Source organism: Hyla sarda, chromosome 1, assembly GCF_029499605.1.
Source record: "Hyla sarda isolate aHylSar1 chromosome 1, aHylSar1.hap1, whole genome shotgun sequence".
Classification (NCBI taxonomy): Eukaryota; Metazoa; Chordata; class Amphibia; order Anura; family Hylidae; genus Hyla; species Hyla sarda.
In genome coordinates this window covers 344,340,668-344,412,756 of record NC_079189.1, presented here as the reverse complement: position 1 = coordinate 344,412,756, position 72,089 = coordinate 344,340,668, and the positions used below count along the sequence as shown (strand labels likewise).

General features: G+C 41.3%; 1 long non-coding RNA gene across 1 annotated transcript; it reads right to left on the bottom strand.

Annotated features, from left to right (window-relative positions):
- Window positions 1-14,557: 14,557 nt before the first annotated feature.
- On the bottom strand, window positions 14,558-51,642 carry LOC130307293 (uncharacterized). Its single transcript, XR_008856488.1, has 3 exons — window positions 51,540-51,642; window positions 50,679-50,770; window positions 14,558-14,693 (listed from the first exon to the last, which is right to left on the bottom strand). It is a non-coding gene; the product is annotated as an uncharacterized LOC130307293 (long non-coding RNA).
- Between the last annotated feature and the right edge of the window lie 20,447 nt (window positions 51,643-72,089).

Genomic DNA, 72,089 nt, shown 5'->3' with positions numbered 1-72,089 from the left:
CACATTCCCCCCTGTCACATCCCCCCCCTGTCACATCCCCCCTTCATGTCACATTCCCCTCCCCCCTGTCACATTCCCCCCCAGTCACATTCCCCCCTTGTCACATTCCCCCCTCTGTCACATTCCCCCCAGTCACATTCCCCCCCTGTCACATTCCCCCCTGTCACATTCCCCCCTTGTCACATTCTTCCCCCCCATTGTCACCTTGTCCTGCAGCAGCATACACTAGGTTTGCCGGGCAGATTTCAAACCTAGTGTATTTGCTGCAGAACAAGCCCTTTCCCCTTCAGCCAATCACAGGCTTTACACCACTGCGGCCTGTGATTGGCTGAAAAGTGAAAGGTCCTAGAAGATGAATAGTGAAGAGAGGACACCCCGGAGCGCACGGAGGGGAACGGCATCTGCAGGGACCGGGACTAGGTGAGCAAAAGGTTTTTTTTATTTTACTACTTCTTCCTTTTACACTTAGCTCAGTGTTTTTCTACCAGGGGGCCTCCAGCTGTTGTGAAACTACTACTCCCAGCATGCCCGGACAGCCTTTGGCTGTTCGGGCATGCTGAGAGTTGTAGTTTTGCAACAGCTGGAGGCCCCCTGGTAGGGAAACACTGACTTTTAGTATTTTTCTTTACCTGCTCTGGCCGGCCCCCGCAACGGGAGCCGACCAGAGCAGATAATCGCATGTTTTCCCGGGGGCCGCATCGCTATATCGCATTGCTTTTGCGATATATCGTGCAGCCCTGCCGGGAACTCTGCAATTCTACCCCGAGCGTGACTCGGGGTTACCGATCCTGGCAGGGAAAATTAACCCCGAGTCACGCTCGGGAATACCGCTCAGGAGGTTAAAGACACCAAAAAAGATAAATTAATCCGAGATAAAAATTATTTTGAGTCGGATAAATTTTTTACCTATAATAAAATCTGTAATGCCAAACAGAATCACAGACGTAATGCCTCCAAGAAGAACTATAAGAAAAAAAGATCCTCTGACTATCTCACGACGGAGTCTGAGTCAAGTGGCTCGGACGACTTTAGTTCTGGAAGGATTAACGCACGAGGCTTGGTGACAGGGGAAACCCCTTTAGGAAAAGAACCAGGAGGAGCCGTAAAAGGAGATCCAAACGCAACAAAGAATACTGCATGGAAGAGAAAGACTGTCACTTGGCGTCAGTAACCGCTAATAGTCTTGTAACAAATCTTACGGACATTGCTTTGGATCATGATACCATTTTAGCGCTGAGTAGAGGGTTGAACTTTGGCCTGACTGAAAATTTCAATTATACCCTTTTTAAGATAGACCTCTTTAAGGCAGTTAGAAAGTTAAATCTAAAAAATTTTTTTCTTGTATGCATCCTATTAAAAATTCCATCGCATATGATCTTTTGGAGGGTGAACAAAAATGTGAGATTGGGCCCCTGGACTTCAATGTCGTTGCAGCATTTAGCACAGAAGAGAATAGGCTGATTAAAGATTTAGCTGAGTTATCAGAAATGGATAGAGAAGCTGGGTTGCAAACTGATTCTGACCTCTCAGCCTTTACAGGAGGAAATCCCTCTCGCTTTAACCTTCCACTTGTAGCAGGGAGTGCCATAGATCTTTTTCATCGTGCAGTGTGTAGGGATGTAAAGGCACAGATATATCCCTCCCGTTCAACGAAAAAAGAGCTCTTGATAAGCTACTGGAGAGAAGTGATATTGTGATATCTAAAGCTGACAAAGGAGGCTCGGTTGTATTATGGTGGAGGGATGATTATCACAGAGAGGTTATGAAGCAACTCGATGTTAATACAGTGTACAGATCCTTACCTTCAGACCCAACACGTAAAACATTAGAGAATCTTAGGGTACATTTAAATAAATATTCCCAGCTAAACATTAAAAAAACAAAAATGGCCGAAAAGTTGCTACCAAGAAATCCAGGGAGACCGTACTGGTATATATTGCCCAAAGTCCATAAAGATATCACCCCCCCACCGGGTCGCCCGATTGTCTCGGGGATTGACTCCCCTACATCGTATCTGCCCAGTTATATCGACTGGTTATTAGCACCATTGTAAGTTTCGATTCCATCTTACCTTAAAGACACGGTAGACCTTCTACAGATCATAGATGAAGTACATTGTCAGGAAGGGTACTCGTTGGCATCTATCAACGTTGAGAGTCTGTATATCCGCATCCCACATGATGCGGGTATACAGGCTCTCCGTCGATTCCTGTCATTTACAGACAAGTCGGAGCCTTTTATAGACTTTGTGGTTGATTCGGTCAGATTCATCCTAGAAAATAACAACTTTACCTATGCAGAGAAATGGTATAATAATATTTCAGGTCCCTCAGCACAGGAGTGGGGGCATCACGGTTCATTAGTCATATGGGGCGATAGAACGTATTGAAAAATCAGTGTAGTTTGCAGATAAAGATCTCCAGTTAATTCGGAAAGGACCGCTTGGTCTGAATGACCGCAACAAGCTCAATGCGTTTTTGTAATTATTTTTTATTTTGTTCTTTTATTTTGTTGATGTGCAACCCAGTTAACTTTTCCTGTGATCCCCATGAGGTAGAAATGTTTGTTTTTTACATGTATTTATATGATTTGGGTTTCTTTACCTTTATCTTTTTTAGCACAGGTGATTTCTGTCTAGTTATAGTCACTGTTGTATACTTGTTACCTAGGTTACCCTACCGGAGGGGGCCTTATTAAACACACCTTTTTACCTATCACGCTTTGAAGGGGCCTTAAGAGGCACTTGTAGTGAGAGACGGTTCCGTAGCCCGCTGAACACCGCGTCGCCTGTCCTATCCCTGCACGGTGGTCCTGCTTTGTAACAAACGTTTTCGTTAATAAAGAAGAATTTAGCAACTGAGGTGGTGAGTGCATTGGTCTTTCTTTATACAACCTGTATTTGCATTTGGACTTTGCTCTATGACCAGGATTGCACCACCTGTTAGTGTTGCTTTTATTGGACCAACTGCCCATATGTGTCCTAACTGAGACAAGGGTGCGCAGTGTGTGAATTAGTAGAGCCAGGTCTTTTTCTTCTATATGTGTATCCGCTGTTGTATGTGTTTTCTGTTTCAAGTGTATAGTGGCCTATTAGTATTAAATCAGGGATATATACACACACACATAGTGTTCCACAAGTTTCTGTTGCATCCGTATAGGGGCGTATTTCTCTATAAAAAGTAAAATATAGATGCACTCCGCTGTTGTACGTGTTTTCTGTTTCAAGCGTATAGTGGCCTGTAGCAGGGATATATACACACACGTTGGCCCTTATTTACTAAGAGTGTTGTGTAGGTTTCCTTCTGGGTTTTAATTCCCTACAATTTATTTTCCACGGTATTTACTAAGGTTTCCATACATTTTCCACATTTTATGTTGAAATCTTAGTAAATAAGTTGGGTTTTTGTGAAAATGTCGGGAACACGCCCCTTTTCTGCGACCACGCCCCATTTACCGGCAGCCACGCCCCATTTCAGGTTTTCTTAGCAAAATGGAGAGTTAGTCTGGGTTTTTTCAATTATGGTGCAACATCTGGCGCAATGCAACAGAATCTGGCGCACAACCCGACAAAACATGTCGAGTTTGCAATAGTAAATGAGGGCCATTGAGTAACATAGTAACATAGTTCATAAGGTTGAAAAAAGACCAAAGTCCATCAAGTTCAACCTATAACCCTAATGAGTCCCTACTGAGTTGATCCAGAGTGTTCTGCAAGTTTCTGTTGCAGCTGTATAGGGGCGTATTTCTCTATAAAAGCAGGGATCTATATACACACTGTGGTAAAGTCTATGGGAAAGTGATGGATGGGGTGTATATCTCGCCTGGTTTTCTCAGTTTCTCAGGCTCTCTTTTTAAGTTTTATGGGCTGGATTTCCTGGACTGGAGGACAGGTTGGATGTGGGAGTGTTCCAGTCCACATCCCTAGTCCACTATGGGTTTCCCTATTTCAAGGTGTCTTCAGGTGAGGTTGGGTGGCTGCTGATTGCTGGAGAAACAGAGGAGAAACAGACACTACAGGGCTGCAGCTCAAACCTATCAGGTCTGAACCTTCCTCTAAGGACATTTGTATGAGTTTGCTTGGGGCCAGACATTAGGCCCACAGTATGATAGAGAGGTATCCTGATGTTAAGTAAGAGCCGGACAGGCTTAGGTTTTGTTTTATATGCACTATGCTTTGTGCCTAAAATTCATTTAAATAAACATCCCCTTGGATGTTTGAAACCTACTGCCTGTGTTAATACTGTCATTGCCAACCCCACCATGTGAGCTGTTCTCTACAACACATTTAGTGTTCCTCAAGTTTGTGTTTCAGGCTTATAGGGGTGTATTTCTCTATAAAAAGTAAAATATATATGCACACCACTGTTCTACAAGTATGTCAGGCAGAGAATTGCAAGGCTGTGCACAGAGGAGTGGCAGAGGCCTAAATTTATCAGGCGCAGGCAGAGGTCACAGCAGAGTAGGGGTGCGTGGCAGCCGCCATCATTGATTGGTTAACTCGGTCATCCAATTCATCCCAAGTGACATCCGACACTCCCAGTCAACAGTTGGTGGGGTCCTCAGACTCAACCCTCACTTGGCATTGCCCGTGAACAGTCCCTGTCTTCCAACTGCCTCTGTCCTATGCTGTTCCCTCCCACAGAGAAATATTGTATGCTGTGGGCTCAGTTCCACTATACAGCGAGGACGATCAATTAGAGGACAGTCAACAGCTACTGCCCAGCCAAGATGTGGAGGAGACATCCGCCGCTTCCTTCGCTAGGCGGGCAAGTAGTGATAAGGAGAGTGGCATGGGAGGTGGCGTTGCGAGCATTCACCACCTGCCACGCCACTCTCCTCATCACTACTTGCCCGCCTAGCGGAGGAAGCAGCGGATGTCTCCTCCACATCTCCTGAAACAGACACCATTGAGGAATTGAGGATGACATCAGTGACATGCAGACACAACTCAATGATGATGAAGCCGATCGTACTAGGGAGCCGGGTGCAGAAGGGGCTTCATCATCATCAGGAGAAGAGGATGGCAGGTTGCCAATGAGGCAGCAGCTGAGCCAGCAAGATGGTAGTATGGTTGGAAGTCAGCAGGGTGACAACAGTGGGAAGTCTGGAGCCAAATGTGCCCGAGGAAGACCACCTGCTTCGCAGCAGCCTACCTGCCCAGGAGGTAGAGGAGCATGGGTTCCTGGAGTCCGCGGCAGTAGCAGTCAGTCAGTGCTAACTGTTGGGGGGAAAATCAGCTACTCTGCGGTGTGGCAGTTATTTGTCAAGCATACAGAGGAGGTTAACATGGCCACATGTAAGATATGTCGGCAGAAGGAGAAGTGTGGCCTGGGTCCCAATGTTGGCACCACGGCCCTGCGTCAACATATGCAGCGTCACCATAAAGCGGCCTGGAAGAACCGTGGCTCCCATGCGGTGATCCAGCCTGCTGCAGCAACCGCTGCATCACCACGTCGCTCCCTATTTAAACCAGCCAAGGTTCCATCACCTCAGCCAAAGGGAGCTGTCTGTCATTTCCATCCTCTTTTGGTTCAGATGCACCTGCTCCTCCTACTTCTCGTCAGTCATTCTGGCTGCAATCCATCACAGAAGCAATGTCCAAGAGACAGCAGTATGCACCCACCCATCCAATGGCACAAGAGCTGAATGTGCTCCTGTCCAAGTTGCTGGTGCTGCAGTCCCTCATTTTGTGCCGAGCCGAGGTGGAGAGTCCCAAGCTGTAATTTATTTTTGAAAAACACAGTACCATCCCTGCACAAATATGTATAACAGAAGGTGGGCCAGTCCTTGAGCCTGTCGGTGTATACCAAAGTGCACAGCAGCACCAACGTGTGGAGCTGTAACTACGGTCAGGGACAATACATGTCCTTTACGGCTCCCGCACAGCCACACCAGCAACTTGGCCAGGTAACACCGCTTCCGCCTCCACGCTCTCACCCCATTGGTCCCGCAACAATGTCCAACTCTGCCTCCTCATCCTCCACCATGTCCTCAGCCTCCACTGCACGGACAAGTCACGGTGCCCCTCCAGCATACCAAGTGTGCAGGGCACGGCGGTGTCACATTGTTCTTCACCTGGTTTGCCTTGGCGAATGGAGTCACACAGGGGAGGAACTGCTCAAAGTGATTTGTCAAGAAATCAAATCATGGCTTTCTCTGCGACAACTGAAAATGGGAACAATGGTGAGCGACAATGAGAAGAAAATCTTGTATGCGCTGCATCAAGGAAGCCTGAGCCATGTGCCCTACATGGCACACATGTTCAATTTGTTTGTCAAGCTGTTACTAAAGTGTTCCACCCATCTGCAAGACATCCTAACAATTGCCAGAAAACTTTGTATGCACTTCAGCCTCTCGTACACTGCAAAGCACACCCTCCTTGAGCTGCAGTGTCAGAAAGGTATCCCCCAACATAGTGTGATGTGCGACGTTTCCACCCGTTAGAATTCCACCCTCCATATGTTGGACCGACTATAGGAACAGAGAAAGGCATCAACAATTACTTGATGATCCAAGCAGATAGGGGGACTCCTCTGTGTAACTTCGATGTCAACCAGTGGCAGCTCACACGTGACACTTGCCATTTGCTCAGGCCCTTTGAGGAAGTCACATTATTTGTCACCAGGATTATGGGATGAACGACGTAATTCCACTGCTTCATTTCCTACAACAGATGGTGGAAACAATGGCTGGTCAGGGCACTGGAGACGTAGCGCCTACATCTCATGGCAACATGAGCCCTGTGGGGGCTGAACTGGAAGAGGAGGTGAAGGGGGTCAGTGGAGCACATGCAATGTGCAGTGAAATGGGTGGTTTTTATACAGGGTGATAAGGAAGACAAGACAGAGGACCTAGACACATTGTGGCAGTATGCAGTGGAGATGGAGGCAGGGAGTCTCTCCGAGTCACTTGCACAAATGGCATGATGCATGCTCACTTGCTTGCGTAGTGACTGCCGAATTGTCACCATCTGGCAGCAGGATGACTTCTGGCTCTCCACCTTGCTGGACCCTTGCTACCGCCATAAAATGGGTGCCTTTTTTAACCCACTGAGAGGGATTACAAACTGACCTACTATAGACACATCCTGCTTAGTCAGTTGGTCGATGCCTATCTGCGCTACCATCCATTCTCTCGCAGGGCAGGTCTTACTGGGGGCCCCTCTGCGCTCACATTCCACTGCCATGGCTTCTGGAGAGGGGTTCGGTGTCAGGAGCAGTACCAGTTTCATCAGCAGCAGCAGCAGCCTGAGTCTACAGTCACTGATGAGTAGCTTTCTTTACCCCCATAGTGAAGCAACTAATCAGTAGCAGCAGGTAGACCTTGCAGGTAGAACCAGCAAGTGGTGGCATACTTGGACATGACCCTGCCAACCCACATTGACGATCCGCTGGACTTCTGGGCAGCCAAACTTGATTTGTGGCCGTAACTAGCAGAGTTTGCTCTGGAAAAGCTGTCCTGCCTGGCCAGTAGTGTGGCATCAGAGCGGGTGTTTAGTGCGGGGGCCATAGTAACCCCAAGGAGAACTCACCTGTGCACCGAAAATGTGGAGAAACTGACCTTTGTCAAGATGAATCAGGCTTGGATCAGCCAGGATTTCCCCCCACCAGTGCCTGATGCATCAGACTAGATTATCCATGGTGCCACACCAACACTTTGACAAAAGAAACTGGTTTCTTCTGCCTACCTGCCTCAGCTACTATTCTGATCCTGCCACCTGTCTGATGCCACACATCTGATACCAAGTGCTCCTTCTTTCATCCACCTTTGTCAGTGGGTACTGCTATTGCCACCCATCGCCCCATTCTGTCACCGGGTAACTTTCAGGACTCCTGCTGCTGCCACCTACAGGCTCTGTCATTGTGCCGCCATATGATCTTGTCATGCTACTGCCACCTCCAGGCTCTGTTTTTGTGCTGCCCTATGATCTTGTCATGCTTCTGCCACCTCCAGGCTCTGTCATTGTGCCACCCTATGGTCTTGTCATGCTACTGCCACCTCCAGGCTCTGTCTTTGTGGCACCCTATGGTCTTGTCATGCTGCATCCACCTCCAGGCTCTGTCATTGTGCCACACTGCAGACTACATAGGCTGCCACCACCTCCAGGATCTGTCATTGTGCCGCCAAGTGATCTCCTCATGCTGCTGCCACATTAAACTTGTTAATCTCTTCAAAATCTTCAATTCATTAAAAAAAAAATCTCTTTAATCTCTTCAATTGTGAGGCCCTATGGTCTCCTCAGGCTGCTGACACATCCAGGCTCCAATGAAACAGGTCGGGGCGATAAAAATAAACCATAACATAGCACACATTTAATCTGGTTGTCAAGCGGTTTCTTAAATCTTCCACCCATCTGAAAGACGTCCTAAAAATGGGCCGGAAACTTTGCATGCACTTCAGCCACTGGTACACCGCAAAGCACACCCTCCTTAAGCTGCTCGTCATCATATATTAGCTCTGGAATTACCACAAGAATCCAAGGAAACAGGTTGGAGCGATAAAAATAACCCATAACCAATTAAATGACACATTTGCTGTATCATACGCAGTTTCACAGTACCAGACATGTTTACTTACATGTGCATGGCTTAATATTTAAGACAAGCATATAATACTGGCAGGATTTCCCCAGTAGCCCTCCTGGGTCAGGCCTGCACCACTGAGAGGGAGGACAAACTGACACACTAGTCATTGTGCCGCTCTAAAGCCTACATAGGCTCCCGCCACCTCCAGACTCTAATCTCATAGTCATTGTGCTGCCATATGATCTCATGCTGCTGGTGGCACATTAACCCCTTAAAGGGGTATTCCAGGCTAAAACTTTTTTTAATATATCAACTGGCTCTGGAAAGTTAAACAGATTTTTAAATTACTTCTATTAAAAAATCTTAATCCTTCCAATAGTTATTAGCTTCTGAAGTTGAGTTGTTGTTTTCTGTCTAACTGCTCTCTGATCACTCACGTCCCGGGAGCTGTGCAGTTCCTATGGGGAAATTCTCCCATCATGCACAGCTCTCGGGACGTGACATCATCATTGAGCAGTTAGACAGAAAACTTCAGAAGCTAATAACTATTGGAAGGATTAAGATTTTTTAATAGAAGTCATTTACAAATCTGTTTAACTTTCCGGAGCCAGTTGATATATATATAAAAAAAGGTTTTGCCTGGAATACCCCTTTAAGGACGTGAGGTTTGGTTTTTCAGTTTTTGCATTTTCATTTTTTCCTCCTTACCTTTTAAAAATCATAACCCTTTCAATTTTCCACCTAAAAATCCATATTATTGCTTATTTTTGCATCACCAACTCTACTTTGCAGTGACATTAGTCATTTTACCAAACAATCCACGAAACAGAAAAAAATAAATTGTGCAACAAAATCAAAGAAAAAACGCCATTTTGTACCGTATATCGGTAAAATGACACCTTATCATTATTCTGTATGTCCATACGGTTAAAATGGTACCCTGCTGATATAGGTTTAATTTTGTCGTACTTCTGGAAAAAATCGTAACTACATTCAGAAAAATGTATACGTTTAAAAATGTCCTCTTCTGACCCCTATAACTTTTTTAATTTTCCATGTACAGGGCGGTATGAGGGCTAATTTTATGCGCTGTGATCTGATGTTTTTATCGGTACCATTTATGTTTTGATCGGACTTTTTGATTACTTTTTATACATTTTTTAATGGTATAAAAAGTGACCAAAAATACCCTTTTTTGGACTTTGGAATTTTTTTACGTGTACGCCATTGACCGTGCGGTTTAATTAACAATATATTTTTATAGTTCGGACATTTACGCACGCGGTGATAACACATTTTTATTTACACTGTTTTATTTTTTTAATGGGAAAAGGGGGGGTGATTCAAACTTTTATTAGGGAAGGGGTTAAATGATCTTTATTAACACTTATTTTTTACTTTTTTTTTTGCAATGTTATAGCTCCCATAGGGGCCTATAACATTACTTACACTGATCCTTTACACAGATCACTGGCATGTATTAACATGCCTGTGATTAGTGTTATCGGCACTTGACTGCTCCTGCCTGGATCTCAGGCAAGGAGCAGTCATTCGCCGATCGGAGGCAGGTAGAGTCCTTACCAGTGTCCTGCAAGCTGACCGATTTAACAGCCAGGATAGATTCACTTTCGCTTCAGATTCGTCGGTCAGCTTTGATCGCCATGTCTGAAGGGTTAATACAGGGCATCACCGCGATCGGTGATGTCTTGTATTAGCCGCGGGTCCCGGCCATTGATGACCCCACGGCATATCGCGGGATCTGGCACAGGACGTAAATATATGTCCTTCGTCGTTAAGGAGTTAAACACGTTAATCTCTTTAAACTCTTCAATTGACATCTCAAAAATCTCTTTAATCACTACAATTGTGATGCCACATCCAGACTCTGTCATTGTGCTGCTCTGCAGTGATTCTAATAGTGATGCCTGTAATCTGCATGTCATACTGAATAACAGTATTATTTCATAATCCAAGCACACTCCTATGCATGTTATGGCAAGGCAAAGCATTCTACACCCCTATTGAGGCTCTCTGTAGCCCGAAAATAGCTGTTTTTAATAGCGATTCACCGTGAATATATTCGTATTGAACCAAATTTTTTCAGAGAATTCGGTGAATCGGCCGAATTGAATTTTTAAAAAATCCACCCATCTCTACTGTATAGCATCAAAATAGAATTAAACCAATTTCTTTCCATGATTAGCATCACAATATTATTGATGTTCCCTTTTATTTCAGTTTTCCTTTTTAAATCCACTCTTTCATTGTATTTTTAATGAAGAACAGTCAATGACAGAAAATCGTACAGAAGTAGGATGAGATATTTAGGAGGGGGAAGGGGGGAATAGAAATGAAGGGAAAGAAGAGTGAGTGGACTATTTATTTGTGCCCTCGTCTTCTAGGAAAAGAAGCCCCTATAACAAATTAAGGGTTGTTAATGTGTTTGTCCAACAAGGCAGACAGATGGATAGGCAATAGTTATTTTGAGAAATCAACATACACTCACTGATGAAAAAAAAAAAGAAAAAAGAATGCACCAAGGTAGAAAACCCAGCTTGCGGAAAAACATAGCATGTAGTTATGTGTCAAGTAGATATGTAAATGATTACAGGTGTGGTCTGATTGGACACTGAAAATGTAGTGAATTAAGAGATTCGTTACCATGAAGCGCGAGGAAATTCAGATTAGTTCAAAACTAAATTTTTCATGAAATTCGGAATGAATTCGACTTCGTCAGCTTCGATTCACCCATCTCTATTTGACTTAAGAGGCATAAAATTGCTTCCATAGTGCCCAATAAGAAGGTTCTCGGAGGCTACCTTACAGAAGTATATCTCTAGGTGAGAGATCACTAATAAGATTTTGAGGAGTGCACCACTAGACTAAGAAAAGCTGGATGTTCTGGCCAAGCTGTTGTTCGGAGGTATTGGCAGTAGTGGTTATGCAGGGGCATGCACATATGGCAAACAGGCCGCAGATGGCCCAGACAGACCAACAGTAAAGAGGAGCTCTCCTAATTTCCTTGTCCACCATCCTGGCACAATTGGCACCTTCATTACACACCCCTGTCTCTGCTTGGACCATTTCCGGGAACTTAGCAGAAGGAAAATGCAAAACTTATGCAGAAGAAAAGGGGAGCAGTTACCTGTAGCAACCAATCAGATTGCTTTTTTCATTTTTTAAAAGGCCTTAGAAAAATAAAAGGATGGCAGTGGAAAGAGTTTTCAAAGGCTTTATGCATATAAAACCAAACCTATTGTGATAAAGGAGAATTTCCACTGTTGACAAAACATCTTAAAGATTTTCAAATTGAGCCCACCACAGAGTTCATCCTATTGTCTGCACTATACAATAGAAGAAGCACCACTGTTGGAAGCACCACTGATGTTTGGATCTCTAAAACCTGAACTAAAATTTAATGAATCAATGAGTCAAATCTTAAAATCTGGAAATCCATCACCTGTCTTCAAGAATTGCAGAATAATGTGATGAAATATTAAACTAGTTCCAGACAAGGCAGATTTACTGCAGATTTGCAGTGCCAATACTGCCACATAAATCCCCAGCAACCTAAATAAAAGTGAATGGGGTTTTCAAAATAAAAGAATAATATTTCCTATACAACCCTTCTCCCTTTACTTTTCACTCCTTGAATTAAAGGGGTACTCCAGTGGAAAACAATTTATTTTAATTTAACTGGTGCCAGAAAGTTAAACAGATTTGTAAATTACTTCTATTAAAAAATCTTAATCCTTCCATGACTTATCAGCTGCTGTATACTACAGAGAAAGTTATTTTCTTTTTGAATTTCCTTTCAGTCTGACCACAGTGCTCTCTGCTGACACCTCTGTCAATGTCAGGAACTGTCCAGAGTAGGAGCAAATCCCCATAGAAACCTGTCCTGCTCTGGACAGTTCCTGACATGGACAGAGGTGGCAGCAGAGAACACAATGGGCAGACAGAAAAGAAAAGAACTTTCTCTGTAGTATACAGCAGCTGATAGGTACTGGAAGGATTACAATTTTTAAATAGAAGTAATTTACATATCTGTTTAACTTTCTGGCACCAGTTGATTTAAAATAAATTGTTTTCCACCGGAGTACCCCTTTAAGTAATTAAAAAAGCAAAACAAAATTGGGGAAACATCCACATTGTCAAAAAGTCCAAACATGGCAGCTATTTAAAAAAAAAAAACAGATTTAACATTTACTAGTGCATGCAAGTACACTTATGAATAGCTAGAAATGGGCATAAGATCACCCCCAGAAGTCATTTCCATTGCATCTATGTTAATTATAAGTGCAACCAGTTTTTCTACATTGGCAAGTTATTTGTGACAAATGAAGTAGGTTAAAGGATAGGGCATAAGATGTCAGATCACCGGGGTCCCGCTGCTGGGGACCCCCGGGATCGCTGCCGCGGCACCCCGCTATCATTACTGCACAGAGCGAGTTCGCTCTGTGCGTAATGTTGGACGTTACAGGGGACGGAGCAGCGTGACGTCATGGCTCCGCCCCTCATGACGTCACAGCCTGCCCTCTTAATGCAAGTCTATGGCAGGGGACGTGACCGCCATGCTCCCTCCCATAGACTTGAGGGGCGGAGCCGTGACGTAACGATGCTCCGGCCCCTGTATTGCCGTCATTACGCGCAGAGTAAACTCGCTCTGTGCAGTAATGATAGCGGGGTGCCGCAGCGGCAATCCCAAGGGTCCCCAGCAGCAGGACCCCGGTGATCTGACATCTTTTCCCCTATCCTTTGGATAGGGGATAAGATGTCTAGGGACGGAGTACCCCTTTAACCCCTCAACGACCAAGGGCGTATATTTACGTCCTTGGTCGGCTCGCCCCGTCTAAACCGAAAGTGAAAACTGCCCGGTTGATCGGGATCACCCCAGTAAAAATGCGGTGTCCCGATCAGCTGGGACACGGGCGGAGGTCCTCTTACCTGCCTCCGGCGTGTCCCCTCGGCGATTGGTTGCGCCATGGTTACCACCCATCTTGAAAAGTTTCCCCCCCTCACATATACTAATGTGCCACAAACAGGAAGTTAATATCACCAACCATTCCCATTTTATTAAGGAGGATCAATATAAATGGCCCACCCTGTATAACTACTAAAATGTTAAAAACATGTTTAAGATTCCTTGAGAACTGAAACGTAACAACCAATAACAAAAAAAATATATCATTAGTGAGCCTGAATGCGCAAAATTTAATGGAAATGTAAAGTGTATGTTCACAAATTCCAGAATTCTATCAAATAAAATGAGGGAGCTCGAGGCCTTGATACTGGACGAACACACTAATATTGTTGGGGTCACTGAAACATGGCTGGACTAATCACATGACTGGGCTGTCAATCTGCCGGCGTTTACAGTGCTTCGCAAAGATAGGGTAAACAGGAAAGGTGGTGGAGTATGTTTGTATGTTAGAAGCGGTATGAAAGTCAGTGTGAACAATGCCATAGTGTGTGATGATTCTGAGGATGTGGAATCCTTGCGGGTAGAATTATAAAAGGAGGGAAACACTGAATAGAAAATTTTTGGTGTAATCTATAAACCCCCCAACACCACTGAGGAGATGGAAGGTCAGCTGCATACACAAATAGAAAGGGCTGCCAGGGCGGGTACAGTGGTAATATTGGGAGATTTTAACTATCCAGGTATAGATTGGGGTCGGGGGTTTGGATAAAATTGTGAAGAGGAGAAAATTCTTAAATTTATTGCAGGATCATTTTATGGCCCAGTTTGTGCAGGACCCAACTAACAAGTGAGCTTTCAAACAATAATAAAGGTGTGTATTGGCACTGTGAGGTATAATAAACTTAAATTATATAGCACTTACTTAGAATTGATGAGAGCGTTCATCCAGGAATTAAAAATGGAGATAAAACACTCCACTTTCCTGTTGATGATAGTTGCACAGCTTCACTGCGAGGTTGGGATCTATAAATGGAATCCAGAATCTTCTGTTTCTCCTACGGTGGTTCCGAGTAGCTGGCAGAACCTGGGTAAGATCCTATAACAGATGCGGGGTTCCAAGATCACAGGGAGCCGAACGCTGGGAGATCTGCCCCGGCCGTAAGCGTCTCTCTGGCTACCTTCCCTGATAATGCAGTACTATGCCGTGACCCAAAAAACTGCTACGTCAAAGTTGAACGCCACATCTAAAGTGAAAGTAAACCATTGCCGGTTAGCTCAGGGGGCTGTTCGGGATTGCCGTGATGTAATCGTGGCATCCCGAACAGCTTACAGGACAGCAGGAGGGTCCCTCAGCATCTTTCTTTTTCATGGTACCCCGGCAAAAGGGAAAAAAAGAACAAAACAAAGAAACAAAACTAAGTTAAACAAAAAATTTATACGATACTCTGAATACCGAATGTATCCGAAAAATCAAACCTGAAAAGATTACCGAACCGAAATTTTTACACGAATGAAAAAAATATACCGAAACTAAACGAAAATTTCCCTTGTGCACATGTCTAAAACACAACATGTTAGCCTACAGTATTATGTTTGCTCTAGTGGCCAATTTAAAACTGCACTATTTCAAGAATTATGTTTAACAATAATTTTCAATAATATGTTATTTTGTGATAATACAATCACTTAAAAAAAGTGATATAGCGTATCTATCGGGGTATACCACGCAGCGGCCTATAACACGCACCGTCATTTTACCTAGGATATTTGGGTAAAAAAAGTTTTTTACCCAAATATCTATGGTAAAATGAGGGTGCGTGTGTGCGCGCGTGTATACCTCGATACACCCTCAGGAAAGGTAGGGGGAGATAGGCCGTCGCTGCCCGCTTCTCTCCCCCTGCCTTTCCTGGGGTATAGAGCCCTGCTGCCGCCGCTTCTCTCTCGCTGGTTCTCTCCCCCTGAATATCGGTGCCGGTGCCCCATTGCCGGCGCCGATAGCCAGGGGGAGAGAAGGGGCAGCGGCACCCATTGCCGGCGCCGCTGCCCCGTTGCCTTCCCCATCCCCGGTTGCATAAATATCTGTTGCCGGGGTCGGGTCCGCGCTGCTTCAGGCCTCCGGTGTGTGTCCCCTGCATCGTTGCTATGCACTGCACGGCGCGGTGCACTGACATCATGCGCCGCGCCGTGCAGCGCATAGCAACGTCGCAGGGGACGCACACCGGAGGCCTGAAGCAGCGCGGACCTGACCCCGGCAACAGGTATTTATGCAACCGGGGATGGGGAAGGCAACAGGGCAGCGGCACCGGCAATGGGTGCCGCTGCCCCTTCTCTCCCCCTGGCTGTCGGCACCGCTGCCCCATTGCCGGCGCCGCTTCTCTCCCCCTGGCTATCGGCACCGGCAATGGGGTGCCGGCACCGATAGTCAGGGGGAGAGAAGAGGCAGCGGCGCCGATAGCCAGGGGGAGAGAAGGGCCGGCAGCAGGACTCTAGACCCCAGGGCAGGCAGGGGCAGAGAAGCCGGCAGCGCTGGCTGTCTCTGCACCTGCAAAGCCGCTGCAGTTCATTGATTTAAAGCGCCCGCTTTAAATCATTGAACTGCAGCGGCTTATCGGCGTATAACGCGCACATAGACTTTAGGCTAAAAATTTTAGCCTAAAAAGTACGTGTTATACGCCGATAAATACAGTAATTAGTTTTCTAAGCAAATAAATAAATGGTGACCAGTTATAAATGTTTTGTTTTTAATTTAGTATGCTTTTTAAAGACCTGACAGATTCTATGAGGAGCCTTTGTGATGATGTTTCTAGAGATTTTTTTCTGTTCAAGCATGTAGTATATCAACATATAAAGAGAAATGACCTTAAAGAGAAATGACCTTAAAGAGAAATGACCTTATCTTTTCCTTAAATAATATATGCAAACATTTTTCTGCATTCACGCAAGCACTAGAGTTAAGCAGTGAAAGTTAACGTCTCACATATGCTGGAATGTTGGGCTAAAGAAGTGTATAGCTCTTATTTTAGAAGATTTCTCTTTTACGTTATTTTATATTTTAGGCTTATTGTTTAAATCACTAATTCCTCCTACTGGTGCAGTTGTTTTGGTTATGATACATAGACGAGATTTATTATTCAATTAGCACATGCACTGGCACATAAATCCTGGCAGCTACTGCTGAAATCAGTCTTAAAAGACTATATTGCTGTATTAATCGATTGCGCTTGCATTATCATCACATGGTTGTGGACTGAATGCATGAAGTTTGTGTTGTCCAAGAATGGTCGATGGCTGTTTGTAGACTGATTCCATTTTCTGTTGAAAGTTATTGTCACAGAATAAAAATGGTATCTGGAAAAAAGCCAAAGCCATAATCTTCACATTATAAAAACAAGGAAAGGTATTGCTTACGTAAATTTGGAATATCCCTTTTACATAACCTAAAGATCTGATTGATGGATTCCTTTAAAAAAAAATACAGCATTACTGTGTTATATATTTATTTGAAGTTAAAAAGCGCATTAGACACTTTACGTAATGCATCAGGGTGATCGGCAGTTAACTCTGCAAGGACGTTTCAAAATGTCCTTGGAGACTGTGACTCTGTAAGAGCCGAGAGCTAGTTGCTTATTACCATCCCTGTCTTCAGGATACACAGCACTCAATGAGAATTCTGTACACAGCTCAGTGGCAGACATTAAACTTCCTTCTTCCTGTCATGACAGTCATGTGATCACCAGGTGCCAGGTGGCTACAGTGAGCTGTTGGGTGTTGGATGACTCAGATCACCTATATCAGGGGTCGGCAACCCACGACATGCGTGCCACTCATGGCATGCGGGATGCTTTTGAGTGGCACCTGGGGCTCCGGGCAGAGGCGCTCCTATTAGGGAGATGGGTACCTCAAAAGGCAGAGACAGTATCAAGGGGATCTGAAGTGTGTAGGGGTGGGCACTTTTCCTATATCCCATTTTTCCATCTGAGAACTTGGAAATAACATCATAACCCAACCCTATCGTCACCCCATCAACACCTTTTACTGCACACCATCACATTATCAAATCTATAGCCACGTGTGAGATTTTGTTTCATATTGTATGGTTACCGATATTAATTGTCTTGTACCTTTTTAGTAACAATTACCAATAAAGTATTGTATTTTATTACCGTATTTATCGACGTATAACACACACTTTTAAAACTAAAATTTAACCCCTTAAGGACGCAGGACGTAAATGTACGTCCTGGTGAGGTGGTACTTAACGCACCAGGACGTACATTTACGTCCTGTGCATAACCGCGGGCATCGGAGCGATGCCCGTGTCATGCGCGGCTGATTCCGGCTGCTGATCGCAGCCAGGGACCCGCCGGCAATGGTCCGCCATTAACCCCTCAGGTGCCGGGATCAATACAGATCCCGGCATCTGCGGCAGTGCGCGATTTAAATGAACGATCGGATCGCCCGCAGCGCTGCTGCGGGGATCCGATCATTCATAACGCCGCACGGAGGTCCCCTCTCCTTCCTCCGTCCGGCTCCCAGCGTCTCCTGCTCTGGTCTGTGATCGAGCAGACCAGAGCAGAAGATGACCGATAATACTGATCTGTTCTATGTCCTATACATAGAACAGATCAGTATTAGCAATCATGGTATTGCTATGAATAGTCCCCTATGGGGACTATTCAAGTGTAAAAAAAATGTAAAAAAATGTAAAAGTAAAAGTAAAAAAAAAGGGAAAAATCCCCTCCCCCAATAAAAAAGTAAAACGTCAGTTTTTTCCTATTTTACCCCCAAAAAGCGTAAAAAACATTTTTTATAGACATATTTGGTATTGCCGCGTGCGTAAATGTCCAAACTATTAAAATAAAATGTTAATGATCCCGTACGGTGAACGGCGTGAACGAAAAAAAAAAAAGTCCCAAATTTCTACTTTTTTAATACATTTTATTAAAAAAAAATTATAAAAAATGTATTAAAAGTTTTTTATATGCAAATGTGGTATCAAAAAAAAGTAAAGATCATGGCGCAAAAAATGAGCCCCCATACCGCCGCTTATACGGAAAAATAAAAAAGTTAGAGGTCATCAAAATAAAGGGATTATAAACGTACTAATTTGGTTAAAAAGTTTGTGATTTTTTTTAAGCACAACAATAATATAAAAGTATATAATCATGGGTATCATTTTAATCATATTGACCCTCAAAATAAAGAACACATGTAATTTTTACCATAAATTGTACGGCGTGAAAACGTAACCTTCCAAAATTATCAAAATTGCGTTTTTCGTTTTAATTTCCCCACAAAAATAGTGTTTTTTGGTTGCTCCATACATTTTATGATATAATGAGTGATGTCATTACAAAGGACAACTGGTCGCGCAAAAAACAAGCCCTCATACTAGTCTGTGGATGAAAATATAAAAGAGTTATGATTTTTAGAAGGCGAGGAGGAAAAAATGAAAACGTAAAAATTAAATTGTCTGAGTCCTTAAGGCCAAAATGGGCTGAGTCCTTAAGGGGTTAAGGCAAAAAGTCTGCCTGCGTGTTATATGCTGATAAATCTTCTGTTCCCTGACTTAAAGCGGCCAGCAGCTTGTGAGGTATTAGCAGCACGGCCGCGGCCACTTTAAATCAGTGACCAGTGGCGTCTCCTCCCCGCTCTGCTTTCAATTTTTCTTACCTCCCCCTTCCTCATCATTCCCCCTTTTCGCTGCTTTTCATAGTTTTTTTTTATTTTCCTTACTTGGCTGCGCTTCGGCAGGCCAGGTCAGGCAGGGGGTCTTGCGGGCTGTGGTCAGTGAAGCAGATGAATGACGTCCTCCTCTGCCGGCTTCTCTGCGTGGCATCAGTGACGTCACTTTTAATTTCCTGTAGTCGCTGCACTGCGAACTCTGACACGCGGCGGTTGCAGGAAATTAAAAGTGACGTCCCTGATGCCGCGCAGAGGAGCCGGGAGAGGACGTCATTCATATGCTTCACTGACCACAACCCCCCGAAGCGCAGCCAGGTAAGGAAAATAAAAAAAAAAATATGAAAAGCATTGGTAAAGGGGGGAATGATGAGGGAGGGGAAGAATAGCATAGGAGAAACATGATGGGGGGATGATGAGACAGGGTGGGGGGGGGATGATGAGACACGGGGAAATGATGAGGGGGGGAATGATGGGAGGTGTTACGCCGAGTGCTCCGGGTCCCTGCTCCTCCCCAAAGCGCTTGCGGCGTTTCTCTCCCTGCAGCGCCCCGGTCAGACCCGCTGACCGGGAGCGCTGCACTGACATTGCCGGCGGGGATGCGATTCGCATAGCGGGACACGCCCGCTCGCGAATCGCATCCCAAGTCACTCACCTGTCCCGGTCCCCGGCTGTCATGTTCTGGCGCGCGCGGCTCCTCTCTCTAGGGCGAGCGCGCGCCAGCTCTCTGAGATTTAAAGGGCTAGTGCACCAATGATTGGTGTCTGGCCCAATCAGCCTAATTAGCTTCCACCTGCTCCCTGGCTATATTACCCCACTTCCCCTGCACTTCCTTGCCGGATCTTGTTGCCTTAGTGCCTTGAGACAGCTACTACTGTGTTTACCCATACTGTGTTCCTGATCTCCTGCTGTTCTATAGACTACGAACCTTGCCGCCTGCCCCGACCTTCTGCTACGTCCGACCTTGCTCTTGCCTTATCCCTTGTACCACGCCTATCTCAGCAGTCAGAGAGGTTGAGCCGTTGCCGGTGGATACGACCTGGTTGCTACCGCCGCTGCAAGACCATCCCGCTTCGCGGCGGGCTCTGGTGAATACCAGTAGCAACTTAGAACCGGTCCACCGACACGGTCCACGCCAATCCCTCTCTGACACAGAGGATCCACCTCCAGCCAGCCGAATCGTGACAGGGGGCATGATGAGACAGGGTGGGGGATGATGAGACAGGTGGAAATTATGGTGGGGGGAGGCACTAAAGGCTTAATGTCTGTATGGCTAGTTTTCGCCTATGACAGGGGGAAATGATGAGACATAGGGGGATGATGAGACATGGGGGGTGGCGATGAGAGGGGTAAATGTGGCACAGGGACCGATTAAAGGGAAGGAAAGATGTGGCACTGGAGGGGATGGGACCAAACTGAGGTGCAGAAGAAAACTAAGTTGGGGGGATGATGTGGCATTTAGTCCAAGTCATTTATTTTACTTTTTTTTTTTTTACTTAAATTTCCGTTAAAATGGGCGTGCGTGTTATACGGCAGTGCATGTCATACGCCGATAAATACGGTATTTTGTATAAGGGCAGTATATTTGCTTTGGTGAATTGTTTCTAATTATATGGTCAGCCCACCACCCTGGGCAATTGTTATAATCAATTGGTCAGTTGCTGATATTGATAAGCTGCTTCTGTGAATTGCAGAGGGGGGGAGGGGGTACAGGTGACAGGTTACAATTACCTGCCTGGCTACTTCCCTACCTGGCTACCTACCTTATTAATTTCCTGGCTACATACCCACCTACTTAGCCACCTAGTTACCTACCTACATAGTTACTTACCTACATAGCAACCTAATTACCCAGCTACCAATTTGCTACCTACCTATCTACCCAGGTACTTACCTACATACATACATACATAGCTACCCCTTTTACCTACCTTGCTACCTACCTATGAACTTACCCCATATCTACTTACCTACATGCATAGCTACCTACCTATATTCAAGGAAAATTCTGTGCCGTTTATTCTATTTCAAACAGTGTTAAAGAGCAGGCTACTAGTGTTGCTCGCGAATATTCGCAATTCGAATTTTATTCGCGAATATCGCATATTCGCGAATATTCGCGAATATTCGCGAATATAGCGCTATATATTCGTTATTACGAATATTCGTTTTTTTTTGTTTTTTTTTCACTGTACACATCACAGTGATCATTCCTCTCTGCTTCCAGCTTATGTGGTGTAAGAAGGCTGTAATACTACTGTGTGAGACCGGTGTGCGAATTTTCGCATATACGAAAATTTTCATATGCTAATGTTCGCATATGCGAATTTTCGATTATGCTAACTTTTGTATATGCGAATTTTCGCATATGTTAATTTTCGCACGCGCGAATATTCGCATATGCGAAAATAAAACGAGAATATTACGAATATGCGAATATTCGTCCATATATTCGCGAATATTCGCGAATTCGAATATGGCCTATGCCGCTCAACACTACAGGCTACGTTTCCTTGCCTCTTGTGCTTGACAAAGGCAAAGACAGGTCGCTGAAACATAGCCTGCCCTGTGACACTGTTTGGAATGGAATAAACTCCACCGAATTCTGCACTTTATACTTGAGGTGTGGAGAGCACTGGAAATTAAGATGTTTGTCCTGCAGATGCTGCAGTGATGGGTTTTGGCTGTAAGATGTCGTCATGGCGGACTGAGCCAAATGGAGAACAGAAGGAAAGAGGACAATGGCAATTATAAAAGACGTGAAATGTGAGTCAGTTAAAGCAACTGTATGTATATTATTGTGCAACACGACTGGGGTCTATATTATGTAAGGGGGGTTTATATTATGGTGGGGTCTGATTCTGAGCTCTGTATTATGTAAGGATGTCTGATTCTGGGGTCTGTATTATGTATGGATGTCTGATTCTGGGGTCTGTATCATGGTGGGGTCTGATTCTGGGGTCTGTATTATGGTGGGGTCTGATTCTGGGGTCTGTTTTATGGTGGATCTGATTCTGGGGACTGTATTATGTGGGGTCTGATTCTGGGGTCTGTATTATGGTGGGGACTGATTCTGAGGTCTGTATTATGGTGGGGCCTGATTTTAGGGTCTGTAATATGGTGGGGTCTGATTCTGGGGTCTGTATTTTGGTGGGTGGTGATTCTGGGGTCTGTATTATGATGGGGTCTGATTCTGGGGTCTGTATTGTGGTGGTGACTGATTCCGGGGCCTGTGTTATGGTGGGGTCTGATTCTGGGGTCTGTATTATGGTGGGGACTGATTCTGGAGTCTGTATTATGGAGGGGTCTGATTCTGTTGTCTGTATTATGGAGGGATCTGACTCTGGGGTCTGAATTGTGGTGGGTGGTGTTTCTGGGGTCTGTATTGTGGTGGGTGGTGATTCTGGGGTTTGTATTATGGTGGGGTCTTATTCTGAGGTCTGTATTGTGGGGGGGGGGTCTGATTCTGGGGTCTGTATTGTGGGGGGGTCTGATTCTGGGGTCTGTATTGTGATGGTGTCTGATTCTGGGGTCTGTATTATGGTGGGGTCTGATGGTGGGGTCTGTATTATGGTGGGGTCTGATTCTGGGGTCTGTATTATGGTGAGGTCTGATTCTGGGGTCTGTATTATGGTGGGGTCTTATTATGGAGTCTGTATTATTTCTGGGTCTGATTCTGGGGTCTGTATTATGGTGGGGTCTGATTCTGGGGTCTGTATTATGGTGGGGTGTTTAAATGGTGGTTCTCACTAAAAGGTCCTTACAGCGAGAACAATATTTAGGAACAATTATGAAAAAAAAACATCCTGTGACAAGCCACACCCCCACAAACCCCACCCACAGCAAGCCACACTCATATTGCCAGTGCACCAAGCGACTTCGATTTGGGCACAGCACTACCAAAAGGTTGCCTACCCCTGACCTATATAGTGAATGTCAGGATGCTGTTTTCCCTCTGTGACTTGGGTTAATATGTCAGTCCTAGAGAAAATCAGGGATAAAATGATATACATTACAGAGAGTTTAATTACTCTTCAAAGTCTCTAAACCTTTTTGGGTGCTGAGGGGTGTTGTAATATATATTCCTAAAGTTTTCATACCCTTTCACTTTTTTACAAAAAAATAAAATCAAAAAGATTTCCCCATTATTTTGCCCTTAATATGCCCTAAAGACAGAATTTTATAAATCTTAGCTAATTTATTGAAAAGGAAAACCTAAAATATTAGAGTTACATAAGTATTTACACCCTTTACTTAGTTGAAACACCTTTGGCCGAGATTATAGGCTCCAATATCTTATGCATGAGGCAAAAAGGTTTTTACACCTGGATTTTGGGACTTGCTGCCATTCTTCTCTGCAGATCCTCTCAAACTCTTTCAGGTTAGATCATTGGTGGACAGCCATTTTCTCCAGAGATGTTCCACTGCATTTCCAGTCAGGCTCCAGCAGGGCCACTCAAAATCATTTACAGAGTTGTGCCTAAGCCTCCCACCCATATTTTTTGGCTGTGTTCTTTAACCCTCAGGGACGCAGGGTGTACAGGTATGCCCTTGCGTCCTGGTAGTTAAGGACTCAGGGCGTACCTATACGACCTGGTCCCATTACCGGGGTTTAAAGCATTCTCACGAGTGGAGATCACTTCAAATCCTGTGGGTCCCAACTGCTATCAGCAGCTAGAACCCAGGGTTAATGCAGGGTACTGCAGACTGGGCCGATGCTCGGCATTAACCCTTTAGACGTTACAATCAAAGGTCATCACAGCACCTAAAACTAAACTATAAGTATCCCAGCAGCTCAGCAGAGCTGAGCTAAAACCGCAATGTCCCAATCAGCTGAGAGGATGACGGGAGAGCCTGTACCTGCCTCTTTGCCATCCAATCGGTTTTCTGTTGCTTCTAGTCTGCCATGCAGGCTGGAGCAGCAGAGCACTGATAACACTGATCAATGCTATGCTATGGCATAGCATTGATCAGTATATGTAAACAGAAGATTTCATGGTATAACCCCCAATGGGTGTGAAAAAAAAGTTAATAAAAGTGAATTAACCCCTTCCCCAATAAAAGTTTGAATTACCCCCTTTTCCCGTTTTTAAAATATAGTAATGTAATAAAAATAATCATATGTTGGACTGCCATGTACATAAATGTGCGAACTATTAAAATATAAGGTTAGCTAAACTGCATGGTTGATGGCAAACATGTAAAAAAAAAAATACCAAAGTCCAAAATTGTGCATTTTTGGTCACTTCTTATACCATAAAAAAAATTTATAAAATGCAATCAAAAAGTTCCATAAAAACAAAAATGGTACAATTAAAAACTAAAGACCATGACACAAAAAATGAGCCCTCATACAAAACCCGTATGTGGAAAAATAATAAAGTTATAGAGGTCAGAAGATGACAATTTTAACCCCTTAAGGACCAAGCCCATTTTCACCTTAAAGGGGTACTCCGGTGAAAACCTTTTTTCTTTTAAATCAACTGGTGGCAGAAAGTTAAACATATTTGTAAATTACTTCTATTAAAAAATCCTTCCTGCACTTATTAGCTGCTGAATACTACAGAGGAAATTATTTTCTTTTGGAATGCTCTCTGATGACATCATGAGCACAGTTCTCTCTGCTGACGTTATTATAATAATAATAATGCTTTATTTATTGTTGTCCTTAGTGGGATTTGAACCCAAGTCCCCAGCACTGCAAGGCAGCAGTGCTAACCACTGAGCCACCATGCTGCCCTTTGCATACATCTGCTATGCATCTGCTATGCATCTGCTATGCATGGTTGCTAAAATGGACAGAGATGTCAGCAGAGAGCACTGTGCTTGTGATGTCATCAGTGTTCCAAAAAGAAAGGAATTTCCTCTGTAGCATTCAGCAGCTAATAAGTACTGGAAGGATTAAGATTTTTTAATAGAAGTAATTTACAAATATGGAAAAAATAAATGGGGCTCAAGGGTCAAAGATATCTGGTTTAAGTTGATTGGTATTTATTAATATAAAATACAAAAAGAACTAAATAGGGATGTACAGGGCCCTTGTACTACCCTAATTAATTAAATAATACAAAATAAAATATGATAATCCCAATATAAAAAACTAAAATTAACTATAAAATTAATAACAACTATAAAATGCAATTTGAGCCTGTATATCAATATGTAGATCTTCTGATCTTGAGGAACAGCACAATATAAAAGTTCATTCCACAACTCTTGTTTCCAAAAGATCTTCAATAAGATAAAATGTATCCGCTACAAATAATCAATTGATGCGGTAGTGCTGTATCCATCCAAACCTTGGCAACTAGATCTCACCAACACAGTGATACAATGTGGCACTTTGTGAGCAGTGAACAGTCATTCAGAATCACTCTTTAAGCATAGAAGCCAGTTTGCAATATTTTTCATATAATGCTCACCACTCCGAGATATCACGGATCTCCCTTCAGTTTGGGGCCGGCTGTATAACGTCTTGTGGCCGGTGCCTTGCCTCTGTCCGGGATCGTGCTGCTGGAGTCTCGGCCAACTCCTAAAATCGCGGCACTTGGTGGTGGGCACCGTTTGGGGGACTGCAGCGCTGTCAAGCGGAGCCCCTTGGTCTGACCAACTTAGAATGAGGGTGGTCTGGAGACCTCAAGTCTTTGTTGCAGATGGCCCGATTGGCTTCTCGCTAGTGGTCGTTGCATGCGATAGGCAGAGTGAGTAAATCGGCGGCGTTCCTCGTGCAAAGGTCGCGCGCTCAGAAGATGGTTCACTGTGATGGATGCCTTAGATCTGGCAAATTATTATTATTCTCTCAGAAGAATGTTCTTTAATGACAGGCTCAATATCGCAATGTCTAAATCGCTGGACGCGTTTCAAAACCTTCCTCGGTTTTTTCTTCAGCAGCGGAACGTGTGAATTATATCAAACTGATGGTTTATATATCTTAAATCACGCCCCTTCAAAATGACCTAACCTATGACCTCACATCCTGAACAAAAAATCTATTAATTACCATTGTGGATACTAACAAAATATAAAAAGAAGAAATACATAAGAAATAAATAAATAAACCCCATTTTAAGCTTATCTGTTCACGTTTATACACACTATATAACATAATAAACCATATACGATTCGTATATAATTATAAGACATAAAGGAAAACACATAAACCCCTGCTAGGACTGTTGGTACTAATCAATGCCAGTAAGCCACTGGAACCGACGCTGAAATAACATAATATCTAATTGTAATAAGGTAAATAGCATATGAAAAATAATATATACACAATATATATAAACGAATACATATAAAAAAAAAAAAAAAAAAAAAAGTGTAATAATTAGTGAAACATAAATAAATATAAATATATATATATATATTCATATATATACACACGGAAAAATATAATAATAAAAATAAAAATAAAAATAAAAATAAAAATAAAAATAAAAATAAAAAATAAAAAATAAAAAATATAAAATAAATAAAATAAAATAAAATAAAATAAAATAAAAATAAAAATAATAATAATAAAAATAAAATAAAAAAATAAAAAATAATACAAATAAAAATAAAAATAAAAATAAAAATAATAATAATATAAGATAAAAAAGATACAAATAGAAATGCAAATAAAATGCAAATAAAAATAAAAATAAAAATAAAAATAAAAATAAAAATAAAAATACAAATAAAAATAAAAATAAAAATAATAATAATATTTAAAAATAAAAATAAAAATAAAAATAAAAATAAAAATAAAAGGTTTTTGTAGTAGAAATAAAAATAAAATTTGAATTGTAAATATTGAAAATAAATTTCATGGGCTATCGGGCATCTCTAAATAGTAATATGTAAATATGACAGCAAAATGGAACATATACAGACTCAAAAGTGTATATTATTTGTACATACAGATTTCAGGCTACTAACTCTTCTCTATAGTAGCGCTGGGAAGGGCCCGACGAAGGGTCTGTCGGAGTACTGGGAAACAGTCAAACGCCGACAGACCGTCCAAAGGGCCCAACCCCACTTTCAGTCCAAAAAACCAAAAATTTCTAGATCGCTGTTCAGACCTCTAGGAGCCAAGGTGCCGAATTCGAAGATTTTCCTCGACTCGGCTCTTGACATTTTGTTAATAAAATTGCCCCCCCTCCAGTCATGTTGAATTTGTTGTATGGCCATATATTTAAGATTATTTGGGTTCCCTTGATGATACTGTTTGAAATGTGCAGAAAGGGGGTGTTTCTCATTTTGTTTCTTAATATTGTAACGATGTTCTAATATTCGGGTTTTGAGTGCCCGTGACGTGCGTCCCACGTATTGTTTCTGGCACGGACACTCAATTATGTAGATAACTCCCTTACTTGCACAATTCAAAAATTCATTGATCTCAAAGACAAAATCATTTGTAAACGATTTCACTGATAAAGTACGTTTATCAAATTTAGTTACTTTACAACTCGGGCATTGACCACATCTAAAAAAACCCTTGAGGTCTATCAGTGTGGAAGATGCTTTTTTGTGCAAAATTTCTGCTCGAACAGTAGGTGCAATTTTAATGCTCAAATTAGCTGCTTTTGTGTAAATGATTGGTGGTTTGGGTGGAAGGATATCACCCAACACTTTATCTTGTTGTAATATTGGCCAATATTTAGTAATGATGCTTTCAATTTTTTTATGTTTGGTATTAAAGGGTATGATCAATTTGGATTGTTCTAACTCGTTTGTAGATCTTGGAATTGGGTTTTTGGGAATAAAAAATGTAGATCTGTCTACCTTACGTACTTTCTCTAACGATTGCTGGATATTAATCAGGGGGTAATTTTTTTCTAAAAATTGGTTGGTGAGGATGATAGCTTCTGCTTCAAATTGTTCATCATATGTGCAATTACGTTTTAATCTACGAAACTGGCTTGTTGGCACATTAATTAGCCACTGAGGTAGATGGCAACTGGTATGTAATATAAATCCATTCTTAGCTACTGGTTTATGGTAAGTGCTGCAAATCAAACTAGTGTTACTGGTGGTGATAAGTAAATCTAAAAATTCAACAGAAGTAGAACTAATATTAGGAGTGAATTGTAAATTAAGATTATTAGAATTAAGTGATGATATAAATGAGTCTAATTCAATACTGGAGCCACGCCAAATGAAAAAAATATCGTCGATATAACGATGCCAGGACACCAGATTCTCCCCCAGTTGGGGATTGATGGTGGTACATTCCCAATTAGCCATAAAAAGATTGGCATAACTGGGGGCGAATCTGGTGCCCATGGCTGTACCGTTAATCTGTAAAAAATAATCTGAACCAAATAAAAAATAATTATGTGTGAGAATAAAAGATATACTCTCTGTGATAAAGTTGATTTGTTCTGGTAATAACTCTGCATATTTATGTAACATAGAAGAAATGGCCTCAATACCTTGCTGGTGATTGATAACAGTATACAATGAGCTAACGTCCAAAGTGCCTAAGAGCCAAGTAGGGTCCCACTTTACTGTCTCCACTATCTTTATTATTTGTGTAGTGTCCCTCAAATACGAATCTGTTAGTTTCACCAAGGGTTGCAAAAACTGATCTATATATTGGGAGAGATTTGAAGTAATTGATCCAATACCCGACACTATTGGTCGGCCTGGTGGATGACTGGCATTCTTGTGGATTTTGGGTATCGTATAAAATACAGGTATACGTTTGGGTGTCCCTGTAATAAAATCATATTCATGTTTGGATAATATACCCTTCTCTTTTGCTCTATCACATAATGTCGTCAGCTCCTCATGGAACTGTGTGGTAGGATCTCCCTGGAGTTTTTTATATGTGTTGCAATCATTTAGCTGAGATAAACATTCTTGAGAGTATGAGGAGGTGTCCATCACCACTATGCCACCTCCCTTATCTGCAGGCCTAATGGTGATGGACAGATCCTTTTGCAGATCTTTAATGGCTCCTATTTCTGCTGGGGTAAGGTTAACCCATGGATTTCTTGTAGTTCTGATTTTTCTAAGGTCACTTTCTACTGCCTTCTTGAATGCAGTCATGTCTGAACTAATCTCATGTCTCGGAAAGAAATTGGATCTATTTTTCAAGGTCGTGTGTTCATAAGTGGATGTGGAATTGATAGGGGCTATTGGGTTTTTCAAAAAATATTTTTTGAGACTTAGTTTACGTATATATTTTTCTATCCCAATATATATGCCAAATTTATCAAGCTGTTGACTTGGTGCAAATTTAAGTCCTTTATTTAATAGGCTAATTTGGTTGGGTTTTAATGTGACTGAACTAAGATTGAATATTACATTTTCCATCTCTAAATTTTGCTTGATTTTGTTTTGGGTTGCTCTACCTCTTCTATTATATCCTCTACGTACTCTCTTTTTCTGTTCATGTTTTGACTGGTTGGGCCGATGAGTGGAGTTGGATGGACCTGTGCTATGGTCTCTATTGTTTGTATTACTTTCCTGGGTTCCATAGTGTGTTTGGGTAGTGGTTGAAGGTTGGGATTGTGAAATTGGGAGTTCGTGGGGTGATATGGAGTCTGGTGATATGTGAATTGTGATTTCTTGAATTGTGGATTGTACATTGTATGGGGTTTGGAGTGACGCCAGTGGTGATGAGGGGAATGTGATGGCCGGGGACTGTATGTGTTGGGATAACCCCGAGCATATTGGGGTTTGTAACCGTAATGAGGTCTGTAATAGTTCTTTTGAGGTGAATGTGGACGGTGTCTTGGTGGAGGAGTATTGGCTAAAAAATGATTATCTGAGGCTAGTGCAGAAAACCTGTTTTGTGTGGGTACATTATAAGTGTGTGATATGGTTTGTTCGGGTGTCTGTGTTTGTTTCTTTCTATTCCAAAGGTGTTTCTTTGTTTTTTTGCTAATTATCTCATTTTCTACCGTATCAAGTTTTTTGCACAGGCATTCTTGGTATTTTAAAAATTCTGCTGTTTTTTCAAATGATTCTATAGTAGTGCGTAAGGATGCTATTTTAGAGTCAATTTCCACTAATAATTCTTGCCTTCTTTCTACCACCAATTTGGTTGCTTCAATGGATACTTGTTTAAAAAATGTATTCCATTTAACATTAAATGTATCTCCATCTAAATCTCCTGCTGGAGTTTTATATACCGTTAATCCCTTGGGAATATTGCCCGTACTAATCATATAACCAAGTGTTTTAATTTCCCATTTTTGTCTCAAATTTTTAATTAAATAGTGTTCTAGTTCTCTAAAAGTATCAGACACAATTTTTTGCGGATGTGAGGTATCTAATTTCATATTGGGATCATCTGAAAATTCAAAAACATCAACATTTTGTTGTTTTTTGGCTAGATGCGACCAAATATCCATGACTGTCAGACCTACAGAGCTCAATCTCCCAGGTATAAAAGGAATAAAGTATTATAAACAAAACGGAGAGGCTCCTGTCTGTCTAACAATCACCAAGGACCCGAGCAACCCAACACACACCTATACCCACGGTGTATAAAATTAAGATCAATATGGAAAAAATAAATGGGGCTCAAGGGTCAAAGATATCTGGTTTAAGTTGATTGGTATTTATTAATATAAAATACAAAAAGAACTAAATAGGGATGTACAGGGCCCTTGTACTACCCTAATTAATTAAATAATACAAAATAAAATATGATAATCCCAATATAAAAAACTAAAATTAACTATAAAATTAATAACAACTATAAAATGCAATTTGAGCCTGTATATCAATATGTAGAACTTCTGATCTTGAGGAACAGCACAATATAAAAGTTCATTCCACAACTCTTGTTTCCAAAAGATCTTCAATAAGATAAAATGTATCCGCTACAAATAATCAATTGATGCGGTAGTGCTGTATCCATCCAAACCTTGGCAACTAGATCTCACCAACACAGTGATACAATGTGGCACTTTGTGAGCAGTGAACAGTCATTCAGAATCACTCTTTAAGCATAGAAGCCAGTTTGCAATATTTTTCATATAATGCTCACCACTCCGAGATATCACGGATCTCCCTTCAGTTTGGGGCCGGCTGTATAACGTCTTGTGGCCGGTGCCTTGCCTCTGTCCGGGATCGTGCTGCTGGAGTCTCGGCCAACTCCTAAAATCGCGGCACTTGGTGGTGGGCACCGTTTGGGGGACTGCAGCGCTGTCAAGCGGAGCCCCTTGGTCTGACCAACTTAGAATGAGGGTGGTCTGGAGACCTCAAGTCTTTGTTGCAGATGGCCCGATTGGCTTCTCGCTAGTGGTCGTTGCATGCGATAGGCAGAGTGAGTAAATCGGCGGCGTTCCTCGTGCAAAGGTCGCGCGCTCAGAAGATGGTTCACTGTGATGGATGCCTTAGATCTGGCAAATGATTATTATTCTCTCAGAAGAATGTTCTTTAATGACAGGCTCAATATCGCAATGTCTAAATCGCTGGACGCGTTTCAAAACCTTCCTCGGTTTTTTCTTCAGCAGCGGAACGTGTGAATTATATCAAACTGATGGTTTATATATCTTAAATCACGCCCCTTCAAAATGACCTAACCTATGACCTCACATCCTGAACAAAAAATCTATTAATTACCATTGTGGATACTAACAAAATATAAAAAGAAGAAATACATAAGAAATAAATAAATAAACCCCATTTTAAGCTTATCTGTTCACGTTTATACACACTATATAACATAATAAACCATATACGATTCGTATATAATTATAAGACATAAAGGAAAACACATAGAGAAGAGTTAGTAGCCTGAAATCTGTATGTACAAATAATATACACTTTTGAGTCTGTATATGTTCCATTTTGCTGTCATATTTACATATTACTATTTAGAGATGCCCGATAGCCCATGAAATTTATTTTCAATATTTACAATTCAAATTTTATTTTTATTTCTACTACAAAAACCTTTTATTTTTATTTTTATTTTTAAATATTATTATTATTTTTATTTTTATTTTTATTTGTATTTTTATTTTTATTTTTATTTTTATTTTTATTTGCATTTTATTTGCATTTCTATTTGTATCTTTTTTATCTTATATTATTATTATTTTTATTTTTATTTTTATTTTTATTTTTATTTGTATTATTTTTTATTTTTTTATTTTATTTTTATTATTATTATTTTTATTTTTATTTTATTTTATTTTATTTTATTTATTTTATATTTTTTATTTTTTATTTTTTATTTTTATTTTTATTTTTATTTTTATTTTTATTTTTATTATTATATTTTTCCGTGTGTATATATATGAATATATATATATATATATTTATATTTATTTATGTTTCACTAATTATTACACTTTTTTTTTTTTTATATGTATTCGTTTATATATATTGTGTATATATTATTTTTCATATGCTATTTACCTTATTACAATTAGATATTATGTTATTTCAGCGTCGGTTCCAGTGGCTTACTGGCATTGATTAGTACCAACAGTCCTAGCAGGGGTTTATGTGTTTTCCTTTATGTCTTATAATTATATACGAATCGTATATGGTTTATTATGTTATATAGTGTGTATAAACGTGAACAGATAAGCTTAAAATGGGGTTTATTTATTTATTTCTTATGTATTTCTTCTTTTTATATTTTGTTAGTATCCACAATGGTAATTAATAGATTTTTTGTTCAGGATGTGAGGTCATAGGTTAGGTCATTTTGAAGGGGCGTGATTTAAGATATATAAACCATCAGTTTGATATAATTCACACGTTCCGCTGCTGAAGAAAAAACCGAGGAAGGTTTTGAAACGCGTCCAGCGATTTAGACATTGCGATATTGAGCCTGTCATTAAAGAACATTCTTCTGAGAGAATAATAATCATTTGCCAGATCTAAGGCATCCATCACAGTGAACCATCTTCTGAGCGCGCGACCTTTGCACGAGGAACGCCGCCGATTTACTCACTCTGCCTATCGCATGCAACGACCACTAGCGAGAAGCCAATCGGGCCATCTGCAACAAAGACTTGAGGTCTCCAGACCACCCTCATTCTAAGTTGGTCAGACCAAGGGGCTCCGCTTGACAGCGCTGCAGTCCCCCAAACGGTGCCCACCACCAAGTGCCGCGATTTTAGGAGTTGGCCGAGACTCCAGCAGCACGATCCCGGACAGAGGCAAGGCACCGGCCACAAGACGTTATACAGCCGGCCCCAAACTGAAGGGAGATCCGTGATATCTCGGAGTGGTGAGCATTATATGAAAAATATTGCAAACTGGCTTCTATGCTTAAAGAGTGATTCTGAATGACTGTTCACTGCTCACAAAGTGCCACATTGTATCACTGTGTTGGTGAGATCTAGTTGCCAAGGTTTGGATGGATACAGCACTACCGCATCAATTGATTATTTGTAGCGGATACATTTTATCTTATTGAAGATCTTTTGGAAACAAGAGTTGTGGAATGAACTTTTATATTGTGCTGTTCCTCAAGATCAGAAGATCTACATATTGATATACAGGCTCAAATTGCATTTTATAGTTGTTATTAATTTTATAGTTAATTTTAGTTTTTTATATTGGGATTATCATATTTTATTTTGTATTATTTAATTAATTAGGGTAGTACAAGGGCCCTGTACATCCCTATTTAGTTCTTTTTGTATTTTATATTAATAAATACCAATCAACTTAAACCAGATATCTTTGACCCTTGAGCCCCATTTATTTTTTCCATATTGATCTTAATTTTATACACCGTGGGTATAGGTGTGTGTTGGGTTGCTCGGGTCCTTGGTGATTGTTAGACAGACAGGAGCCTCTCCGTTTTGTTTATAATACTTTATTCCTTTTATACCTGGGAGATTGAGCTCTGTAGGTCTGACAGTCATGGATATTTGGTCGCATCTAGCCAAAAAACAACAAAATGTTGATGTTTTTGAATTTTCAGATGATCCCAATATGAAATTAGATACCTCACATCCGCAAAAAATTGTGTCTGATACTTTTAGAGAACTAGAACACTATTTAATTAAAAATTTGAGACAAAAATGGGAAATTAAAACACTTGGTTATATGATTAGTACGGGCAATATTCCCAAGGGATTAACGGTATATAAAACTCCAGCAGGAGATTTAGATGGAGATACATTTAATGTTAAATGGAATACATTTTTTAAACAAGTATCCATTGAAGCAACCAAATTGGTGGTAGAAAGAAGGCAAGAATTATTAGTGGAAATTGACTCTAAAATAGCATCCTTACGCACTACTATAGAATCATTTGAAAAAACAGCAGAATTTTTAAAATACCAAGAATGCCTGTGCAAAAAACTTGATACGGTAGAAAATGAGATAATTAGCAAAAAAACAAAGAAACACCTTTGGAATAGAAAGAAACAAACACAGACACCCGAACAAACCATATCACACACTTATAATGTACCCACACAAAACAGGTTTTCTGCACTAGCCTCAGATAATCATTTTTTAGCCAATACTCCTCCACCAAGACACCGTCCACATTCACCTCAAAAGAACTATTACAGACCTCATTACGGTTACAAACCCCAATATGCTCGGGGTTATCCCAACACATACAGTCCCCGGCCATCACATTCCCCTCATCACCACTGGCGTCACTCCAAACCCCATACAATGTACAATCCACAATTCAAGAAATCACAATTCACATATCACCAGACTCCATATCACCCCACGAACTCCCAATTTCACAATCCCAACCTTCAACCACTACCCAAACACACTATGGAACCCAGGAAAGTAATACAAACAATAGAGACCATAGCACAGGTCCATCCAACTCCACTCATCGGCCCAACCAGTCAAAACATGAACAGAAAAAGAGAGTACGTAGAGGATATAATAGAAGAGGTAGAGCAACCCAAAACAAAATCAAGCAAAATTTAGAGATGGAAAATGTAATATTCAATCTTAGTTCAGTCACATTAAAACCCAACCAAATTAGCCTATTAAATAAAGGACTTAAATTTGCACCAAGTCAACAGCTTGATAAATTTGGCATATATATTGGGATAGAAAAATATATACGTAAACTAAGTCTCAAAAAATATTTTTTGAAAAACCCAATAGCCCCTATCAATTCCACATCCACTTATGAACACACGACCTTGAAAAATAGATCCAATTTCTTTCCGAGACATGAGATTAGTTCAGACATGACTGCATTCAAGAAGGCAGTAGAAAGTGACCTTAGAAAAATCAGAACTACAAGAAATCCATGGGTTAACCTTACCCCAGCAGAAATAGGAGCCATTAAAGATCTGCAAAAGGATCTGTCCATCACCATTAGGCCTGCAGATAAGGGAGGTGGCATAGTGGTGATGGACACCTCCTCATACTCTCAAGAATGTTTATCTCAGCTAAATGATTGCAACACATATAAAAAACTCCAGGGAGATCCTACCACACAGTTCCATGAGGAGCTGACGACATTATGTGATAGAGCAAAAGAGAAGGGTATATTATCCAAACATGAATATGATTTTATTACAGGGACACCCAAACGTATACCTGTATTTTATACGATACCCAAAATCCACAAGAATGCCAGTCATCCACCAGGCCGACCAATAGTGTCGGGTATTGGATCAATTACTTCAAATCTCTCCCAATATATAGATCAGTTTTTGCAACCCTTGGTGAAACTAACAGATTCGTATTTGAGGGACACTACACAAATAATAAAGATAGTGGAGACAGTAAAGTGGGACCCTACTTGGCTCTTAGGCACTTTGGACGTTAGCTCATTGTATACTGTTATCAATCACCAGCAAGGTATTGAGGCCATTTCTTCTATGTTACATAAATATGCAGAGTTATTACCAGAACAAATCAACTTTATCACAGAGAGTATATCTTTTATTCTCACACATAATTATTTTTTATTTGGTTCAGATTATTTTTTACAGATTAACGGTACAGCCATGGGCACCAGATTCGCCCCCAGTTATGCCAATCTTTTTATGGCTAATTGGGAATGTACCACCATCAATCCCCAACTGGGGGAGAATCTGGTGTCCTGGCATCGTTATATCGACGATATTTTTTTCATTTGGCGTGGCTCCAGTATTGAATTAGACTCATTTATATCATCACTTAATTCTAATAATCTTAATTTACAATTCACTCCTAATATTAGTTCTACTTCTGTTGAATTTTTAGATTTACTTATCACCACCAGTAACACTAGTTTGATTTGCAGCACTTACCATAAACCAGTAGCTAAGAATGGATTTATATTACATACCAGTTGCCATCTACCTCAGTGGCTAATTAATGTGCCAACAAGCCAGTTTCGTAGATTAAAACGTAATTGCACATATGATGAACAATTTGAAGCAGAAGCTATCATCCTCACCAACCAATTTTTAGAAAAAAATTACCCCCTGATTAATATCCAGCAATCGTTAGAGAAAGTACGTAAGGTAGACAGATCTACATTTTTTATTCCCAAAAACCCAATTCCAAGATCTACAAACGAGTTAGAACAATCCAAATTGATCATACCCTTTAATACCAAACATAAAAAAATTGAAAGCATCATTACTAAATATTGGCCAATATTACAACAAGATAAAGTGTTGGGTGATATCCTTCCACCCAAACCACCAATCATTTACACAAAAGCAGCTAATTTGAGCATTAAAATTGCACCTACTGTTCGAGCAGAAATTTTGCACAAAAAAGCATCTTCCACACTGATAGACCTCAAGGGTTTTTTTAGATGTGGTCAATGCCCGAGTTGTAAAGTAACTAAATTTGATAAACGTACTTTATCAGTGAAATCGTTTACAAATGATTTTGTCTTTGAGATCAATGAATTTTTGAATTGTGCAAGTAAGGGAGTTATCTACATAATTGAGTGTCCGTGCCAGAAACAATACGTGGGACGCACGTCACGGGCACTCAAAACCCGAATATTAGAACATCGTTACAATATTAAGAAACAAAATGAGAAACACCCCCTTTCTGCACATTTCAAACAGTATCATCAAGGGAACCCAAATAATCTTAAATATATGGCCATACAACAAATTCAACATGACTGGAGGGGGGGCAATTTTATTAACAAAATGTCAAGAGCCGAGTCGAGGAAAATCTTCGAATTCGGCACCTTGGCTCCTAGAGGTCTGAACAGCGATCTAGAAATTTTTGGTTTTTTGGACTGAAAGTGGGGTTGGGCCCTTTGGACGGTCTGTCGGCGTTTGACTGTTTCCCAGTACTCCGACAGACCCTTCGTCGGGCCCTTCCCAGCGCTACTATAGAGAAGAGTTAGTAGCCTGAAATCTGTATGTACAAATAATATACACTTTTGAGTCTGTATATGTTCCATTTTGCTGTCATATTTACATATTACTATTTAGAGATGCCCGATAGCCCATGAAATTTATTTTCAATATTTACAATTCAAATTTTATTTTTATTTCTACTACAAAAACCTTTTATTTTTATTTTTATTTTTATTTTTATTTTTATTTTTAAATATTATTATTATTTTTATTTTTATTTTTATTTGTATTTTTATTTTTATTTTTATTTTTATTTTTATTTTTATTTTTATTTGCATTTTATTTGCATTTCTATTTGTATCTTTTTTATCTTATATTATTATTATTTTTATTTTTATTTTTATTTGTATTATTTTTTATTTTTTTATTTTATTTTTATTATTATTATTTTTATTTTTATTTTATTTTATTTTATTTTATTTATTTTATATTTTTTATTTTTTATTTTTTATTTTTATTTTTATTTTTATTTTTATTTTTATTATTATATTTTTCCGTGTGTATATATATGAATATATATATATATATTTATATTTATTTATGTTTCACTAATTATTACACTTTTTTTTTTTTTTTTTTTTTTATATGTATTCGTTTATATATATTGTGTATATATTATTTTTCATATGCTATTTACCTTATTACAATTAGATATTATGTTATTTCAGCGTCGGTTCCAGTGGCTTACTGGCATTGATTAGTACCAACAGTCCTAGCAGGGGTTTATGTGTTTTCCTTTATGTCTTATAATTATATACGAATCGTATATGGTTTATTATGTTATATAGTGTGTATAAACGTGAACAGATAAGCTTAAAATGGGGTTTATTTATTTATTTCTTATGTATTTCTTCTTTTTATATTTTGTTAGTATCCACAATGGTAATTAATAGATTTTTTGTTCAGGATGTGAGGTCATAGGTTAGGTCATTTTGAAGGGGCGTGATTTAAGATATATAAACCATCAGTTTGATATAATTCACACGTTCCGCTGCTGAAGAAAAAACCGAGGAAGGTTTTGAAACGCGTCCAGCGATTTAGACATTGCGATATTGAGCCTGTCATTAAAGAACATTCTTCTGAGAGAATAATAATCATTTGCCAGATCTAAGGCATCCATCACAGTGAACCATCTTCTGAGCGCGCGACCTTTGCACGAGGAACGCCGCCGATTTACTCACTCTGCCTATCGCATGCAACGACCACTAGCGAGAAGCCAATCGGGCCATCTGCAACAAAGACTTGAGGTCTCCAGACCACCCTCATTCTAAGTTGGTCAGACCAAGGGGCTCCGCTTGACAGCGCTGCAGTCCCCCAAACGGTGCCCACCACCAAGTGCCGCGATTTTAGGAGTTGGCCGAGACTCCAGCAGCACGATCCCGGACAGAGGCAAGGCACCGGCCACAAGACGTTATACAGCCGGCCCCAAACTGAAGGGAGATCCGTGATATCTCGGAGTGGTGAGCATTATATGAAAAATATTGCAAACTGGCTTCTATGCTTAAAGAGTGATTCTGAATGACTGTTCACTGCTCACAAAGTGCCACATTGTATCACTGTGTTGGTGAGATCTAGTTGCCAAGGTTTGGATGGATACAGCACTACCGCATCAATTGATTATTTGTAGCGGATACATTTTATCTTATTGAAGATCTTTTGGAAACAAGAGTTGTGGAATGAACTTTTATATTGTGCTGTTCCTCAAGATCAAAAGATCTACATATTGATATACAGGCTCAAATTGCATTTTATAGTTGTTATTAATTTTATAGTTAATTTTAGTTTTTTATATTGGGATTATCATATTTTATTTTGTATTATTTAATTAATTAGGGTAGTACAAGGGCCCTGTACATCCCTATTTAGTTCTTTTTGTATTTTATATTAATAAATACCAATCAACTTAAACCAGATATCTTTGACCCTTGAGCCCCATTTATTTTTTCCATATTGATCTTAATTTTATACACCGTGGGTATAGGTGTGTGTTGGGTTGCTCGGGTCCTTGGTGATGGTTAGACAGACAGGAGCCTCTCCGTTTTGTTTATAATTTACAAATATGTTTAACTTTCTGCCACCAGTTGATTTAACCTCTTAAGGACCCAGGGCGTATGGATACGCCCTCACACCCTGGGCCTTAAGGACCCAGGGCGTATCCATACGCCCTGGCGTTTTCCGGTCTCTGCCGCGCGCCGGGCAGAGATCGGAAGCGGATGCCTGTTGAAATCCTTCAGCAGGCATCCAGGGCAAATGCTGAGGGGGGCCATGTAGGCCCCCCATGTCGGCGATCGCCGCAAATCGCAAGGGAAATCGCCCTTGCGATCTGCGGCGATACCGGGCTGATCGGGTCTCTGGGACCCGACCGCCCGGTAATTTTGCATGATCCCAGCTGTCACAGACAGCCAGGACCATGCTAACGTATAGGAGCGAGGAGCAAGCCGGCCACCTCCTCTTATACCCTGCGATCTGTCGGTTAGTTAACCGACCAATCGCAGGGGGGGGGCGGTTACTTCCTCCCGCCCTGTCCGGCCCCTGGAAGTCCGGAGAGGACGGGAGGAAGACCGGAGGACGCGCCGGGTGACGGGGGAGTGATGGGGCCCGGCCCCGGTACTTACCTCGTCCCTGAAGACCCGTATCCCGGCGAGGAAGATGGCGGCGGCGGCGACAGGTGAGTTGATCTTCAGCCGCGGTCGGGCCCTTTACAGCAATGCACGTCGCCGTAAAGCGACATGCATTGCTGTAATGGGACCCTGTAAACTACAACTCCCAGCATGCCCAGACAGCCCTTGGCGTCTGGGCATGCTGGGCATTCTGGGAGTTGCAGTTTTGCAACATCTGGAGGTCCACAGTTTGATGACCACTGTGCCCTTCCAGATGTTGCAAAACTACACATCCTCAGCATACCCTTACTGTCCAGGCATGCTGGGAGTTGTAGTTCTGTAACATCTGGCCCTTCAGATGTTGCAGAACTACAACTCCCAGCATGACTGGACAGTTTTGGCATACTGGGAGTTGTAGTTTTGCAACATCTGGAAGGGCACAGATTGGGAACCACTGTATTAGTGGTCTGCAAACTGTAGTCCTCCAGATGTTGCAAAACTACAACTCCAAGCATGCTGGGAATTGTAGTTCGGCAACATCTGGCTCTAAAGATGTTGCCGAACTACTACTCCCAGCATGCTTGAGAATGTTTGGGAGTTGTGGTTTTGCAACAGCTGGAGGCACACTGGTTGGGAAACATTGTCTGTTTCCTAACTCAGTGTTTCCCAACCCGTGTGCCTCCAGCTGTTGCAAAACTATAACTACCAGCATGCACTGATAGACTGTGCATGCTGGGAGTTGTAGTTTTGCAACAGCTGGAGGTCAACCCCTGTGAATGTACAGGGTACATTCACATGGGCAGGGGGCTTACAGTGAGTCAGGCTGCAAGTTTGCGATGCAGCAAATTTTGCGCGGCAGCTCAAACTCGCAGCGGGAAATGCGCTGTAACCCCACGCCCATGTGACTGTACCCTAAAAACACTACACTACACTAACACAAAATAAAATAAAAAGTAAAAAAAAAAACACTACATACACATACCCCTACACAGCCCCCTCCCCTCCCCAATAAAAATGAAAAACGTCTGGTACGCCACTGTTTCCAAACTGGAGCCTCCAGCTGTTGCAAAACAACTCCCAGTATTGCTGGACAGCCGTTGACTTTCCAAGCATGCTGGGAGTTTTGCAACAGCTGGAGGCACCCTGTTTGGGAATCACTGGCGTAGAATACCCCTATGTCCACCCCTATGCAAATCCCTAATTCAGGCCTCAAATGCGCATGGCGCTCTCACTTTGGAGCCCTGTCGTATTTCAAGGCAACAGTTTAGGGTCACATATGGGGTATCGCCGTATTCGGGAGAAATTGCCTAACAAATTTTCGGGGCCTTTTTCTCCTTTCACCCCTTATGAAAATGTGAAGTTGGGGTCTACACCAGCATGTTAGTGTAAAAAAATTAATTTTTTACACTAACATGCTGGTGTTGCCCTATACTTTTCATTTTGACAAGAGGTAAAAGGGAAAAAAGCCCCCCAAAATTTGTAATGCAATTTCTCCCGACTACAGAGATACCCCATATGTGGGCGTAAAGTCCCAGAAGGGAGAGTGCGCCATGTACATTTGAGGTGATTTGCACAGGGGTGGCTGATTGTTACAGCGGTTTTGACAAACGCAAAAAAAACAAAACCCCACATGTGACCCCATTTCGGAAACTACACCCCACTGGTGTCTGACAGATCTTTGGAACAGTGGGCTGTGCAAATTAAAAATGTTGTACAGACCACTGTTCTAAAGATCTGACAGACAACAGTGGGGGTAAATGCTCACTGTACCCCTTGTTACGTTCCTCAAGGGGTCTAGTTTCCAAAATGGTATGCCATGTTGGGGTTATTTTGCTGTCCTGGCACCATAGGGGATTCCTAAATGCGACATGCCCCCCGAGCAAAATTTGCTCTCAAAAAGCCAAATATGATTCCTTCTCTTCTGAGCATTGTAGTTCGCCCGTAGTGCACTTCAGGTCAACTTATGGGGTACCTCCATATTCAGAAGAGATGGGGTTTCAAATTTTGGGGGGTATTTTTTGCTATTAACCCTTGCAAAAATGCGAAATTTGGGGGGAAACACCCATTTTTGTGATTTTTTTTTTTTTTTTTACGCATGCAAAAGTTGTGAAACCCCTGTGGGGTATTAAGGCTCACTTTATTCCTTGTTACGTTCCTAAAGGTGTCTTGTTTCCAAAATGGTATGGCATGTGTTTTTTTTTTTTTTTTTGCTGTTCTGGCACCATAGGGGCTTCCTAAATGCAACATGCCCCCCAAAAACCATTTCAGAAAAACGTACTCTCCAAAATCCCCTTGTCGCACCTTCGCTTCTGAGCCCTCTACTGCGCCCGCCAAACACTTTACATAGACATGTGAGGTATGTGCTTACTCAAGAGAAATTGGGCTACAAATATAAGTATACATTTTCTCCTTTTACCCCTCATAAAAATTAAAAAATTGGTTCTACAAGAACATGCGAGTGTAAAAAATGAAGATTGTGAATTTTCTCCTTCACTTTCCTGCTATTCCTGTGAAACACCTAAAGGGTTAAAAGGCTGACCGAATATCATTTTGTATACTTTGGGGGGTGCAGTTTTTATAATGGGGTCATTTGTGGGGTATTTCTAATATGAAGACCCTTCAAATCCACTTCAAACCTGAACTGGTCCCTGAAAAAATAGTGAGTTTGGAAATTGTGTGAAAAATTGGAAAATTGCTGCTGAACTTTGAAGCCCTCTGGTGTCTTCCAAAAGTAAAAACTTGTCAATTTTATGATGCAAACATAAAGTAGACATATGGTTTATGTGAAAAAAAAATTAAAATATTTTGAATATCCATTTCCCTTACAAGCAGAGAGCTTCAAAGTTAGAAAAATGCTAAATTTTCAAATTTTTCATAACATTTTCTAATTTTTCATCAAGAAAGGATGCAAGTTACAATTTTTTTTACCACTATGTTAAAGTAGAATATGTCACGAAAAAACAATCTCGGAATCAGAATGATAACTAAAAGTATTCCAGAGTTATTAATGTTTAAAGTGACAGTGGTCAGATGTGCAAAAAATGGCCGGGTCCTAAGGTGTAAAATGGCTGGGTCTTTAAGAGGTTAAAAGAAAAAAGGTTTTCACCGGAGTACCCCTTTAAGGACCAGGACAATTTTCTTTTTGCATTTTTGTTTTTTCCTCCTCGCCTTCTAAAATCCATAAATCTTTTATATTTCCATCTACAGACCCATATAAGGGCTTGTTTTTTGCATGACCAATTGTACTTTGTAATGAATCCTCTCATTTTACCATAAAATGTATGGCAAACCCCAAAAAATATTTTTTTTAGGGAGAAAATGTAAATGAAAACCATAATTTTGCTGAAAAAAAAAATCTAAAACTTTTTGTACAAAATCAGTAATCAAAAACTTTTTCATTTTTCCGTACATAGGGTGGTATGAGGGCTCATTTTTTGTGCCTTCATCTGTACTTTTTATTCATACCATATTTGCATATATAATATTTTGATTATTTTTTATTAATTTTTTTAAATAAAATGTGACAAAAAAGCAGCATTTTTGACTTTTTTTTACTTTTTACGTTTACGTCATTCACTGTAAGGGATCATTAACATTATATTTTGATAGTTCGGACATTTAGGCATGCGGCAATACCAAATATGTTTATAAACAAAATTTTTACGCCTTTTGGGGGTAAAATGGGAAAAATGGACTATTTAAATTTTTATTGGGGGAGGGGATTTTTCACACTTTTAGTGTCCCCATAGGGGACTATCTATAGCAATCATTTGATTGCTAATACTGTTCGGTGCTATGTATAGGACATAGCACTGATCAGTATTATCGGTCATATTCTGCTCTGGTCTGCACGATCTCAGACCAGAGCAGAAGACCCCGGGAGACGGCCGGAGCCAGGTGAGGGGACCTCCGGCCGCCATGCTGGACGATCGGATCGCCGCGGCAGCGCTGCAGGCGATCCGATCAGCCATTCAAAGTACCGCACTGCCGCAGATGCTGTGATCTGTATTGATCACGGCATCTGAGGGGTTAATGGTGGATATCCGAGCGATCGCTAGCAGCTGGAACCTGCCGTGTATGACGCGAGCACCGTTCCGATGCTCACGGTCATACACAGGACGTAAATGTACATCCTGGTGCGGGAAGTCCCGTCAAACCAGGACGTACATTTACATCCGTGGTTGTTAAGGGGTTAAACATACTACTTTTGGTGCATGTATTTAGGATTTTTTAAACTAGTATAGGAAATTAAAATCTACATAAATTGGGTATTCTTGTAACCGTATGGATGTATAGAATAAAGATAAGGTGTCATTTTTACCGAAAAGTGCACTGCATAAAAATAGAAGCCCTAAAAAGTTACAAAATTTCGTTTTTTGTTTAATTTCAACTCACAAATAAGTTTTTTTTGTTTTACCGCAGATTATGCTTTATAATAAGTGATGTCATTACAAAGTTCAATTAGTGATGCAAAAAACAAGCCCTTATGTGGGTTTGTAGGTGCACAATTGAACACGTTATGATTTTTCGAAGGAGAGGAGGAAAAAACCAAAGTGCAAAAATGAAAATTGGGTCCTTAAGGTGAAAAGGGGTTAAGGTCATTGTCTTGTTGGAAGGTATACCTTCAACCCAGAAAGAGGTCTATAGCACTCTGGATCAGGTTTTCATTAGTAATATATTTGTACTTTTTTTTCCATTACATTCAGCTTTCCCTCAACCCTGACCAGTCTCTCTGTCCCAGCCACTGAGAAAATCCTGCAGCATTATGCTGCCACCCTGGTAGGGATGATATTGGACAGATGTTGAGCAGTGCCTGGTTTTCTTCAGACAGGTTCAATCTTGGTGTTATCTGGCCAGACCTTGTTGAATCTTGTTTCTCATAGTCTGAGAACCCTTTAAGTGCCAGAAAGGCTTGCATGTGTCTCTTACTGAGAAGACACGTCTTTCTGGCCACTCTGTATACAGCTCAGATTGATGAGTGCTGCGCAAGCAGTGATGATGGACCTTCTGGAAGTTTCCCCTTTGTGCACATAAGGTTCTTGGTCATATCTCTTAGCAAGACCCTGATCCACCAATTATTTTAGTGTGATGGAGCAGTCATCTATAGGAAAACTCCTGGTTCTTTGAAACTTCTTTCATTTAAGAATTATGGAGGCCATGGTGCTCTTAGGAATTTTCAGTGCATCAGAAATTTTTTGTACTGTTTTCCAGATCTTTACCTTCATACAATCCGGTCTCCCAGCTCTACACCAATCAGATATTGATGGCTTATACTGAGGATAGGCCATCAGTTAAAAACATCATAAGAAAACATCTGCAACCACTTGCTGACTGCCCATAAACTATAAACTTCCAGGCTGTCTGGCATTGTCTTTGGTTAGGAAGGAGTTAAAATGGTTTTCCAGTATTGCAAAAGCATAGCTGCTTTCTTCCAGAAATAGCGCCACCTTTGTATTCAGTTTATGTGTCATGTTGTAGCTCAGTTTAACTAAAGCAAATGGAGTAATTTTTTTTTTCCAATGTAAAGATTTTATTGAATTTTTCAAAAAGCAAGAGTACAACACGTAATAAGAACATGTGCTAAGAACAATAATGAAGGTCAGGCAATAACATTACTGGTCGCATCAAACTCAACATCCCACAGCATCACTTAAAGGAGATTTTTTCGTGGCGTGGTGTGGGTGCGACTCAATGGCAACTCAATTGGCAACCACAATGCATGTACAGAAAAAAGGAACAACAACTACAGGTGACCATGTCTAGTAAAACAATACGTGTGAAAGGAAGAGAAAGGGGACTGCAAGAACGAGAAGAGGAAAGGGAGAGAGGTAAGGGCAGGACAAGCACTGAAGAGGGCAAGAGAGAAGAAGAGGGAGATAGTATCTGGACCCAATGTCCAATATAGAAAAGAGGGAGTAGGCTATGGGGGAGAGGACAGTTACCTCGTAGATCGGGCGATCTCCAGCATCTCCTGAACAGGTCCCACACACAGGGCAATTACTGGCAGGTAAGCATAGATGGAGGATGGCAATGTAGTGTAGTTGGGTACAGGGAGGCATGCGTGGATCACCCTATGTCTGTCGGGCACGAGTGGGACAGGTGTAGGGATATGAATTCGGGTGAGTTTTGGAAAGTTAACCAGGGCCCCCAAGTCAGTGTGTATCTTGTCAACTGGTGTCGGAAGTCTGCTGTGAGCTCCTCCATCCTGTGGATATGAGTAACTTCTTGTAACCAGGTTGAGATTGTAGGGGCGGACGATGTTTTCCACAGCCTTGGTATGACCGTCCTTGCGGCAAGTAGGAGATGGAGAATTAGTCTGGTAGTGTGTCTGGGGATTGAGGTGGGCAGGATAGAGAGAAATGTTATTTCCGGAGTTGGTTGAAGGCGCACAGATGTGACATGATGAATGGTATGTAGGACCCTTGACCAAAAGTCAGATATCAGGGGACAGGTAAGCCACACATGTAACATTGTGCCCCTTTCCCCAAGGCAACGCCAACACCTATCGGTGACTCCCGGATAGAAGGAAGCAAGCAATGAGGGGACTCTGTACCAGCGTGTAAGAACTTTATAATTTGTTCAAATGGAGTAATTTTACACAAAATGTGGATTGGTGCAATGCTGTCTCTACAAGAATGAAGTGTTTCTAATCCCGAGAAGCCCCTTTAACCTGTTTAGGACCAAGCCCATTTTCACCTTAAGGACCAGAGTATTTTTTTGCAAATCTGACCACTGTCACTTTAAGCATTAATAATTCTGGGATCCTTTTACTTTTCATCCTGATTCCGAGATTATTTTTTATGATATATTCTACTTTATGTTAGAGGTAAATTTTTGTCGATACTTGCATAATTTCTTGGTGAAAAATTCCAAAATGTAATGAAAACTTTCCCAAATAAATAAATGAACATCCCAAATAAATTATATATTTATTCACATATTCAATATGTCTACTTTATGTTTGCATCATAAAGTTGACATGTTTTTACTTTTGGAAGGGCTTTAAAGTTCAGCAGCAATTTTCCAATTTTTCACAACATTTTCAAAATCGGAATTTTTCTGGGACCAGTTCAGTTTTGAAGTGGATTTGAAGGGCCTTCATATTAGAAAAAAAAACAAAAATAACCCCATTATAAAAACTGCACCCCTCAAAGTATTGAAAATGACATTCAGAAAGTATGTGAACCCTTTAAGTGTTTCACAGAAATAGCAGAAAAGTGAAGGAGAAAATTCAAAATCTTTATTTTTTACACTCGCATGTTCTTGTAGACCCAGTTTTTGAATTTTTACAAGGAATTTTACAAGGGGTAAAAGGAGAGTAATCCCCCCAAAATTAGTAACCCACTTTCTCTCAAGTAAGGAAATTGCTCATATGTGGATGTAAAGTGCTCTACGGGCACAGTAGAGGGCTCAAAAGGGAAGGAGCGATAATGAGATTTAGGAGAGTGAATTTTGCTGAAATGGTTTTGGGGGCATGTCTCCTTTAGGAAGCCCCTATGGTGCCAGAACAGCAAGAAAAAAACAAAAACAAATGGCATACTATTTTGGAAACTACACCCCACAAGGAATGTAACAAGGAGTACAGAGAGCCTTCACACCACACATACAGAATGTACTAAGGGGTACAGTGAACCTTAACACCCCAGAGGTGAATTGTCATTAAAGTTGGATGTGAAAATTAAAAATATATATATATTTTCACTAAAATGCTGTTGTTACCCTACATTTTTTATTTTCACAAAGGAAAATATTTAAAAAAAATTGTATCCCCAATTTCTCCCAAGTAGGAAAGTACTGCATATGTAGCCCTAAACTGTTGCCTTGAAATACGACATTGCTCCGAAATGTTAGAAGGCCTAAATTAGGGATTTGCATAGGGACGGACCCAGATGCAAGCATTACACTTGCCTCCGATACCAAAAACCTTACAGCAGTGTTTCTCGAACAGGGTGCCTCCTGCTGTGCCATTGACTGTCCAGGCATGCTGGGAGTTGTTGTTTTGAAAAAGCTGGAAACTGTGTAGGGGAGTGTGTATATGTAGTGTTATACTTTTTATTTTGTGTTAGTGTAGTGTAGTGTTTTTAGGGTACATTCACAAGGGCGGGGGTTCACAGGGAGCTTCCTGCTGGGAGTTTGAGCTGTGGCGGAAAATATACCGCATCGCAAACGTGCAGCAGGAAACTCACGCCTGTGTGAATGTACCCTGTACATTCATATGGGGGGGGGGGGGGGGAAACCTCCAGCTGTTGCAAAACTACAACTCTCAGCATGCCCTCTGGCTGTTCGTGCATGCTAGGAGTTGTAGTTATGCAACAGCTGGATGCACACTGGTTGCAAAAACACTGAGTTTGTTATATTACTCAGTGTTTCACAACCAGTGGGCCTCCAGCTGTTGCAAAACTACAACTCCCAGCATGAACTGTATGTCAGTGCATGCTGGAAGTTGTAGTTTGCAACAGCTGGGGGCACACTGGTTGCGAATCACTGAGTTAAGAAACAAACTCTCTGTTTCGCAACCAGTGTGCCTTCAGCTGTTGCGACACTTCAACTTTCAGCATGCACTGACAGAAGAAGGGCTGTAGTTATGCAACAGCTGGAGGCACACTAGTACAACTCCCAGCATGCCCTTTGGCTGTCCGTGCATGCTGGGAGTTGTAGTATATAACAGCTAGAGGCACACTGGTTGCAAAACACTAAGTTAAGTAACAAAGTTAAGTAGCATGCACTTTTTCATAGAAAAAAAATCTGCCTCCAGCTGTTGCATAACTATAACTCACTGCATGCCCTTTAGCTGTGCATGCTAAAGGTTGTTGCTTAGCAACAGCAGGAGGCGAACAGGCCTCACCTCCTGCTGCATCTTGCCGCCTCTGCTGCTCCTGTCGCTGCTCCTGCCGCTGACAACCTGATCCTGCTGCTGCCTGAGGGGATTCCCGTTGACCTCACTCGAAGTAAGTAAGGCCCCAACCACTGCCCCGATCACCGGTGATCACTACACAGCAGGACAGTGATCGGTCGTTCTGATCAACTGATCGTGTGATCGTGAGGTGGCCCCCTTGCCACCTCATTCCTGATGGTAAAGGCTGATAGGTGCCATCTCGGACGCCACCTATCATCCTTTTTTTCCGGGTCACCGGAGACCCGATTGACCTGGAATTGCTGCTAATCTCCGGTCTGAATTGACTGGCAATTTGCGGCGCTCACCGACATGGGGGGTCTCAGGACCCCCCAGGGGCTTGCATGGGTGACTGCAGAATGATTTCTGCAGGCATCCCAGTCCGGTCCCCGCCCGGTGAGCAGCGGGGACTGGAATTTCCACGGGCGTACAGGTACGCCCTGTGTCCTTAAGTACCAGGACATCAGGGTGTACCTGTATGCCCTGTGTCCTTAAGGGGTTAAAGGGGTACTTCGGAGGAAAACCATTTCTTTTTTTCAAATAAACAGGTTCCAGAAAGTTAACCAGATTTTTTTTTATTATTTCTATTAAGAAATCTCAATTCTTCCAGTACTTATCAGCTGCTGTATACTACAGAGGAAGTTGAGTAGTTATTTTCAGTCTGACCACAGTGCTCTCTGCTGACACCTCTGTCCATGTCAGGAACTGTCCAGAGCAGGAGAGGTTTGCTATCGGGATTTTATCCTACTCTGGACAGTTCCTGACATGGACAGAGGTGTCAGCAGAGAGCACTGTGGTCAGACTGAAAAGAACTCTACAACTTCCACTGGAGCATACATCAGCTGATAAGTACCGCAAGGATTATGATTTTTTAATAGAATATACTTACAAATCTTTCTGGAGCCAGTTGTTTTGAAAGAAATTGTTTTCCACCGGAGTACCCTTAAAATCATATTTTGGTGACTTACAGTCTCAATAGGCTTTTATTCTTCAACACTATTTGTTACTTAATCTACTGTATGTGGTGATTTTTATGTTATACAATATTTTACATGCTGCACAAAATTAAACATTTACCTTGAATAATATTGAGGGTATTGCTTATATAATAGAGAACCACTAGATTAACAGAAATTTCAAATGGATGACTTTTAAATTCTTAGCAAGGTCAAACCCAGTCATGTGTGAAACTCATTTCAGATTTAAGCCTTTCTAACTTTTCCTTTTAAATACTTTTAGTCTCTCAACTTTATATTTGATTTCTTTGCTTTTCTTTTATCACAATTGTTTTCAATGTAAGGAATCGGTTTGGAGATATATAATTACTGTTGGAAGATGAGAAAAGCAAAGCGGCTGAAGCTTTTCAGCCTTAAATATTGCTCTTAAGAATGTGAGATGTCCAGGAAAGAAGCCTAAAGCAAATAGGAATGTCATGGCCCGCATAATGAGTGTAGTAAATGAAGTTATACAAAAAATACAAACCTTTGCAGATATAAAAAAAAAATCATAAAAAGTAAATGGAAAAATTAAATAATTAGTATAAATTTTAAAATATTTATGCATGTACTGGATTGCCAATATTAAAAGGACCAAACTGAGGTTTCCAAAGTGGTGCTTAAATGTGTAGGAGAAAGCTGGTTGTACGTGTGGATGAAATAATAGCATATATTAGGTGACTTTTATTCCTAATGACAATGAGATAGGAGACTGCTGCAGAACTTAATTAGAAAGTCTTTAGAGTAGCTGTAGGGAACAAGAAGATGAACCAGGATTAATTACCTGCCGACTTCCGCAAGAGGAAGTGATTAAGAAGGGAGTGACCTCCAGAAAGATGTCCATTGGAACAGAATACAGATGAAGGCCAGAGACCTCTGGGAAAGAAGGAATGGCTATAATGAATTGCTTGAGATAAAATGCATCTTTAAAGCTACTATACATGTATATAGACAACGTCCACTGTTTATGAAAGGTAAACTTAAAAAAATTTATAGCACCAATGGTTTAATTAGAAAAGTTTCCATACATACTTCTGTCTATTTAAAGGGGTTATGCACCATGAGATGACTTTAGTACTTTCCTGACAGACAGTAATGGACATGCTTAGAAAGGATCCATTCTTGTCTTGGGGCTAAATGGCTGTGTTGTGAGTCAGTTGGCTATTTCATGTTGGAGTTACTTGCCTCCAACTACAATTCCTAGGATCCCTTGTATGTAAGTGTAAGGTCATTTTTCTCCCACCCACACATCTACCAACCTACCCATTGAAGTAAAGCTGCAGCCCTGTGGAGAATGATCTCTCTCCCACCTAGTGGTCGCTCCACCCATTGAACAGGACAGGCTCCTTTTCAACCCACGGACAGGCTCCTTTTCAACACTTGACTAGTTATGTAATGTCACAGGCTGCACTGCAACCTGGAAAAAGCTGGGTCAACACTCATTTTGTATGCTGATGAAATTGACCATTGGTGCAAAGATTACATAAACATTGCGAGACCATCCATCAAACACAGGTACAAACACTATACTATAAACTACCGTGACTATACAGCCCCTGATGCACACTCAAATAAAAATAATCCCAGAATACCATTTTAACTTTTAACCCCTTAGGCTAGATTCATACTGCCATTGTTCTCCAACCTGTATGGATGGTTCCGGGTTCATTCAGCTCTTTTTTTTTACCAATCGATCCTGAATATTCAGAGCACATAGACCTGATTGACTTGAACAGGGTCTGTCGGGTGTCCAGTATTTTACAGCTGTTGAGTGGAGAAAAAAGATTAGACATAAAAAAAAACTAATTTTTCTCCACTCAGCTCCCATCCTTCTAACTGATTGAAGTGATGGAGCTCCATTTAGCCGATCACAATGTAAGTGTGAACGTAGCCTTAAGGACCTGGGGTTTTTCCGTTTTTGCATTTTCGTTTTTTTTCCTCCTTGCCTTTAAAAAATCATAACTCTTTCAATTTTGCACCTAAAAATCCATATGATGGCTTATTTTTTGCGCCACCAATTCTACTTTGTAATGACGTCAGTCATTTCGCCAAAAAATCTATGGCGAAACGAAAAAAAAAATTATTGTGAGACAAAATTGAAAAAAAAAAACGCCATTTTGTAAATTTTGGGGGCTTCTATTTCTACGTAGTACATTTTTCAGTAAATATGACACCTTATCTTTATTCTGTAGGTTTATACGATTAAAATGATACCCTACTTATATAGGTTTGATTTTGTCGTACTTCTGGAAAAAATCCTAACTACATGCAGGAAAATTAATACGTTTAAAATTGTCATCTTCTGACCCCTATAACTTTTTTATTTTTCCGTGTATGGGGCGGTATGAGGGCTCATTTTTTTGTGCCGTGATCTGAAGTTTTTATCGGTACCAATTTTGCATTGATAGGACTTATTGATCGCTTTTTATTCATTTTTTCATGATATAAAAAGTGACCAAAAATGCACTATTTTGGACTTTGGAATTTTTTTGCGCGTACGCCATTGACCATGCGGTTTCATTAATGGTATATTTTTATAATTCGGACATTTCCGCACGCGGCGATACATATATGTTTATTTTTATTTACACTGTGTTTTTTTATGGGAAAAGGGGTGTGATTCAAACTTTTAATAGGGGAGGGGTTAAATGATCTTTATTCACTTTATAACACTGCACACACTGATCTTTTACATTGATCAATGGTTTCTCATAGGAAACCAGTGATCGATGATTCTGCCGCTTGACTGCTCATGCCTGGATCTCAGGCACTGAGCAGTCATTCGGCGATCGGACAGCGAGAAGGCAGGTAGGGATCCTCCAGCTGTCTTGTAAGCTGTTCGGGATGCCGCGATTTTGCGGCGGCTATTCCGAACAGCTTCCTGAGCTAACCGCCATGCTTTCACTTTCACTTTAGACGCGGCATTCAACTTTGAACGCCACATCTAAAGGGTTAATAGCGCGCGGCACCGCAATCAATGCCGACCCGCTTGGCCCCGCGTTATAGATCGGGAGCGGACTCATGACGTAACGTTATTTCTTGGGTCCTGAACAGGTTAAAGACACAGCCAATTTTGGCCTTCAGAGCAATGGCTCATGTTTTTTACATATGATCTGTCTCACTTTAGGTGGTATAAATGTTGTAATGGTTTTCAATTATCTTAGTGATTCTATGTTCTGTTTTTTGTGACATTAATAGCAGATTTAAGTTGATACATTTATCAATCATTTGTGAGTTTAGCAGAATATTTTTACATTTTCAGTAAAATATTAAAAACATTTAAAACATTCAATTTAAAAAACAAACTGCACCCTTGAAAGAATTCAAAACAGGATTTAAGAACACCGTTAATTTAGAGGAATTGAAGCAAAGTGAAGGTAAATTCACAGGGATTGAAGCAAAGTGAAAATAAAATTTTTATTTTTTAATACCCCTATTCTGCAATTTTAAAGAAACATTCAATGTGTGGCCCTAGTGCGCTGCTTCACTCGCACACAGGCCTCAAAAATAAAGGAGCTCAGCATGGATTGTAGGACCTTTTTATTAGCTGTTTTTTAGACACCATAAAGAGAGAGAGATCAAAACTTGTGCAGAGTAAAAGTTCACCAGTTGCCCATAGCAACCAATCAGATTGTTTCTTTCATTTCTTTGCACTTTGTTCTTTTCCTCCTTTCTCTTTTTTTTGTATCTATCTTATATTTTTTATCTATCTTATATTTTTTTTATCAATGCCTATATGAGGGCTTGTTTTTTGCAGGGACAATTGTAGTTTGTAAGCATACCTTTCATTTTTCCATAACATATACTCCAAAACAAAAAAAAACAAAAAAATTTGTGAGATGAAATTGGAAAAAATTTTGGGGAGAGGGTTCTTGCTGTTCATGCTGTTCAACATGTAGTCAAACTAACATATTATCTTGATATTTTAGTCCAGCCCCATTAGAGCAATATTACATTTGTATGGTCACCGTCATGTTTTACTAGTTTTACAAAATTCTAAACTTTAAAAAAAATATATCTTTTACATTTTTTTGCCATTTTCTGACCCCTATAACTCTTTAATTTTTTCGTATATAGGGCTATATGAGGGCTCATTTTTGCGCTGAAATCTGTTGAAAGCTTTTTACTTCAGTTTTCTAATAAATTAGACGATCAAAAAAATCACATTTCTGGGGTTTGGTATTTGTTAACATTTACGCTATTTACCAAATGGGATAAAAAAAATTATATTTTATAAATAGTTCGGACAAATAATCATACGGACAATTATACATGCAGTGATACCAAATATGTTTATTTTTATTATGTTTACATGTTAATGGGAAAAGGTGGGTGATTTTAACTTTTAATATGGAAAAGGGTTAATTTGTGTTTTTTTCTATTAAACTTTCTTTTTACACTTTATTAGTCCATTTAGGGGATTTTAGGAGGAATCATTGGATTCCTTATACAGATCAATGCATTTCTCTTGAACTGCATTGATCTGTGCAATCTGCGCTCCATAAGTAGAGCCTGCTTAAGGTAGGCTCTATCAAGGACAGGGCTGTGGACAGGATGAAAGGTAAGGCCTCCGGCTACTTCTACACTGTGTGTGTGTGGGGTGGGGGTGGAGGCAGCCATAGTTATACAAAGTGTATGTACAGCCCTGCCCAAAAGTATTGAGACTAATAAACATTTGGGTTTTCCAAAATTTTGCTGGTGTTCACTGTTTTTAGATCTTTTAATCAGATGCTTCTGTGGTATACTGGTATACTTCTCTTCCCTTCTTGACACCAGGCCAGCCTCCAAAAGCCTCCACACTGACACTTGCCTGTCGCCATTCCTGAACAAACTCTGTATTGGTGTGGAACTGATCCAGTAGCTGAATTCTCTTTAGGAGACAGTCCTGGCACTTTCTGGACTTTCTTAGATGCTTTACAGCTTTTGTGTGTATTACAGTTTTACTTTTGGCATACTGTAATTTAGAGTGGCAAGACTAAAATAGAGCTTTATCCTAAATTACCATAATCACTATGTTTGGAGAGAGGTCAATAAGGCCTATAGCTATATGAATACCATCCCCACTGAGCCACCATCAAAGCATGGTAGTGGCTCACTGATGTTTTTTTTTTTTTTTTTTTTTTTTTTGGGGTGGGGGGGGGGAGATAAACTCAAAAGGCATGGCAAATAAATGGCAAAATATATGCAGCATTACATCATAAAATACTGACAGACAATTTGCATTCTTCTACACAAAGGCTGTGCATGCAATGCTCTTGGACTTTACAGCAGAACAACAACTATAAGCACAAGACCAAGTAGACCCTCCCGTGGTTACAGCAAAAAAATTAATAAAAATAAAATGTTCTAGAGTGGCCAAACCACTTTGGGGAGATCTGAAATGTGTGGTTCAATAAAGAAGAGATGGCAATAGACTTTGTATGATCTAAAGGCATTTTAAGAGACAAATGGGCAGCTATATCACCTGCAAGAATTCAAGGCTGCATAGACAACTATTACAACAGACTATGGAATGTCCCAGTACAGGACATGGTCCTGCACAACCCTTAGGCCCTGTCAGGTTTAGACCCTCAGTGACCTGGGGGCTCACCTGCAAGGTCTCCCCCTGTTGTTTTCAGAATGTTGTGTATATTGCTTTAATGCCTAGACAGTCTCCTAATGTATAGGTAGTACAAAGGACCTGTGGGAGGTCTAAAGGACCTGTGTAAGTCTGTCACATGTTATGTTACGATAAAAACAAGCAATCTCCAGGTAGCAGAGCGGGATCAATGGAAGCGCTGAGACCAGATAAGGCATGCCTGAGGAAGCGGGTGACCGTGAAACGCGTTGCATTATGGGAAATAAATCCTTTTTACTTCTTATCTGGTCTCAGCGCTTCCATTGATCCCGCTCTGCTACCTGGAGATTGCTTGTTTTTATCGTGATTCTATTTCAGCGGGACGAAGCTGCAGAGACCCTTTGATGATACACCATGTTCCATTGTTGTACTTGGTTGGAGTACAACTTCATGTGGTAAGCGCAATTCACACTTAGCGTTACCAACTCACCTTTGGTGTTACACTACGGAGCGCATCCGTTTGTGCTTTTTTTATTACATGTTATGTTATGCAGTCACATGATTTGCTGTCACATGTTCTTCCAGAGAGCACCAGCTTAACCTATGACCCGCAGCTTGACCAATGGGCTTTAGTCCAGTCCACCACTATATAAAGGGGCGGCCATTACAATTTCTCTCAGATTCCATCTGCTACTGAGCACAGCAAACACCAGAGATCTCAGTGCAAGTGATAAGCATCTGGAAGACCCCAAAAGCTACAGTCATTCCAGAAAGTCTCAAGTCTATGTCTGTTGTCACTGAAACTAGTCAAGTCCTGCATATAGTCAAGTCAAGTCCAATCCGAGTCAAGTTAATTACAAGTATATTGGTCCAGCAAGCTGCAAGGTCCTTCTGGGTTCCTGGCCACCTCTCTGGAATTCTGGCCTAGCTGTGAAGACAATTTTAATCTGTCTTAAACTCTAGCCTCCGTTAAACCATAACTGGCTGTGGAATTTCCTTTCCTTAACTAGCCTTTGGAATAGTGGAGATACCATTCGCGTGGTTCCGGTACCAAAAACCAGTCTGGCGTAACGGACACTAGGGGTTAATACCATCTGATCCCACCACCTACAATGCTACATTATTATTATTTTTTTTGCCATGTTTAGTTTTATGATTGTGCTGTTCAATATGAATTCCACATAAAATAAAATAAATGTGTATTGCCTTCTCACTGCTTTCTTTAAAAATGGCTCATATATTACCGAGTATTTAATGATATGCAAACTTTTTAGCACAACTGTAACTGTGTGATCCACCTGTATGACCCTAGATTCTGGATTCAATGTGGTATTTGTCATGAAGATGTTAGCAGTACAGTAGATCCATCGATACCTGTAAGTTGGAAATCTCTCACATCCTTAATTTTGCCCATTTTCCAGCTTTTAATGCATCAGCTTCGAGAACTGACTGTTCACTTGCTGTCTAATATATCCCACCCCTTGACAGTGGCCTCTGTAATGAGATAACGTTATTCTGTTCAGCTGTCAGTGGTATTAAAGTTATGGCTGATAATGTATGTTTCTCTGCAGCTGACAAACAATTAACAGTACAAAGTAATATCACAACTTATGAATGTTCATTTGCAGTTGGGTTTAATTGTTCACATGAATATTGTGGGCAGATAACAGTAATTTGTCTGACGTCTGTAGTTTATTTCTAGCTAAACAAATATTTGTCATTTGTAATGAATGGGATGCACAAGATCAGAATTCCTACAGTGCATAGTCGTCTATGCTAATAAGGGGAAGTGCATAGGACAGAGCTGGATTGTCTTTGAAAGGCTGCTGTATTGTTTTATCTTTTCTATGCAGAGCTCTACATCAGGTTAACACTTTCAGAGATATCATCAATTTTAAAGAAAACAAGCGCTTGTGTAGAGAAGCTAAAAAAAAATGTGAATTTTTTATGTATCTAGAATTGTTTATGTGACATTTTCTGCTTTGTGATAAGCCCTTTGTCTCATGTTGTGCACAGCGCCAATGTATGGTGCTGTGTATATTTTGCCATGATTAGGCATCACCGTCATGTACAAGTTATTAGCATAGATCACACATCGCAGTCTAACATTGTAAACAGCAGACCATAAAAGTGAAGAGTAGCAGAACAGCAAGTGTATATGGAAAATAGCTGTCCAAATGTAAGAAAAGTTCAGAATTTTAATTAACTAAAAAAATCCCATAAAATCATTTTCCCATGTTCTTTTTAGAACAACCATTATGTTGTTCATGTTTTTTAGGTTATCTTCATAGGGATAGGGGCTTCATTTTTAAATAAAGGGCTTTACATATCGAAATCACAAACTTTTGCTTACTTGTAGCCACCTCTAGGGGTAGCAAAGGAGACCTGCATATGTTTTTTTTATAGGTTTAATGAGAAGGGTTGAAGAGGGTTGTTTGTTTCTCCAATGCTGCCTTTCCAATGTTCCCAATCCCTGATCGAGACTCCTTTCTTTTTCAAGTGATGCTTTGTCTTTGCAAGTGCTGCCCCCTCAGCCGATCACTGACAGCCTAACAAGAACCAGGAGAAAGCGTTGACAAGTGGGTACCAGGAGAACAAGTGACTGCAGCTGTGTGGAATCAGGGTAGGAAATTTTCACTACTTTTTAAGTTTTACACCACTCCAAGCCATATATGAAAAAGTTATCCCTGGAAAAAAGCCTACATGAACTTCCTGTAACATGTGCTGGTAACATAAATTTATAAATGTAGAAAAATAGGTCCCCAGCATTCACCAGTAATACAAAATCAAGAGGGTTTATTAATCCATAGCAGAAATGGTTGTACATTTCTGCTATGAATTAATAAACCCTCTTGATTTAGCATTACTGGTGAGTGCTGGGTACCTTTTTTTCTACGTGCTGGTTTACCTCCAGTTCCTGCACCACCACAAAAAACACGGAAGTGCCGACCTACCTACTACCATAAATTTATAAATGACACATTGTAGATTCTACAATGTGTAACCGATCTGTATAAATATGCAATTAATCCATATAGTAGTGGCAATTCTATTTTTACGCCATCAATTCCAAGTGTGTTTCATTTCGTCAGTCAATACCATAGTTAAAAACAATTAAACAATTGATGCTTTGACAATAATGGCATAGAAAATCTATAGCTATTTCATTAGATTTCTTATGGCATAGAGCACAGAAGAATTTCTTTTAAGTAAAAATTTTGTTGGATGTTCCCCTTAGGTTAGGATTCTAAACGCAGAACAGAAATGACCAGTCAGATAATGCTAGAAACAACATAAAGGTCAGAGCAGGTATGCACACAATTATAGATGACAGCAAGGATAGAACATTACAATACCAATGTTTTTCTTCTCTTGGCAGTGACTGTAATTAGAAGAGAAAATGACACACTCACAATGGTACGACAACCATTTTAGTGTAAGAAAACTTTTTAAATTATACGGCAAAGAAATACCAACAGAAAAATACATTGTTCTATCAGTAAATTAGGATACGCAGTAGGACCTTATTCACCTTTGTGGATCTGATGTTTCCTATACTTTGATGTAATAATGTATATTTCTTTACAGTGTCTGCATACGCACTGTGTTTTCTATTCTATCCAATACCAAAGAGAGGACAAAGAGAAAAACAAAAGAGAAGGAGCTTTCTTGGTCTTTAATATTGATGCCCCAATGATAAATGGTTTTCTGAGGCTGTCATATTTTGTGGCAGACGTGTAGTGCACTGCAGCTTCGTCCCATTACTGTAAGTAGTACTTAGAAACATAGAATGTGTCTGCAGATAAGAACCATTTGGCCCATCTAGTCTGCCCAATAATCTGAATACTATGAATAGTCCCTGGCCCTATCTTATATGAAGGATAGCCTTATGCTTATCCCATGTATGTTTAAACTTCTTCACTGTATTTGCAGCGACCACTTCTCCAGGAATGCTATTCCATGCATCCACTACTCTCTCTGTAAAGTAATACTTCCTGATATTACTGTATAAACCTTTGCTCCTCTAATTTAAAACTATGTCCTCTTGTGGTAGTTTTTCTTCTTTTAAATATACTCTCCTCCTTTACCGTGTTGATTCCCTTTATGTATTTAAAAGTCTCTATCATATCCCCTCTGTCTCTTCTTTCTTCCAAGCTATACATGTTAAGGTCCTTTAACCTTTCCTGGTAAGTTTTATCCTTCAATCTTCTCTGAACTTTCTCTAGCTATCACTAGTGCAAGACACAAAAATGTATGAAGCTGTGCATGAGAATGAAGAGGCCACAGTGTTGACCTATGTTGAAGTCCCTAAATCAGCTGTTTGTAGGGGTGTCTGTGAGCTGGATCCCCAACAAACTGATATTGATGGCCTGTCCAATGTATAGGCCATCAACATTAACCCCTTAAGGACCAGGCCATTTTACACCTTAAGGACCAGAGCGTTTTTTGCAATTCTGACCACTGTCACTTTAAACATTAATAACTCTGGAATGCTTTTAGTTATCATTCTGATTCTGAGATAGTTTTTTCTTGACATATTCTACTTTAACTTAGTGGTAAAATTTAATGGTAACTTGCATCCTTTCTTGGTGAAAAATCCCAAAATTTGATGAAAAAAATGAAAATTTGGCATTTTTTTTAACTTTGAAGCTCTCTGCTTGTAAGGAAATGGATATTCAAAATAAAAAAAAAAATGGGTTCACATATATAATATGTCTACTTTATGTTTGCATCATAAAATTGACAAGTTTTTACTTTTGGAAGACACCAGAGGGCTTCAAAGTTCAGCAGCAATTTGGCAATTTTTCACAAAATTTTAAAACTCGTTATTTTTCAGGGACCAGTTTAGGTTTGAAGTGGATTTGAAGGGTCTTCATATTAGAAATACCCCATAAATGACCCCATTAAAAAAAATACACCCCCAAAGTATTCAAAATGACATTCAATAAGTGTATTAACTCTTTAGGTGTTTCACAGGAATAGCAGCAAAGTGAAGGAGAAAATTCACAATTTTCATTTTTTACACTCGCATGTTCTTGTAGACCCAATTTTTTTATTTTTGCAATTGGTAGAAAGGAGAAAATGTTTACTTGTATTTGAAACCCAATTTCTCTCGAGTAAGCATATACCTCATATGTCTATGTAAAATGTTTGGTGGGTGCAGTAGAGGGCTCAGAAGGGAAGGAGCGACAAATGGTTTTTGGGGGGCATGTCACCTTTAGGAAGCCCCTATGGTGCCAGAACAGCAAAAAAAACACATGGCATACCATTTTGGAAACTAGACCCCTCGGGGAACGTAACAAGGGGTAAAGTGAACCTTAATACCCTACAGGTGTTTCACGACTTTTGCATATGTAAAAAAAAATATTTTTTTTACCTAAAATGCTTGGTTTCCCAAAATTTTTACATTTTTAAAAAGGGTAATAGCAGAAAATACCCCCCAAAATTTGAAGCCCAATCTCTCCCGATTCAGAAAACACCCCATATGGGGATGAAAAATGCTCTGCTGGCGCACTACAGGTCTCAGAAGAGGAGGAGTCACATTTGGCTTTTTGGAAGCAAATTTTGCTCTGGGGGCATGCCGCATTTAGGAAGCCCCTACGGTGCCAGGACAGCAAAAAAAAAACCCAAATGGCATACCATTTTGGAAACTAGACCCCTCGGGGAATGTAACAAGGGGTAATGTGAACCTTAATACCCCACAGGTGATTCACAACTTTTGCATATGTAAAAATTTTACATTTTTAAAAAGGGTAATAGCAGAAAATACCCCCCCAAAATTTGTAACACAATTTCTCCCGAGTACGGCGATACCCCATATGTGACCCTAAACTGTTGCCTTGAAATACGACAGGGCTCAAAAGTGAGAGTGCCATGCGCATTTGAGGCCTAAATTAGGGACTTGCATAGGGGTGGACATAGGGGTATTCTACGCCAGTGATTCCCAAACAGGGTGCCTCCAGCTGTTGTAAAACTCCCAGCATGCCTAGACAGTCAACGGCTATCTGGCAATACTGGAAGTAGTTGTTTTGCAACAGCTGGAGGCTCCGTTTTGGAAACAGTGGCGTACCAGATGTTTTTCATTTTTATTGGGGAGGGGGGCTGTGTAGGGGTATGTGTATATGCAGTATTTTTTACTTTTTATTTTGTGTTAGTGTAGTGAAGTGTTTTTAGGGTACAGTCGCACGGGCGGGGGGTTCACAGTAGTTTCTCGCTAGCAGTTTGAGCTGCGGCAGAAAATTTGCCGCAGCTCATACTTGCAGCCAGATACTTACTTTAATCCTCCACCCATGTGAGTGTACCCTGTGCGTTCACATTGGGGAGGGGGGAACATCCAGCCTCCAGCTGTTGCAAAACTACAACTCCCAGCATGTAGGGTCTATCAGTGCATGCTGGGAGTTGTAGTTTTGCAACAGCTGGAGGCTCCGTTTTGAAAACAGTGGCGTACCAGACGTTTTTCATTTTTATTGGGGAGGGGGGCTGTGTAGGGGAATGTGTATATGTAGTGTTTTTTACTTTTTATTTTATGGTAGTGTATTGTTTTTAGGGTACAGTCGCAGGGGCGGGGGGGGGTTCACAGTAGTTTCTCGCTGGCAGTTTGAGCTGCAGCAGAAAATTTGCCGCAGCTCAAACTTGCAGCCGGATACTTACTGTAATCCTCCGCCCATGTGAGTGTACCCTGTACGTTCACATTGGGAGGGGGGGGAGAAACATCCAGCTGTTGCAAAACTACAACTCCCAGCATGTACGGTCTATCAGTGCATGCTGGGAGTTGTAGTTTTGCAACAGCTGGAGGCACACTGGCTGTGAAACACCGAGTTTGGTAACAAACTCAGTGTTTTGCAACTAGTGTGCCTTCAGCTGTTGCAAAAGCTACAACCCCCATCATGTACGGACAGCGGAAGGGCATGCTGGGTGTTGTAGCTATGCAACAGCGGGAGGCATACTACTTTGGCTGGGGATGCTGGGGATTGTAGTTATGCAACAGCTGGAGACACACTGGTTTGCTACTTAATTCAGTGTGCCTTCAGCTGTTGCAAAACTACAACTCTCAGCAGTCACCGAGAGCCAACGGGCATGCTGGGAGTTGTAGTTATGCAACTGTTTGTGCAAGCTGGGAGTTGTAGTTATACAACAGCTGAAGGTACACTTTTCCATAGAAAAAATGTGCCTCCAGCTGTTGCAAAACCATAAGTCCCAGCATGCCCATAAGGGAATGCTGGGAGTTGTGGTGGTCTGCCTCCTCCTGTTGCATAACTACAGCTCCCAGCATGCCCTTTCTGCATGCTGGGAGCTGTTGCTAAGCAACAGCAGGAGGCTGTCACTCACCTCCTGCTGCTGCTGATCCACGCCGTGCAGGTCAGTCCCGCCGCCGCCGTCGCTCCTGGGGCCCCGATCCCAACATTAACGCCGGGGATCGGGGTCCCCAGCACCCGGGGTGCACGTCCCGCACCCGCTCACGTCCTCCGGAAGAGGGGCGGAGCGGGTTGCGGGAGTGACACCCGCAGCAGGCGCCCTGATTGGTCGGCCGGGCCGACGAATCAGGGCGATCGTGAGGTGGCACCAGTGCCACCTCACCCCTGCTGGCTATGGCTGTTCGGGGCCATCTCTGACGGCCCCGATCAGCCAGTAATTCCGGGTCATCAGGTCACTGGAGACCCGATTGACCCGGAATCGCCGCAGATCGCTGGACTGAATTGTCCAGCGATCTGCGGCCATCGCCGACATGGGGGGGCATAATGACCCCCCTGGGCGATATGCCGCGATGCCTGCTGAACGATTTCAGCAGACATCGGGCACCGGCTCCCCTCCGGCTAGCGGCGGGGGGGGCCGGGAATGGACAGGACGTACTCCTACGTCCTCGGTCCTTAAGGACTCGGAAACGGGGGCATAGGAGTACGTCCATTGTCCTTAAGGGGTTAAAGGAGATGTGTGGCAGAAATGTCCCCCTGTGCCTGGGCACAAACTTTAACTCACCATCCTACATTCCCCCGTTGCTCCGGTATCGGCATCCTGTTCCTCCGGCGCTGCTCAGCTCTGTGCTTCTTAGGCTCCAAACGTCACAGTGGAGGCAGCGTATCGCCAGCCACAGCAATGTCCCGTCTCGGCCAGTGACAGCTGAGCGCACTGTCATGTAAGGAGGTGAGACATTGCTGTGGCCGACAATACGCTGCCTGCACAGTGACGTTTAAGCCTAAGAAGCCAAAAGCCAGCAGCACTGAAGGAACGGGACACTGATATTTCTGCAATGGGGGAATGTAGGAAGGTGAGTTAAAGTTTGTTTATTATGTTTTGCAGCCCGGGCACAGGGGGACTTAAAATATTTCTGCCACATATCTTCTTTAAAGACTTGAAAAACTCCTTTATCCAATATCAGCAATATCTGTAAGACTATACCTTATAATGCAGATTGGTAGATGGTAGATTGGTGGATTGATAGATCCAAGATGTGGATGTCTAGCATGGATTCTAATATGTTTTTTCCATTCATTAAGTATTTCTGCCTATATGACTAATCTATAGTGGCAGTAGTATTATCATTTAGTCACCTTTCGCTGTAATGCTGTACAGATCACATTCCAGCAGCTTCCTCTAAGGCTGGGTCCACACTACGTTTTGTCCCATACGGGAGCGCATACGGCAGGGGGGAGCTAAAAGCTCGCGCTCCCGTATGTGACCGTATGCGCTCCCGTATGCCATTCACTTCAATGAGCCGACCGGAGTGAAACGTTCGGTCCGGTCGGCTCATTTTTGCGCCGTATGCGCTTTTACAACCGGACCTAAAACCGTGGTTGACCACAGTTTTAGGTCCGGTTGTAAAAGCGCATACGGCGCAAAAATGAGCCGACCGGACCGAACGTTTCACTCCGGTCGGCTCATTGAAATGAATGACATACGGGAGCGCATACGGTGACATACGGGAGCGCGAGCTTTTATCTCCCCCCTGCCGTATGCGCTCCCGTATGAGACAAAACGTAGTGTGGACCCAGCCTTACAGACAAAGCAGGAAGTTGCAGCTTAGAGTTAGGTCTAGTGGGCAGACTGAAAAATGCAAGATAAAATGAAAACTTATAAAAAGAAATCACCAAAAATAATAAAAAAAATATGTTTACCATAAAAACTATTTAAACAATAGGTACTTTTGTGAAGATGCATGCTTATGTAGTACAGCATAGGCTATTTATAGAGTATGTGTGTACAGAGTATCTGTATGCCTTGTGCTTACCTGATTTAATTTGTGTGGCATGCATGACAGTCATGATTTTCTAAAATTGCTGTAAAAATAGTAATAAAACTACCAGAAACACATGTGAACACAGTCTTAGTGGAGGTATAAAACTTTTATATAATATGTACACAATCAGCTGTCCAGCTGTGACATGGACCGATGCGGATCTACATGAAGTAAACTGTAGAAAAGCAGTAAATATGTCTAGTGCAGCAAACAATTCTTTATTTAATAATCTATTTGAAATCACATAGGGGGGCATTTACTAAACTTTGACTATGAAGTCTCTTTTCTACCTTTTTTTTTTAACTTTCTTTTTGCGTGCGACAAATTTACTTCATTGTCGCACGATGTTAGTAAAATTAGTAAAAGCGGGAAATTTACTTCAGGTAGTAGCTTAAATAGTCAGCTTTTTTTCCTGGCTTTGTGAGCAGCCTTGAGGTTTTTTTAGGGCAATATTTTATTTTTGAGGGCTAGCATGGCGCAGGTTGGCTCAAAAAGAAAGGCTAAAACTAATAACCAGCAAGCTACTCCATCTGCTGTTGTCCAAATATTGGAGAGTATGTCTGCGGCCACAGCTACTCTGGATCAGGATGCAGGATCCTCCATTCTACCTTCTTCTGATTTGTCAGATGGAGAAGCCTCTGGGGTCCCTTCAATGAGGCATAGTCGTGCCATTAAGATGTAAGGTGTTGAGTGGTATATTTGGCAATCTTGTTGACAAGTTTCCTATTTAATTCAACAATGTGGCTATATGTTTGTTCATTTGTGGCAAGGTTTCCCCAAATCCCAAACATAACGCTTGGTAAAAGGGGTTGTTAGTTACCAGGTCCTGGAAGCTACACTTCCAAACACTGGGATCCAAAGCGGGGATCGAGCTTCCGTGGTCCATCTCGCCACCGTGGGACCTCATGCCCGCCCCTGGGAAGTTGCGCCTGGCCCTCTCAATAAAAGTGTATGGGAAGGGGGCGTAATGGCTGACACGCCCATTCCCATAGACTTTCAGGGTGAGGGGCGGGCGCGACGTCACAGGTGCGGCCATGACATCACCCGGGGGCGGGACGGACCCCGGAATCCCGATCCCATCGTTCGGATCCCAACGTTCAAAAGTGTAGGTTCGGGACGCTGAGCCCGTACAACCCCTTTAAGTCAATTGCAAGAATGGCCAGGGCTTTGTTATTTTGTTAAAATGTTCCTGGTTTGCCAAATGCATATCTAAATTAAAACAAATAACACGATTTAAACACCAAAATTGCGAGCCTTTTGTGCATTTGTCTACTATCGGTTTGGAAGGAAAACGTAACAACCAGCTGTTTGGGTACCTTTCCCCTTACCTTTGTTGTCAGGCTAGATTATATGTATGTCAGCCAAAGCTTTTAAGTGAAAAAGAACATATAAAGGAAACACAGGGGTTGGGAAGTAAAAGTACTTAAAAAATATTTTTCATTCCTTTTAAATACACAATTTGTTTGGACACAAAATCTACATCGTCAGCAAAATGAAAAAAAAAAAAAACCTGCAAACCAACCAAGAGAGTAGCTAGCGTTTGGAAATTAGTTGGGTCACCAAATCCCAATCAACATGCACATCAAACTACATATAACACATACTATATTGTACTACTATAAAAGTAGCCACATGTCTCTCATAGGCATCACCTTAAATATTCCATAATTATAGGAACATTTTTGAATAAAAAATTTCAATTTATAGTGGGAGAGATTAAACCAGGATAAATAAACCATTGTGCCTTAAAAAGTAACTGAAACACACCTATAAACATTACAAACCCTGGCTTTCCAATAGTTGACTACATCTGCCTAGTTTGTAAGCCATGAGTTTGCTGGGGTAAATATAGTCATGTTTTCTGGTGTTTGCAACTTTTTTGCAACTGTTGCACTTCATAAATTTCTGACCACTGCACGTCAATTTCTTTTTTCTAAAAAAAAAAAAAGGCGGGAAAGAAAATTTGCTTTTCTCGCTGTCTGTAAAAAAAGTTGCACACAAAATCGCGCAGGCGCAACTGTGACAATTATGCGACAGACAATTAGCAGAAAAAACAGGACTACAGATGTTGATAAATGCCCCCCATAAACATACAGGAAAAGGGACGCGTCTCAGTTGAACAAATCAATTCAATCATACTATGTGTAGGGGATAACTGTCTGATAAGTTCAGTTTCCCGGAGTACCCTAGGTCGTTTTTTGCAGCAAAAGGGCAATAAATGGAAAATGCTAAAAAAAAAATTCTTACACAGAATTTTACATATATTTTTGTATCAACAGCTTATAATATCTAACATATGTATTCACAGAACTTACTGTTCGGTAAAGCAATTAGGTATAGATAATTAACTGTATCTTGTGGGCCTGTATTTTTATTTATCATGTATTACATTACAGGAAAGGTAGTTGTAAAGAGAGTTGATAATTAATGCACATACTTTTAGGGCATAGTTTATTTAAATACTACCTTTGCTGAGTGGAAAAATATATGTTATACATAGACTTAGAATAAGAAAAAAAATAGACATACAAAGTGGGATAGAACTGAATAAAATAAAAATCGAAGTAACAATTTATTTCACCAGTGTTGCAACAAATTCAGACATCAAGTAAAATTAAATCTGATTTCATCACAAAATTGTAATTTATCAAAGCTGATCCCTATGACCAACCAATACCAGGCAGCTGCTACAAGGCAAAACTATATCAGCTTGTGTCAGAGGGAGCATGAGAGCATCTGATGTCACTAAACTCATCCACCCATACCCACCACAGCTAAGGCTAGGTTCACACCACGTTTTGTTAAATATGGTTCCCGTATAGGGCCGGGAGGAGGGGGGCGGGGCTTAATCACTGCGCCCGCACTCAGCCGTATTCGGGAACCGTATTTAATGTATGTCTATGAGCCGACCGGAGTGAACCGCAGCCTCCGGTCGGCTGCTTTTTCGGCCGTATGCGGTTTCCCGACCGTAGGCAAAAACGCGGTCAACCATACATTAAATACGGTTCCCGAATACGGCTGGGTGCGGGTGCCGCAATTAAGCCCCGCCCCCCTCCTCCCAGCCGTATATGGGAACCGTATTTAACAAAACGTGGTGTGAACCCAGCCTAAGACTGCCACAACATGCTTCTGCCCAACATCCAACTTGTTTGCACCTTTTGCTTCTTGGTGTAGAACAGGAACTTACATGCTGCACTTCACACAGTTATCCCACTTTGAGGTTCGCTGAGCTTTGGTGCCCTATAAAAATAGCATAGAGCATCAAGTAAATATTGTAAATGTGGTAAGGACTCCTTTCAAATGTGACACAAGCCATTACAGGATCATTGTAATGAACAGTAAGCTAGTGGTGCTTTATTTATCACTGGCTTACTGTCAGTAGATTCATTGCGCTGGGAACTCTGCACCCAGCCCAGTGAATCTGTCTGGCCTGTAAGCAGTATGCTGGTTATGCTTTACTTTCAGGCGCTCTTCATCGGCTGTTGAGGCTAGCAGCTAAGCATATGAGACTGCAGATGAGAGCGGAAATGATTGCTGACTAAGTAGCTGACTGAGATCTGTCTACAGGGGCAGAAACGGTTTCTCTTCTCCCCTTTTCCATGGCACTCTGTGCTAACAATGTAGAGCACCACAGAAGCTATGCAAAGTAGCTCTGTAGATGGAACAATGAAAGAGTTACAGCTCTAAGAAGGGAAGGAGGAAAACATTTTATTAAAAAATTTAATGTTACTGGGCAGTTAAAGGGTTACAGGCTTTTGCAACGTACAAAAACACTATGGGGGGGTAATTTATCAAGGGATTTACACAGGATTTTTGGTGTACAAAAGTCACAAAAAAGTTGCACGTGTGACTTTTGTGCGACTTTTAGTGGTATGCCGGCCTGGTACAATCAAGCTGTTTTACATGAGATCTGTTTTTTTTACTAAGCTATAGGCAGGGATTTACTAACTGTGACTTTTGATAAAAAGTTTTTTAAAAAAGTTGCAAACGGCCTAAAAAGTCTACACAATAAAAAGATGGCTTAGAAACAGTAGCGTAAAGTCCCGGGTGCATCTAACACCCGCTGGCCGCCCACATCTATCACCCATTGCCCGCTCCTATCACTGTCTGCCCGCATATACCACCCGCCACTCACCGTTGTAAGACTACAGCTCCCAGCATGCCCTTACAGTGAAGACATGCTGGGAGTTTTAGTCTTGCAGTAGCTAGCTGGCGGGGATAAATGCGGCCGGGCAGCAGGTGGTATATGCGGGCGGCAGGGGGTATATGGGGGGGCAAGGGTGACGTGGTGGCATACCGCGGGTGGTGGGTGTATGCGGGGGGGGGCAGCGGGTGATAGATGCGGGCGGGCGGTGGTGAGCGAAGCTGGCCGGGAACCATGAATATAATACTACGGCATTGTCATTTCCTATTCCCTGCATGGAGTTGTGATTGGCCGGGGGGTCTTGGCCATATTTATGGTAGCCAGCCGGGGAGCGGAGCGCTTGTCACCTGCGCTGCATGACTACAAATCCCAGCATGCCCTTACAGTAAGGACATGCTTGCAGTTGTAGTTGTGAGGTGCGCGAAGGTGACAAGCGCTCCGCTCCCCGGCCGGCTCACAGGAATATGAAACTACGGCACTGTAGTTTCATTTTTCCCTCCTGAAGCTGTGATTGGCCAAGACCCCCCGGCCAGTGACAATAACAATGCCGTAGTATTATATTCATGGTTCCCGGCCAGCTCCCCTCACCACCGCCCGCCCACATCTATCACCCGGGTGCCTCCAGCTGTTGCTAAACTACAATTCCCATGATGGGAGTTGTAGTTTAGGAACAGGGTGCCTCCAGCTGTTGCTAAACTACAATTCCCATCATGGGAGTTATAGTTTAGGAACAGAGTGCCTACAGCTGTTGCTAAACTAGAGGCTCGCTGTTGCTAAATTACTGTCCTCGGGAAATGCCCAAAGCAGGAGAGGTTTGCTATGGGGATTTGCTCCTACTCTGGACAGTTCTGGAGACAGACAGAGGTGTCAGCAGAGAGCACTGTGGTCAGACAAAAAAGAGCAACTTCAGCAGCTGATAAGTACTGGAAGGATTAAGATTTTTTAACGGAAGTAATTTACAAATCTGTTTAACTTTCTGAAGCCAGTTGATATGAAAAAAAAATGTTGTTTTTTTTACTGGAATACCCCTTTAAAGTTGAAAGTTTGCTAGCTGACTTTAAAAATATCCTTTCAGAGTTAAAAAGTTAACCAATGTGAACATAAAATTCACTGCATCATTTTCTGAGCAATGTTGTGTGGGCTGAATGTGCTTGTTTAAGTTTTTTTTCCCCAAAAACTGGAAGAATGGTTGTTATTTTCAGCAGGTAATAGAGATGAGCCATAATGTTATGCTGTGTTTGTTGTTCTCTGCAACATCCTGTACTATACTTTTCTCTGGAATAATGAATATTTTTTTCTTATTAAATTGTTAGCTGTCTATGCTGTTCATTATACATTATGTGGGTGTATTTTGTTTGAATGGCAGACAAATTATGGCTTATATTAATAATGATAACTGTTTGCTGCTGTTTTTGTTTTGCATATTTCCCCCGAAAAAAAAAAAAAAATTGCTTTTCTGCATTTCCAATGTTATGTGACAGACTGGTACCATCAGAAGGGAAATATATGGCAGCTGTACACAGCTTAAAGTGATTTTGGAGCCAAATAAACCATTGAAACGAAATCACCTGTACAGAAGGCAATTGTTATATATCAAAGAGCATTATTCACCAGTGATACTGAGACAACTGAGTGGCTCAGCAATTCAATTGGCTGAATGTCACCAGCTGCCTCCGGCCTGGGTAGTGAGGCAAGACTCCACCACTTGACACCACCATCTGCATGTTACGGAAGGAAACATTATGGATATATTTATTGCCTGGTGCGCCAACTCTAAAGGCAAGTATGCGCCACAATTAATAAATACCTTAGCAGGGCATGTGAGCCTATGGTTCTCTGACCAACTGTTCTCTTATAAGCCACTGGCTACTTTGGACCTGTAGCCTTTGAGAAGTCAGATCAACAACAAAAAAAGCACTTTTACTAATTGGGGCACTCTGGGGAGCATTATCACTATTGAGGGATCTACAACACTATTACTGATAGGGCAAACTGGTTGAGCACTATCTCTATTGGAAGCACTATGGAAGACACCATACCTAATAAGGGCACTGTGAATGAAAACTATAGAGGCACTATTACTAATGGGGGGTACACTGGGGAAGTATTATAATTATTGATACTACAGGGGGCACTCTGATGGAGGATTATTAATATCGGTGGCACTAAGGGGAGCAATATAGAAAAGTTAGTTTGTGGATCACTACTACTATGAAGAGGCATTGGTGCAATAATGTGTGCCATAAATCAATTTCTCCTCATAGCTGGTGTACATAAATAATGAGAAAGATGTGCCACATTTATTAACCCCTTAAGGACAAGCACTGTAAATGTACGGTGCTGCAGAGAGTAACTTCGCACACTGCGCTGTTCAATGGTGGACATCAGAGATCATGTTGTGGTAGCCCTTGGGGGTGTATGGTAGGGATGGTATGAGGTTGGTATATGATGGGTTAATATTAACCCAGTCACTCATGCCGCCAGTGTGAGGGCTGGTATGCTGACTATGTTCCGGCCTATCGCCGCCCTTCCCAGAAGCGATAGGTGCAATGAAATGACTGAAGGTCCACAAGCAGAAACTTTACTGCAGTGCTTGCAATATCCAATGCGTAGTAACAATCTCATATCACAGTTCTTAGGTTGCTTAGCAACTGGCAGAAGTTTGGGACCTTGCATGAAACTTATAGTCTCTGAATTTAGGGAATGATGTGCAGAACCGACCGGATTTAGGGGAAATATTAAGTCCGGTGATACTGCAGAGTGCTTAGGGGATGACACACTCTATAATTTAGATTATTCAGCCGTTGCCGCAAGGCTCAGGCCTAACTCACTGCGATTACTGAGATATAGGTCTTCTCTCATCAAGAGCCAGGAGAAAGAGAGAGATAAGATGGCCGCCGCTCACTTATATGGGCAGGGGACGTGGCGATTTTGATTGGTCCGAACATCTGCCACTCACTTTACATGGTATCATGTGATTGCTGACATCACAGGATCTATATACATTGCAAAAACCCAAAATGAGGCTAGAGATAACAAAGTGAGGCCTGGAACGCATCCAGAATGAGGCTTGGAATGCATCACATGACCCGAAGGCTCTGCGACACCATGGAAACAAGTAATTGACCATTTATATGCAGAAATAATACTATATGCATTATTCTATGGATAAATTAGGAATCTATCCTCTATAATAGAGGCGACTAGGGGCGGACTGACTAACAGATATTACTAAGTCCTAGGGACTCTGGCTACGGGG